At 36.2% G+C, this 72,089-nt stretch overlaps 5 protein-coding genes across 8 annotated transcripts; 4 read left to right on the top strand and 1 right to left on the bottom strand.

The window, feature by feature from the left end:
* Positions 1–7,158: 7,158 nt before the first annotated feature.
* On the top strand, positions 7,159–11,969 carry LOC137726231 (26S proteasome regulatory subunit 6B homolog). The gene is made up of 7 exons (XM_068465124.1): positions 7,159–7,316; positions 7,979–8,516; positions 9,566–9,796; positions 9,996–10,154; positions 10,352–10,504; positions 10,914–10,997; positions 11,555–11,969. Exons 2-7 carry the CDS (start codon positions 8,016–8,018, stop codon positions 11,687–11,689), a joined length of 1,263 nt encoding a protein of 420 aa, XP_068321225.1. The 5' UTR covers positions 7,159–7,316; positions 7,979–8,015; the 3' UTR covers positions 11,690–11,969.
* A 23,765-nt stretch (positions 11,970–35,734) lies between these two features.
* LOC137725251 (histone-lysine N-methyltransferase ASHH1-like) lies at positions 35,735–47,858 on the top strand. The gene is made up of 9 exons (XM_068463878.1): positions 35,735–36,071; positions 36,543–36,699; positions 38,115–38,201; positions 38,531–38,615; positions 38,692–38,785; positions 38,904–39,102; positions 45,018–45,052; positions 46,529–47,000; positions 47,210–47,858. The coding sequence occupies exons 1-9, from the start codon at positions 35,926–35,928 to the stop codon at positions 47,477–47,479; spliced, it is 1,545 nt and encodes a 514-aa protein (XP_068319979.1). The 5' UTR covers positions 35,735–35,925; the 3' UTR covers positions 47,480–47,858.
* LOC137725252 (protein FAR1-RELATED SEQUENCE 11-like) lies at positions 39,113–43,750 on the top strand. Of its 2 annotated transcripts, none has more exons than XM_068463880.1 (4): positions 39,113–40,902; positions 41,055–41,132; positions 41,225–42,403; positions 42,507–43,750. In XM_068463880.1, the coding sequence occupies exons 3-4, from the start codon at positions 41,481–41,483 to the stop codon at positions 42,805–42,807; spliced, it is 1,224 nt and encodes a 407-aa protein (XP_068319981.1). In that variant the 5' UTR covers positions 39,113–40,902; positions 41,055–41,132; positions 41,225–41,480; the 3' UTR covers positions 42,808–43,750. The 2 variants fall into 2 exon arrangements, with proteins under 2 accessions (XP_068319981.1, XP_068319980.1); XM_068463879.1 differs by having other exon boundaries at positions 39,113–40,910.
* An 831-nt stretch (positions 47,859–48,689) lies between the features above and the next one.
* On the top strand, positions 48,690–50,097 carry LOC137726643 (leucine-rich repeat receptor protein kinase EMS1-like). The gene has a single exon (XM_068465582.1). It carries the CDS (start codon positions 48,796–48,798, stop codon positions 49,909–49,911), a length of 1,116 nt encoding a protein of 371 aa, XP_068321683.1. The 5' UTR covers positions 48,690–48,795; the 3' UTR covers positions 49,912–50,097.
* Positions 50,098–61,808: 11,711 nt separating this feature from the next.
* On the bottom strand, positions 61,809–66,429 carry LOC137726142 (cysteine-rich receptor-like protein kinase 44). 3 transcript variants are annotated; one of them, XM_068465017.1, is made up of 7 exons: positions 65,798–66,429; positions 65,390–65,542; positions 65,162–65,286; positions 64,634–64,844; positions 64,276–64,516; positions 62,361–62,508; positions 61,809–62,224 (listed from the first exon to the last, which is right to left on the bottom strand). In XM_068465017.1, exons 1-7 carry the CDS (start codon positions 66,297–66,299, stop codon positions 61,919–61,921), a joined length of 1,686 nt encoding a protein of 561 aa, XP_068321118.1. In that variant the 5' UTR covers positions 66,300–66,429; the 3' UTR covers positions 61,809–61,918. The 3 variants fall into 3 exon arrangements, 2 of the variants coding, with proteins under 2 accessions (XP_068321118.1, XP_068321119.1); XR_011067599.1 differs by having other exon boundaries at positions 62,084–62,224; positions 62,361–62,491; XM_068465018.1 differs by lacking the exon at positions 62,361–62,508.
* Between the last annotated feature and the right edge of the window lie 5,660 nt (positions 66,430–72,089).

Genomic DNA, 72,089 nt, shown 5'->3' with positions numbered 1-72,089 from the left:
CATTATTTGATATATTACATTGGGCTGCTTTTGGATTTTTTTTGGTTGAGGGGCAATTTTGTTGTAATATTTTTGTCGAATGGCGTGACTCCAAATTTTTGTCAGCATGCGTGAGCCTCCAAATTCCTATTATATAGATAGATAAGTAAAACATTAAATAAGTAAAGGTAAACAAAATAATAAATTAAGAAAGTTCTATATTTATTGAAATATGTCTCAAATCTCAGCAAGGACCTGGGGGGTGTGGTCCTCCCCCAATCATTGACCATGGGGCACTTGGTGCTGTGATGGCACCCATGTTGTGAGTCAACAAGATGTTGACTTTATGCTCGCTTGTCGATGACTATGGTAATCAACCCGGATTTGAGACTGTGATACTTGGATAATCAAGTTGCTCACCAACCCTTTACAGATCCCCCATACTTTGCTTTTCAGCCAGGTGGGAAGTTCCTCGTCTCCCACCTACTACACAACTGCATAATCGGCCTCTACGCTAGCAAGAGGGTGGGCTAGAGCTGTCACAGGTTCTTAGCAGCTACGGCTATGAGGCCACTTAGCAGATTGGGCCACTTGCCCCCGATGACGCATAACTATTGGTGCTGGCTGCCGACTCAGTTATGGTCGCTGAGGTGGCGCTAAGGGCCGAATGCTCATCCTGATTAAAAGCAGAGGCAGGGCGACAACCATTGGTGATCAAGCGCAATGACATCTGTAAAAAAAAAACAAAATTATAATTTCATAAATTTCCTACAATTTAACATATTTCTATAATTTTACCAAATTTTCATATTTTTTTCCACAAATTTTCACATATTTCTAAAATTTTACCAAACTTAATCATATTTCCTACATTTTCCACATATTTCTACAATTTTACCAAATTTAAACATATTCTCTTCAATTAACATATTTCTACAATTTCACAAATTTCAAACTTCCACAATTTTACCAAATTTTCACATATTCAACTTTCTCAATTGTATGACATAAATCATAAATACCAATTTAACAATTTAACAATGTCATAATTTCATGATTTAATAATTTCACAATTTCACAGTTTTACCACATAAAACTACCTAAAACTTCTACAATTTTACAACCTAAAATAACTACCTTGAAACACCCACTATCCCCACAACTCGTCCCCCCACCCTCCTTACACCCAACCACCACGGTCCCCACACTCAACCACCACCTTACCCACATCCTAATAACAGTTCTAATAACAAAGGGAGTATTTTTGCTCACCACCATTTAGTGTGGTGTATGTTCATCATCCTATTTATCACTGTTAGATGAGTTTGAATTTCGAGATTCGTATGGTAGATAGGCACAAATCTCAAAATTCAAACTCATCTAATGGTGATAAATAAAGTGGTGAGCATACACCACACTAAATGGTGGTGAGCAAAAATGCACACAATCCTAACAACAATCATAAATATCACACAAATCACACATCACACAATCCTAATAACAAATCACACAATCCTAAATTCAAAAATAAAATTAAAATAGAGAGAGAGAGAGAGAGAGCATGAAGTGGTGGTGGTGGCGGCTCATGGGTGAGAGAGATCGAGTTGAGAAAGAGATTTGAGAGAGAAAAAGAGAATAGAGATCAAGAGGGATGTGTTAGAGAGATAGAGAGCAAAGGTTTGTGAGTTTGCTTTGCGAAGAGGAAGAAAGAAGAAGGCTCTGCAGTTATGACATTTCAGGAATTTGTCCAACATAAGGTTCATTGGGCAAAGGTTTTTAAAATTTTGACAGGTGCTAAAAAACCCCAAAATTTCATTGGGCAAACCCTAAGGGTTTGTCCGGCAAAGGTTGCCTAAAATATTTTATTTTGACAAAAAAATGATGGGAGATAAATCATCAAAATCGGAGTTAAAATGACATGAACTTTCGTTTCTAACATTCGAAGGATTTCGCTCCCTTATCTAATCTTAGAACACTTGTTTTTGGTGACTTTTGACGTATCAGATCTCAAAGTATATACAAACAAGTTTGATCGTTGAATCGTAGAAACAAGTTTAATAGTTAGCAAGTGAATAATTGCCCTCTACATTTAAAGAGTCATTATCCCTTTTGATATTATAGAAAATCTTTTACATCATCTCTTGGAGATGCAGTTTTTAAGCTTGGTTCTTTACTATGTAATTTTGGTTGCTTTATAGAGATTGGAGATGCTCTACCTCCATATGCATTCCCTTTATCCACTGTAAAGTAGTTTTTTCAATTGGCTAGTAATAGGGTAAGGATGTTAATGTTGAAGTTATTGAGCTTTGAGTCATAACTGTATGAGTTACCAAACTTTAAGTTTATTATCATGTTGGATCTGAAGATGATACGATGTTAAAATAAAAAAATTAAGCAAATTACGGATTAGTTGTCATCGTAATTAGGTCCAACAAAAAAATTTAGGGAATTTTAACGAAAAGTTCCTAGTACTGTTCACTTTAACGAAAAACCACATTTTTACACTAAAAAATCAATCATGGTACTATTCACCTTACCATTTATTTTGTCCTTATCGTTAAAACTCAAAGTTTTCAAACATTTTTTTATTAGTTTTTCTAAAAATTTATTGTAATTGGGCTAAAAAGTTGAAAAAATGGACAAGAAAAATAGACAGTGCGCACAGTAAAAATAAACTGTGTGTACAGTAGGTCTAAACTACTAGAATCAAAGTGTTCATCGTTGGTTTGGTTTGGTTCAAGTTCCATAAGTTGTAAAATCGAACCAAACCATTACATTGTGATTGGTTTGGAATGTTTTGCTGAAGTAATCCATTCTAAACGTGCCCACACTTTATGATAGACTAGCCTTCATGCACGCGCATAATGCACACGCTCACGCATGTGCATAAGATAAATAAATAATATTAGATCATGCTAAAATAAACCTCTCATAAACCAATCAAAGCAGTTAAATCCATATAATAAAATTGGTCTTTCAATTTCCATCAACATTCTATTAAATTTACAAAATAGAGAAAAATAATATTTAATAAACAACTGATTGAAGTACATTCTTGCTAACCCATTGTGAGGCTAAGCCCACTTCCTCTTAGTGTATATAACATCGTTTCTTCAAAAAAAAAAAAAGATCAATTGACAACTAATTGAATCACATTATTATGCGTGTGCGAAATACCTTTTTTATAATTGGCACTATGTGCCTCTTAAGTGTTTAAAAATAGAGAAAATAATACAACTTATTGAATCATATTATTGTGCGCGTGTGAAAGATTTTTTTTATCACCGACGGTACGTGTCTCTTAAGATGTTTTCAACATGTTTAAAAATAGAGAAAATAATATTTAATAAATAATTGATTGAATCACATTATTTCTAACCCATTGTGAGGTTAAGCCCATCCCCTCCCCTCAGTGTAGATAATATCGTTTGTTCAAAAAAAAAAAAAACAATCATTTGACAACTAATTGAATCATATTATTATGCGCGTTCGAAATACCTTTTTTATAACTGACACTATGCGCATCTTAAGATGTTTTAAACATGTTTGAAAATAGAGAAAATAATATTTAATAAACAACTAATTGAATCACATTATTGCTAAGGCCGTTTCTGAGATTTCAGGGCCCCTGTGCGAAATTTATAAAAGGGCCCATTTTTAAGATAGTTTAAAAAAAAAAAATTTAAAGTAGGACAATATTGGTACTAGAAAATAATAACTTAAATCAAAACAACATTTAGGACTCACTCATTGTAAGTTTACAAATGTCATTAAATAAGTAAAAAGAATTACAAACATAACCTTCACTAAATAATAAAAAACTATTCAATCTTAAGCAACCAAATAAAGAAAAAAATAGCTTCAAAGACTTTAACTTTAAAGTTTCACTTGAATATATAGCATTATTATATAATAAAATTGAAAAGAAAATCCCTTTTTAAGGTGTTATTATTGGCACTCCTATTATCTCATTGTGCACTTCAAATTTTTACATTTAGAAAGAAAAAAATTTACTTATAAAAAGTACACTATAAGATTTTAAAGCACTAATAAAAGTATATTTTTAATATATAACAATATTACATATAAATATAAGATACCAAAAGTTTTTGGGGGCCCTGTGTGACTGTACCTTTTACTCCCCTCAACGCCGCCTTTGATTCTCGCTAGTTCATAGTAAGAGTAAGCCCAACCCCTCCCTCTTAGTGTAGATAATATCGTTTGTTCAAAAACGATAAAAAACAATCATTTGACAACAAATTGAATTACATTATTACTAGCCTATTGTGAGGTACTAATTATAAAAATTAAAAAAAAAGACTATTCAAAAGAATTAATTATTAAAAAAAACATTGTTTATATGACAAAAATACCTCTGCATTATTTAGTGCATTATTTTGGGATGCTTTTGAACTTTTTTGTTTGGGGGGTATTTTTATTCAAATTTTTTTGGTGAAGCAGTGACCCCAAAAGGGACCTGCTGGCTTTATATATACAGATATGTAGATATGGGTGGGTTAATCACCAATTCACCTTAATTAACACTTTATACATATTTAAGCCCATATTCAACTTATGCACATCCGAACTCATGTTGAGTCAATTATGTCCTTCAAACGAGTGAGATGTGATTCAGTTCTCATCGGATGATTGGTTTGAAGTTATTATGAAGACATACATATACGTACGCTGTATCGATCATTGTTTCTTCCTCTTTCATATTTGATACAAGGGAGGTCAATGCTCTTATCAGTCATTATTGTTACAACACTTCATGCATGCACGTACATCTTTTTCATTTATTTCAGTACCTTCTAAGATCCTTGTAGTAGTTAAATTAGTAATCAGTTATAGACATAAATGGTTTGCTGTATCAATTATTATTTCGTCCTCTTTCATTTTTGTTACAGGGGAGTTCAATGCTCTCAGTCATTATTGTTACAGCGCTCCATGCACGTACATTTTTTTATTTAGTTCAGTACCCACTAAGATCCTTGTAGTTATGTATAATTAATTAAGAGTCTAGTGATGGAGCCAGATACCTAGTAACTGAATAGTGATGGTGTATCCAATGTTGTTATACAACTTGACCAACTGGAGTCTGGTGGATATTGTAGTAGGAAGCTTCACCCCATCAGAACTCAATGCTTTCTCACAAACACCGATGTCGTCGGAGACCCTTGCGACGGTATAGTTGGCCATGGTGTCCTCTTCCTTTACCTCATCTTGTGTGCCTCGGAAACACGAAGCAACTGATCCGTACGATTGCGCACACTGTTGAATTGCTTTGGTTTCTTTGCTGCTCTTGATCATGGGTTGATAACTGTTAAGCAACCCTTGGGCATCCTGTGCAGTTTCTCCTGCTACCTCAAGAATATTTATAGCAAGTTCTTTGAGATCATTGGATGCTGCTGACGATCGAATTCGAGCATCTGACCAGAGAGTTTTTACGCATAGAGTGTAGTTTTGACTGAAAGAGTCTCGGGTTGCCTTGCAAACACTCCGAACTAATGGAGACGCTCTTGCATCTGCCGGTGTAGGAGAAGAAGAGAGAAATAATATGAGGAAGCAAGCGAGGAGCAATAAATGATGAGAAAGTGGGGACTCCATTTGCCAAGACCAGCTAAATAAATTTGTAATTAAATATTTACTTGGGTGAAGCAATGGATGAAAGGAGTAGTACATATATAAGAACCCTAGTCGGGTATATGTGACTAAAAATAGGAGGTTACGTAGAAGATGGGGAACCATCTCTTTGTTATTCTTCTAAAGTTGTTGATCGGTTTTTGTTTTCCTTTCATGTTTTTGTTCTGAAACCTCAATTTACTGTTCCTGAACTTCAATTACATATTGACCACACAGAAAAAGAGAGAGAAGCCAACGTAGCCAAATCTCGACCTGTTTCAGTTTCATATTGTTTGTTGTGTGTGTATATTTTACGGTGTAAAGTTGTAATTTCTACATGTTCATAACTGAATACCATGAGTAGTTATATGTTAATCGTTACATGCCCAATTGGTTATTTTTATTTTTATTTTATTTATTATTTATTTTTTTATTTCTTTATTTCTTTTCACAATATACCTATACTTCTAAAAAAATATAAAATCTACGTACCTTTTGATGCAATCCATACTACAGAACTGATTCGAAGACCAATTATATTCAATCTGCACTTTATAACAGTTTGATATATTTGGTAAAACAAAACCAAAATCGAATTCTTTTCACTCATGCCGCAGCACGAGCATAGTAAATAGAATACAAGTGTAAACCTAAGAATTGGAAAGCTGGCATCCACCAGTTTAATTCTTGAATGTTTATTAGGCAAAAGGCTTAATCTGACTTAAACTCACTTCTGCAAAGCTCAGAGGTCTTATTGGAATTGAATGACATAAAGCAGATGAAATTTGGAAAAATTCGATTTTTATTACAAACCTTAAAATTTGGTTTTGAAAGTCTAAACTAACGACATCGGATGGCTAAAATCCATCATACTTCACAGCAAAGTGATGTGTTTGAACCGAGACATCTTTTCGGAAAAGTATTATGCGCTCGAAAAAGAGTTCGACTCCAAATCTGTAATATCTCCCCACATCCTTGTGCCTTTCTTCGGTCATTTCGTCCTCAATCCACTCGGCTATCTATTCTACATCAACTCATCTGTGCCAAACTTAAGATAATCCTGCATTATTTTGTGTTTTAATTTTGATACATGACATAATGTGATTAACCTGAAATACTACTACATCTCCATGCTGAATTATGAGGGAAATTATTTTCCTAAACTAAAAGCTAGGTTGTTTAAACCTTTCCATCTTTATATTCCAATCCTGCTTGTAGTTACAATTGTAAGAAACACTTTCTTTTACAAGCACAAATGTGTTTTTTTTTTTTTTTTTAAATAGATCCAACGTGTTTTTATGCAAAATTCATCACAATTTTTTATTAAAAATTTAAATGCATTTGTGACCGAAAAATATTTTAAATTTTTGAACCAAACGTAGTCAGAAACATTTTGATTATAAAAAAAATTTGTCCCCAAAAGAGGTTGAAATTTTTGGACAAATTTTTTTAAATGATGGGCCTAGTGTAATACCAATTAAAAAATGTTTTGGGCTGGTTTATGAGCCTAGCGGTGGCGAAACACAGGAAAACGTCGTCGTCTTTCCAACTGGCAGTTAAATCGGAGTCGGAAGTTTACTTTCGTGAGGCTCACTCCTTCTCTCTCTTCTGTCTCTCCTCGATCTCCTCCGCGCTCTCAATCTTGGCTCTCCTCCCCCACCATCTTCACCGTCTCTCTCAGACTCACTCAGACAAAGAAAGCTGCCAGAAAGGTATGATGTTAATTTTGGGGTAAAATTTAAATTAGGGTTTATTCAATTAGATTTGGGTTGATTTTCTTATTTGTGCCCTTTTGAAATTAGGTAGCGCTTTGCTGCATAAAAATTGAAGGGACATTGCAAAATTCATCAATTAGAACTTTTGATTTGAACACTTTTTTATGTTTGTCTTCACCTGGGAACTGGAACCCTAATTGTCAATGATCATTTCAATTTCTAATGTAGTGTATTATATTTGGCTTTCAAATCCAATTTATTAATTATTTATGTCCAAATCAGTAGCCAATATGCCCTGTAACATTGTTTGATGAACTAAAAATTGGTTAATGATAAACGTAGTCCTGTTAATAATCCCAGTTGGTCTGCAATCCTCGGTGTGTTGGGGATTACTCGTCAACTTCAAGACCTGCTAACCATGCCAGTTCGTATCAGTCGCTTATTAGAGTGTATAGGGTGTACTCTATTTGTATAAGTATAAAATGGTGATTTTTTTTGTTTAATGTTCTTTTTAAATCTGTAAATTGTATTTCATTGCTGTCATTGAATTTTACCCGATGAATGGTGTATATTTGCTGATGTAAGCTATCCTGTAAATAGATCGGAGTCGAAATTTTTAATTAACCTCCCTTTCTCTCTCTCTCTTCGCTTCTCCCCAGAGCGAACCAGAAGAATCGAAACTCCGAGAGTGCAACAATGTCAGGATCAGCCATGGTGTTGGATCTGAAACCTTTGCCTGAGCCACCAGCTTCAATCCCCTCCATAAGATTGGACCTTCAGGGCTACACCGACCAAAACCAGGCCTCCGATGAGGATGATCTCTACAGCCGCCTCAAGTCCTATCAGCGACAGCTCGAGTTCATCGACATCCAGGAGGAGTATGTCAAGGACGAGCAGAAGAATCTGAAGCGTGAGCTCCTCCGCGCCCAGGAAGAAGTCAAGAGGATCCAATCGGTGCCGCTTGTCATCGGGCAATTCATGGAGATGGTCGACCAGAACAACGGGATTGTGGGCTCCACCACTGGCTCCAATTACTATGTTAGGATTCTCAGCACCATTAATCGGGAGCTCCTCAAGCCTTCTGCTTCCGTTGCCTTGCACCGCCACTCCAATGCCCTCGTGGACGTTTTGCCTCCGGAGGCCGACTCAAGTATTTCCCTCCTCAGCCAGTCTGAGAAGCCCGATGTCACCTACTCTGTAAGTTATGCCCAATTGAGTGATTAGGGTTACGACTGAATTAGGGTTTTTTTTTCATGTGTTTGACACCTACTATCAATTGTTGCAACAAATGCTTAATTGGAATCAATAGATTACTATTAGGGTTTTGGATTTATGGAATTTAACAATATTCTGGCGCCACTTCTTGAGGATAAAGTTAGCTATTCTGAAAAACTCACTCTATCGGTGCCATTTGAGTGTGTGGATAACTGATTCTCTTTACTCAATGGTCTTTATGTTAGGAGAAGTAGAGTGGAGACCAAAATTTTACCCGTTACTCAAGTTCTATGAGGATTGAAATTAACTATTGTGTATGCTTATTTTTATGCTCAATTTGACATGCTTAGCGCTGAAATTCTGAAGCTTTAGGCTTTATAAAGTCTTTTCAAGCAGGAGATGAACAGCCTATTATATAATTGATCCTATTTGACGGTTTGTTGTCTAAACTAGGAAACTCATTAATCTTTTCTAATTTATACCTTATTGGAAAGAACTGGTTCTATTGTTGTCTAAACTACTTGGTTCTGAGAATTAACCAATTAGGTTTAGTTGGCTTTTATTGGTTGGTAGTCAATTTCAACACAACAAGAATGCTATGGTGTGTAATATGCTTTAATTTTCTTATTAAGTGTCATGGGGACACGTAACATTTCAAGTGTTGGCTCACCACCCCAACCCTGATTTTATAATGTCTAATTCTTGAATACATTGCCTGTTATTATTTCTTATAGGAATTGGCTCGTCAAAGTTAGTGTCCTATTTTGTTGACGATTGTATTAGGAAAGAAGTAAGTTTCCTTATACAATTAGCTATGTAATAGAAGCAATTCGCTATGTGTTTTGCTCTGTCAAATGCAATCAAGCCGGTTATTCAGTGAAGCTTTTTGTGCATGTGATTAATCTGTTTGCCTCTGCCTCTGAGCTAAATACCCATAGGCACATTGACTTAATTATAATCTATATGTTATTCCCTTAACTTTTTTTTTATTTTTTTTATTTTTTATTTTTTTATTGGTTGTGGTGCATCAGGATATTGGAGGATGTGACATTCAGAAGCAAGAAATCCGTGAAGCAGTAGAACTGCCACTTACCCATCACGAGTTGTACAAACAGATTGGAATAGATCCCCCACGTGGTGTATTGCTTTATGGTCCACCTGGAACTGGTAAAACCATGTTAGCAAAGGCCGTGGCTAATCATACAACTGCTGCCTTCATCAGAGTTGTTGGTTCAGAATTTGTTCAGAAGTATTTGGGAGAGGTATATAACATAGTCCTATTTTTTGTGTGTTTATCTTTTTCTTACATTCAACAGATCCTTATTGTTTTTTGGAATAACAAATATTGTAGGCAAGTGTTACAAGGGCACTGTGATATTTTCTTGTTGCCTCACGCTCTGTTTTATTGACTAAGTTAGAAACAGTGTGAGTTCTTAATTCTTTTTGTTTTCTTTGTCAAAGGGTCCACGAATGGTTCGTGATGTTTTCCGTCTTGCCAAGGAGAATGCACCTGCCATCATCTTTATTGATGAGGTGGATGCTATTGCTACTGCAAGGTTTGATGCTCAAACTGGAGCTGACAGAGAAGTTCAGAGAATCCTTATGGAGCTCCTTAATCAGGTAGGACTGGAAGTTTTGACTTGAAAGAATTTGTAATCTGAATGAACTAAAACTGTAAATAAACCGGAACTTGGATGTTCAATGCATCGCTGTGGGGGTGGAGAAAATATTTCAACAGACGTCGGAAAGTTTAACCCTGAAACGTTCCTTTTCTGCTTTCTGTTCTCAATGTTGTTTTTTGCTTAATATCTTTTCAGATGGATGGGTTTGACCAGACAGTGAATGTTAAGGTTATTATGGCTACTAACCGAGCAGACACCTTGGATCCTGCACTTGTGCGTCCTGGAAGGCTTGATCGGAAGATTGAGTTTCCTTTGCCTGATAGGAGGCAGAAAAGACTTGTTTTTCAGGTAAATAACATGATTAAAGTATCTTTCAATGAAAGAATTGTTATTGGTGAAATGTTGTTTGTAAGCTGTGAGGTATTCATTTTTCTCATAATCACAAGTTTTGTAGTTTGTGCTATGTCCATTCAGTGCCATCCATATTAGTGGACCTGTTACTTACCCCCTATGTCTGAGATTCGGACTGCACAGAAGTCGGACACCTCAAAACACATCTGCACCCAATTTCTACATGAGATTATCCCATTCAGCCCTCTGTTATCCTTATGTCTTGTGATATTTATCAAACTTGGCACCAGTTTATTATATACCCTTTCTTCTATATTTTCTTTTGCAATCATGATTTCTTACTCTTGTGGACTTTTGACAAGCTAATGCAATTACTATAATGTCAATGGACCTGCCTGTTCTGCAGGTTTGCACCGCTAAAATGAACTTGAGTGATGAGGTAGACTTGGAAGATTATGTCTCTCGGCCAGACAAAATCAGTGCTGCTGAGGTGAGACACTAATTTCTTTTGGGAGAGAATATGCTTATCGTTCTCATTCTTCTACCAATGTTAAATCCTGTTAGTATTATGTTGTGTTTTTTAATTCTCTATTTTAATTTAATTCGGGGTTTTGGTTGGGGCGCTGTTGGGCTTGTGCTATGATCTTGAAATACTAAGAAATATTTGCTTAAAGCTCTTGGTTAGAACAACAGTCACGATGTTAGACATGTACATGTATGTTTGTTTAGAAGAATTATGGCTTTAAGAATATACATGTCTTATATGGGACGGATCTGTAAATAATGCCAGCATTGGGGGCAGTAACATCGTCAAATGGGGTTGAATTTAGCCTTTTAATGATCGATAACAAAGACCTTCTCATAGTGAATCTCCATAAAATTTGTTCTGACGAATGTGAGTTCTCGTATTTGACGTCAGCTGTAGTATTCTGTGTCTGATTGTTAAGATATCATCGGGGCTCTGCTGATGGTCTCAGATCTTTTATCGTTTTATATAAAAAAAATTGATTGTGTAGTAACTGTCGTAAATGGTTTGGGTTTGTACAGATTTCAGCTATATGTCAAGAAGCAGGAATGCATGCAGTTCGGAAGAACCGATATGTCATACTCCCAAAGGACTTTGAGAAGGGTTACCAAACCAACGTGAAGAAGCCCGACACTGACTTTGAATTCTACAAATGATGGGTGCTGGAAGCTCGTATACTACAGATGGTCTTTTATGTTTAATTTGGTCTTATCGCGCAAGCTCGCATCCGAAGGTATGGTATCTTTGAACAATTTTAATAGGTCAATCGAGGGATGTTATTGTGGTGATGACGTATGATGTGAAACCGTATGGCCTCAACTCGAAAATGTTTATTTCTTTATAACACATGAACTATGTCAACTGGGGCATGGGTTCATAGGGATGTTCCATCGAGGGCTAAAGGTCTTTATCAAGAATCACACACATGTATCTATCTGTTGTCTGTAAGACTGACCACAAGGTGTTTGTCCTTTTGGGGTTCATGGATCATTCAATACAATCAAACATGATTCAACTGCCTCTTTTAATAGACATATTTCAAAATTTAAACTCACGTAATTATAGGATGGTAATTTGTTGTAAGGATAACCTATAAATGATATTTGCAATAAATAGACAAACTCAAAACCACTAAGACATTCATTTGAAGTGAAGAAAGATGAACGAATACGATTCTACAAGTAAACTCAAAATCCTTAATCCCATGGTTATATGGTTCTAGTTTTTGGGGTGTTTTTGTTGATATAACTTTGAAGAAAGATCCAAAAGATAGATGTTTCGGATCGTTGAAATACGTTACAGAATGAACTCACAAAATCATCTGCGTAAAAAAGTGGTGTTACTGATTTGTCACCTTTAAGCATACATAAAAAGATTGTACCTCTGCTAATTAGTTACTATTAGGACCATATTTTGTCAGGAACATATAACAAAAACCTTATATATCTGTTGACCCAACAAAACTACCAAACCCATGTAACGTGCGGTTGAATAGCTAATGAGTTAACTATATCCTTCGGTTGAATGCGGGGCATGCCAACTTGGCAATTGAGCTTAGTCGGTGAGTAGATGAAGGTGGCATTGGTGTCAAACGTGCTGTTGACTTTTTATCCGAGTGATTGGAGTTGAGGAAGGAACTCGTTTGGAGCCGAGAAAGGAACTCATCTCGGCCTTTGGGTTCTACAGCCTAAAGGTAAGATTGCTAGTTTCTGCGAAGTTCACAAATGTTCAACTTTTAAAGTGTCGAACGACGTAACCTGATAACACCTCACTTCGTCGAAAAAGCTGATGAGATGACCTCTTTCAACAAATCCTCAAAAAACCCTCATTGATAGAGACTTATATAGGTAGTCAACTGAACTTGGAGTAGAGATGTTTAACACAAACTAAGAGATGTTCCTCGATCGCCTGGCTCTATGGCTCCAGAGTTGCTTAACACAAATTGAGAGATGTCGCTGGTTGTCAATTACAGAGCTGTTTAACACAAGCTGAGAGGTATGCTTGATGAAGTTAGGGAGGTCAGTTGGATTTCATGTAGAGCGAGAAATTGTGCAGGGCAGATTTGTGTATTTCCTCAGCATATCTTGATCCAATAACAAATCATCCTATCATCTGGGTTGGGCTCGGTCACTCCCACCAGACTTGGGATTCTAAACCTAATCATTCCTTTGTATTTAATTCATTCCTTGTGCTGATCAAATTCACACTTCAATCTTTGGAATATTACGAATCTTATTATGCAGTCCTGATCTTTGAAGACTTCTAATTAAATCAGGACTTAGCCGAATCTAATCTCAATCCTTATGGAATCCAGCATTTATTCAAATGCGGCTATTCCACCTTGGGTTGGCCTTCTATCTAAATAGACAGGGAATTAGGATTGTCTAACTCTGGGCCCAGCCCATAACAATACTCAGCCCAAATCGATTATTTTGGGTACAAACAATATCTAAGCACAAAATATTTATATCGTTGACAAGTCTATCATTTGCTGTTTCTTTCGTATATTTTTACATCCATCGTGTTGAAAGTGTGTAAAGCTGCACCACTTTGTGTTATACTTGTGAATGGAAATGGAAGTTTACGTCTTTCTCACCCGCCCGCCCCCCCCCCCCCCCCCCCCCCCCCCCCCCCGCCCCCCCCCCCCCAAAACAACCACACCCACCCCCCACCAAAAAAAAAAAAAAAAACACTACCCACCCCCCGCGGGCGGGAACATGTATTCGAAGGCTTTGTTGATCTCCGAGAAAGTAGCTCGATCAATGAGTTATAAACTTTCCTACTACCGACTTTTGTATGAAAGATGATCAAAATTACAATCTACAATCTCGAAGATTCAAACACCCGAAAAAGTATTCAAAACTTTCGAAGAAAATCAGGTTAGATACTTTGTTCATCTCGTTCGTGTACAAAGCAATTGTATGAGTGATTATAAGAACAAGGAAGTAAAGGGTTCAACCCAACGATCTTTCCCCAAAAGCAATTGCCTTACCATGTAGCTGGCCTTGGTTAGCACACCTTCTAACTTTTCCTCTTAATAAAACAAGCAATTGAAACCGTCTCCAAAATGCAATGTAGAAGATGAAACACCCATTCAATTTTGACGTGTTATAACGCTATCTACAACTTCAAGACACAACCTTTAAATCTCACATAGTATCTGATTTAAAAGCACGATTAGACTATTTGTCCGGCAGTCAATGATTTGGTTTTTTCACTTGGAGTTATTGATATACGAGATTACCAAAAGGAAAAGGTTAGACTTCATTTTTTTTTCTTCAAAAAGAACTTATTCATGTTAGACTATGTGTGAATGACAATGAGATAAAAACTAGATTTCTTGAATTACACGTAAACTCATTATGCGAGTTGTGTGGTTGAAGGAATCTGAGATCCTTGATATAATAGGAATTGTGGAGTTTAATTATTGTGCAGCCAATCTAACAGGAGTACTTATCAAGTATTTACTGAGAGATAAGAATCACAATGGAACTTGAACTTGTTATGAGGATAGAGTTTATCACTACTACTGATAATAGGCCGGTATTAGTGGATCTCTAAGAGGATATTTTGGTATATATATACATATTGAAGAAGTCCCTATTTCCACACAATAAGACTCTCAAGAACTAAACCCTATTTGTTGGATTTATTCCGATGTAAATCACCCTTAAATGGTCTACAACATATAATAGGAATGTAATACTGGAGATTAATGTAGATATTGTGATTTGATTTCCTAAAGATATCAATCTTATATTAGATGTCTTGTAATACAAGTAAGATTGATGGAGTCCTTGATTTTATGTGATTATGATAACTAACTGATAGGCTAAAAAAGTGGGATTTGGGATTCCTTTATGGATGGAACCTTAATGCCTTAGCCAATATAAATACTAAGGTCCCTGCAAACCCTAGATACACAACAAACGCTTCCCATAAAGTAGTTGTATCCGGCTAGGTGCTTTGTAGAAGACTTTGGTGTTCCCGCATCCCTCATCTTCTCCGTTTGATCTCTAATGGCTATCCTTTCATGATCAGGTCAGCTAACTCCTTTGTTTGTGTTTTAATTATATAACCACATAAAGTTTACATGTGGTATGAGAGCCATTGGTTATATGATTAAAACCTATTAAGAAAAGTTGATTTTAGAGACTAAAAGCAAACAGCTTAATCAGTAATTGATATTTGGATAAACATTGAAAGTCTACTAATCACACGTGCCGCTGATGTTGTTCTTAAATTTTTGTGAGCATGTTATATTTGTTCTGACCTTACATTGGAAAACTGAAGAAGGTCCCCTCCACTTAGCGAGCAAAACAGAGTCATCTACCAAAGCAAAACGGTTTGTCTCATTGAATTCGATATTCTTCGTGATGGCCTATGATATTGTACTTTGGTTGGTGTATATATTTAATTGGATCCTTGAAAGCTTAAATTGGTTATAAGATTAAGACATATTTGCATAAGTGATGTGCTGATTATTGTCGAGCATGTAGGTACATTAAATATCATGTTTTAGTTAAGCATGTCACGAATATGGATCCAATTCTTTATAAATTTTGGCAGCATGTATATCCGAATGGGCAATTGGTGTATTTGAATAAGAACTAATTTTATCAATTTTATGACATATATGTTTGATCAGGTCATATTAGAACTAATTCGGTCAACACTAAATATAATGAGCAATTATAAATTTAGGGTATTGCGATTTCTCTGAATTGTTGGCTACAACGAAGGTATCATGTTTGGCATGAATTATATTCTATATGAATTATACTCTACAATCGCCATGCTAATATGACATGAAACAATTGCATAAATGGCAGCAATTGTTGGATCAAGCAAGTACATGTAAGTTTAAAAATCAATTGATTAGTCAAATTTTATTGCCACTAACAGTTCTGATAAAGGACGATAAAGAAAATTTGATTACTCAGTTCATTAAATTTAACTAAGACTGAAGACCATGGCATATTTAAAATTTTCTAAACATATTATTGTCATGCTAATATTTTGGCTGGAATGTTTTACCATGTACTGTCGATGTATTCTCAAGTTGTGTAAGAATATGTACATATTTACATTTATTCTAACCTTGCACTGGAGAAATTTTTGAGATCCTTGTACATCAGCAAGTTCGATGGGGAGGTTCATATATACCGGCATATGAAGGAATTGATGTGTGGAATGAAAACATACAGTGAAAAAGACATGAAGGCATTAACATATGGAAGGTTCATTTACACACACACACACACACACATACACAGAGACATTGGCATATGAAGTCCTGGTCCGGTCGCAGTTTCCAGGGTGAACAGATGCAAGGGGGACACTAAGCACCCCCCAGATGCCTCACGGACAGGTTTTGGAAAACACCCCAAGTTCTTATTGCCTTTGATTTCCATGGGTAAAATAAATTCGGGCAAATCAATTTTTTTTAATCAGTTGTCTTATATGATAATGTGTGGGACATATATATAGACTGAATTGGATTGCCATGTCATTGGTTGCTGTGGGAAGTAATCAATATGGATTAAATTTTAAATTTGCAAACATGTAACAAAATGGAGATATGACGTTTTTTTATACATGGATCGGGTGGTCATATGTTGCTTTAAGCTTGAGATGATCCCATACAAAACACAAATATATGTATAATCTGGTAGATAAGCAATAGTTATGCAGTACATTTGTTGCGTATGGTCAGTGATATTAACACGTAAGGAATATGCATGACTAATCAAATTGGTTTGTCTACAATTTTGCTTTCATATATAAGTATAGTCAATTGTATATGACTAGTTAATTATGAAATTGATGCATAACTTATGAATTGACTAAGAATGGCAGAAAGCATCCGGTGGCAAGAACAAGAACAATATACAAATAAAATGAGGTTGTAGTAATTATGTGACAATTCTCATTTGTATTTTATCTATTTATATGAGAATTGTGGTTGGTCACGTGATTATACATATGTTTATAAAGAAGTGGTGAACATATGAAGGCATGAGGTATGTATTTCATTCTAAGTATGTGACTTAGTTGATAAGCATAAGTTTTCAAACTTGTATATAGTTTGTTAGTTTTTCCTATGCCTAAAGAATTTAAGCAATGCTTTGATCAGTCAATTTTTATGTGCCATAAGGGGAGAAGAAAATAAATTATTCAAGGCTAATGTATGGCATGTATTAGAGATTTTTCTTTTGGAAGAAAAGAATTTTGGTTGTTCCTTTACTTAATTTGGTATTTACAAGGCTAATGCATGATTTTGATGTTAATGTTTTAGGAGTCTTGTACTACGGAAAGAAAGGTACAAAAGAAGGAATCCGTTTTACTTAAGAGAGTATTTAGGTGATATCACAATTTGGCTTTTGAATTAAAGCGACTATATTGTTTAAAGTGTTTCTATTTTGAATCTATTAGCTCCATCATGTTTTCTCATATGTGTTGATATCCTTGTGGTGGAAGATTGATATTACAGTTCTTATACAACTTGATCTATATGTGAATAATCTCTTTTCAAGTACGTTGTCAGGTTTTTTGAGATTAATTATTGGATATCGAAGGGAGTCATGAAGGAGATTATTAAATTAAGGCCATTTGTTGTCAAAGAATTGAAGCTTGAATCAGGTTATCATAATTTTGCCACTTACAGCTAATTAATCCATGTGACGTTTGTATTGTTTCAAGATGGAGATGATCAATGTCTTGTCAACTAAGCAAGCCGTAGCGGCTTAGTTGATGCTGGGACTGTGGTTTTAAGTTACTTCGATCAACATTGCATTTTAATTAGAATAAAAGGGATAATCCTCTTGCCCGTAGGTGTGGATCATTTCTTTTGTTTTAATTAAGATGGCATAGTATGGGTTTTATTTCATAGGAGTTTGTGAAAGCTTCATCTTGCCCGTAGGTGTTGAAGTTTTTTATGAAGGTAACTCTTGTGACATATAATCCAGTACTAGAAACTAATTAATTTGCTTGCCCGTAGGTGTAAATTAATCTAGTTTCATGAAGTTTATTGAGGATAAAATTCCATGCCATCAGTTACAAAATCCCACTATGAGCCCCATAATAGGTTGTGGTTTTAAGGATGGAAATCGGTTGCATCATGACGTATATTGTGTCTCTTCATGAGACTTATTGATGCAAAGTATTGGACCCATGAAGGTTAATCAAGGATTGCTAAGGTACGCATTGTTTAAGTCTTATGCTTGTAAATCTTTTCAATTTGAACTATGATGTCGGTTTAGAGGATGAAATTTGACTACTAGAGTTTCCTTTGGACATCGAAATTGAAATGATATGAAATTGAATTTGTTATGGATGTATAAATTCATGATAGATGCACATAATTGTTTCTGGCAGATTGCGTGTCTTGATTTAAATCGGGTGAATGACACGTCTAATGGTCGCCAAATGAACTGAATTTTTGATATGTTCAACATATATATGTCTACTATGTGTCTGCAAATTTTCGTAAATTTTTGCCATGTAGTGTAATTATGGTGAATTTACTAGTAACCCATGCTCGTACAGACAGTTTTGCTGGCAGATTGTTTTTGTTTTTTGAGATGTCACTTTAGACAATTATTGTGACTTAAAATGGCTCTATATTTTTATTTTATGAAATTAGTATGTCTATTTTGATCTGTAAAATTTTGGTAGCAATTAAGCTTCTAAATTAATTATGATAAATTCTAAAGTAAGTGTAACTCATTGCTGAAATTCTGTTTGATAACTTTATGTTGGTTGTGATGTCTATTTAATTATGTCTAAAATATGAAGCAAATTTGCTTAGGTACATCCTTGAAAGAATATATGAATGAGTGTTTGCCCAAGTGGGAGAATTAGTGAAAGAAAATTGGGCTTCACACTCATTAACTTAATTGCAGTAAATGTATAAACTCTAAAAGTTTAGTGGGAGTTGTTCTAAAGTTTTGAGCATTAAGTGAACTTGCAAAAAGTGTTATTCTATCTTCCATGAATATGTGTTTTGGTTGATGAAATTAGAATTATGCCATGACTCGAATGACAATAATATGTTTAAGTTGCAGAATGAGTAATTGGTGTATGTGTATATTTTTACTTGCAATCATTTGGATGCCTTGATTGATTATTTATTAATCTTTATAAAGAATTTTTCGTTTCATGGGACTTAGCACAAATATGGAATTATTAATGCAAATAAGATGGTTGTGGGATGCATGGTTTTGTATAAACAGCGGTGAATGTCTTAGTGTTACCTTTCATTGAGATTATGCTATTTAAGGTGTTAAGGAAGGGTTAAAGAAAGACAATTTTGTAGTGATATGCATTCATTGACTAAGTAAGGGTGTCCCCACAAGCATATCTCAAAAGTATGATTTAAGTTGTGATTTGCAAATTAAGTGACGATGCTGCAAATCAGTGAGAGCTTGAGTTTCATGTAATTAATGCCTTACATTTGCAGATGACCTATAAGGCATGTATGGTTGATTGAATCCATTTATTCAGTTTAATCTCCGGTTGGATTCATGTAGTCACATGTTTATGTGTTGGTCAATTATCAGATAACGATATATCTGATATCCAATAAAGCAAATTGCATTTTAAGTCATAAAGGAATGATTAATTCTTTTGGTTCGACTTAAAATGGCATGACATGATTTATATGTTGTATTAGTTGTGAGGGTTTTTTCATCTTGCTCATAAGTGTTGAAAATATTCTCACGAAAGTAATTGATATGGTATACGAACCAGTGTCAAAAACATATTAATTCATCTTGCTCGTAGGTGTTGAATTAATTATGTTTTATGAAGTCTTGTTTGCAACTGCAATATAAGTTTGCATTAAAGAGGACCTGAGATGATAAAAGTTGAGACACATTCAAGTAATTAAAGTTCATTTCTGCAATCATAATTTGACAGTGTTTCATGTGTATGAGGATTTTAGCATGCGTGATTATGAAGGTTTTGGGTTGTGTCAACCTTACAACCTTGTTAGTTCCATGTTGAAAGACTTATTTGACAGAAACTTGTATCAAGTATAGGATGTTATCACAACTACATGGCCATTAAAGTTACATTAATCTCCAATTTCAAGTATAAACATAAATATTATGTGTGTAGACCAGTGGGAGAATGTTGGATTTATTCCGATGTAAATCACCCTTAAATGGTCTACAACATATAATAGGAATGTAATATTGGAGATTAATGTAGATATTGTGATTTGATTTCCTAAAGATATCAATCTTATATTAGGTGTCTTGTAATACAAGTAAGATTGATGGAGTTCTTTATTTTATGTGATTATGATAACTAACTGATAGGCTAAAAAAGTGAGATTTGGGATTCCTTTATAGATGGAACCTTAATGCCTTAGCCAATATAAATACTAAGGTCCCTGCAAACCCTAGATACACAACAAACGCTTCCCATAAAGTAGTTGCATCCGGCTAGGTGCTTTGTAGAAGACTTTGGTGTTGCCACATCCCTCGTCTTCTCCATTTGATCTCCAATGGCTATCCTTTCATGATCAGGTCAGCTAACTCCTTCATTTGTGTTTTAATTATATAACCACATAAAGTTTACACTATTTACTAGTAGAGGTCATCGCTGTGTGCTAGAAGTAGAAGACTGATTCACTTGTTCATTCAATAGCAGCAACATCAGGTAAGTCATCCTTGCGACTAATGTGATGCTATGATTTGGTTGGTACTGGTCTGTTTGTTCATGTTGATAATCCTAACACCGCGTTGGTAATATTGTTAGCTTAATTCTTATGTAATTCTTACAATTCAAACTTTTTTTAAGGAAATATGACAGAACTTTCATTGACCAAACTCAAATACACCACAAGTCTTGAAGAAGAACGTCTTGAATGATATCACGAGTGCAGTCGAACCAAACTACGGAGAACTTTAGAAACGTTTAGTACTCTAATAAGAGGCTAAAAAGGCTACCACATGATATACGTGATTTTGACATAATGTTTAAATTGTAGGGGTGCGTAGCCTGTGTCATAAAAAATAGCCTGTCACATGCATGGAAGCACTTGCAAAGAGGCTATTAATATCCACTTAGTACTACGGTCTAGTGATATTCCTCTTCATTTGTAAGTGAGAGGTCTTAGGTTCGATTCTCGTTATAGGCGAATTTGAACCATACTATTGCTAACTCATTATGAGGCTAAGCACACCCCTCCTTTTAGTGTATATAATATCGTTTGTTCAAAAAAAAAAAGAGGCTAGTAATAAAATAATATTAAATGTTGACAATAAGTCAAAGGAATGAGGATCCTTAAATCATATATGTTCACATTGTGCGACCAGTTTTCATCAGGTACTATTCATGTTTAATTTTAAATAAAAGTATTTAAAATGATTTTTGTCGAATCAAATTTCAGCCGTCTTTAGTCTTGACGAAAATGCACCTGCTAAACAATCAACGCATTTGATCAAAGACCTAAGCCTCATGCACCCACGAGGTGGGGGGACGGGGGTTAGGTCAACGGATCTCCGATGCCTAAGTTAGTTTATCTGAGAGAGTAGTGTTTAGGGCTTTTTTAGGATTGCAAAAGCTCTGAAAATTTGATAGAATATGAGGTATTTATAGGCATAGGGTCGGCCATAGTGTTTAAGGGAAAAATATTCTCTAAATATTCCCAAGATATTAAATAGAAAATAATATCTTGAGATAATGATGTGATAATCCTTAATTTATTTAAATTAGAATTACTTACTTGATTGGAGTCAATCTTCAATTGGGAATGTATTAAAAATAGGATTTGGGTAATTAATCTTTATCTTTAATTCCTTGCCAAGGGCAAGTGAGCTGTGGCAGTCTTATTTAGCTGCTGAGATTTCCAGGGATGTGAGCTGTGCATGGGAGCATCTGAGAAGTCTGCTCATTTATTGAGGGCAATCTTGCCATTCTTGAATAAAAGTCCACGTGTTGCCTTTAGAATTTTTGGAATTAATTTAGGCTCCACAATTTTTAACCGTACGATGTACGATGAACGGACACAGTTTGAGAATCTCTAGAATCCACACAAAGAGGATCAGGAAAATATCCTCATTAAAGTCAAACGAGATAAATCATTGTCAAAAAAAAAAAAAAGACATAAATTAGAAGTTTAAAACACTGCAATCAAGAAAATGTCATCATGGGCGATTGAAACCTAATTTTTTCTTTTGAAAATTAAATTAATGTTTTCGTTTCCTTCCAATGACTCCTTTGATGGTAGTATTGAAAGCAGGTACCCCTCAAAAGAAATTGATAAAGATTTAAAACAGTACCCCATCCGTTTGCAATGTTTACTCACACTCTTTAACAATTATTATGTAGTAAATTAGTAATCATATATAGATACATTTATTATGTAATTTATTGGGAATCTTAAGCCAAATACTTAGTAATTGAATAGTGGCGGTGCATCCAAGGTTGTAATACAACTTGACCAATTGAAGTCTGGTGGATATTGAATTAGGAAGTTTCACCCCATCAGAACTCAGTGATTTCTCGCAAGCACCGATGTCGTCGGAGATCCTTACGACGGTATAGTTGGCCATGGTCTCCTCTTCGTTTACCTCATCTTGCGTGCCTTGGAAACACGAAGCAATTGATCCGTACGATTGTGCACACTGTTGAATTGCTTTGGTTTCCTTGCTGCTCTTGATCACGGGCTGATAACTGTTAAGCAACTCTTGGGCGTCCTTCGCAGTTTCTGCTGCTACCTTAAGAATATTTATATCAAGTTCTTTGAGATCATTGGATGCTGCAGAAAGTTTTTATGCATTGACTGTAGTTTTGACCGAAAAAGTCTCGTGTCCCCATGCAAACAATTCGAACCAATGGAGACGCTCTTGCTTCTGCTCGTGTAGGAGAGGAGGAAGCAAGCGAACTACAGTACATGATGAGAAAGCTCCATTAATTTTCCAAGACTAGTTGATTATTAATTAAAGAGCTAATTAAACTTGTCACTAATTTTTTTTTTGGGTGAAGCAATGAATGGAGCTCAGCTATTTACCAAATCTTGAGTCACGCCAATAAGATAAGCCATGTTCATATGCTCAATATTATCCTCGTCTTGTGCTTTATGAAAGTAGACAATAAATCAATCGTTCATTTAGTCGCACTTCGAGTTTTTCGAAGAGAAAAAATTGCCACTGTGAAGCCAAGCTAATACTGTCATTTATAAACAAATGGTAAAAGAAACCAAACTAATACTGTCATTTTGTGGTTTCAAGATGATTTTGCGACTCACACACAAGGTTCTAAAAAACGCTAGGCCCTAGTCGGACTGTCGGCTGGAGCTTAATGCCCAGACGGCTAGATGGAGCCTAGGCGGATTTAAGCATGTGTGTAAAATTTTGGAACGTTTTATATTGATTTTGTAACATTTAGTCAGTCCATTTGTTTTAATCATTATTGGGCCTTGTTTTTCACTAAAAGAAGAATTGGGCTTGTTTTCTTATTAAAGAAAAAATAGTCCCCAAATTATAAATAACTGCCACCTAAGTTCCTAACTAAAAAAACCCTAACTCATTAGTTACCCAACCTCTGACCTACCGTCTACCCATTTGTTCTCTGCAATGGTAATTACCCCCCCCCCTCCTCTCTCTCTCTCTCCCCCCACAGCCAAGCCGTCCCTCTTCTGCAACTCTGCAAATGCAGATCCACTCCTCATTAGCACTTCTTTTACTCTGCAATTGCAGATAGAGGTTATTTCTCTCATCCCACCAAATCGCCCCATTTTTTTTACACTGCAATTGCAGATCGAAATTGTCGAGACCGTCGACGAGCCGTCCAAATCGCAGTGGAAGAAAGACGCTGCAATCGACTTCTTATCAAAGCGTGACCATCTAGGCGGTCCCCGAGGCCTCCTAGCCCACCCAGTGCCCGTCTAGGCGCCGTCTAATACCCTTGCCGATTTCTTCAATGATTTTGGTTTAATCGTGGCAGCGAACCACTGCTCCACTGCCTAGGGCCTAAACCGATTTTTAGAATACTGCTCACACGTAAAGGTGGGGCTTGCCCTATCTATTATATTGAGAGTTTAGATCGTCTTTAATTTACCCTCAACAAGGGGTGAGAAGGCTGATGAATGTAGTAACCTTTAACACCTCACTTTGCCGAGAAGGTTGATGAGATGACCTCTACCAACAAGGCTGTTTATCCAAACTAAAGGTGCTCCTTGATTGGCTGATTCTACGGCTCCAGTGCTGTTTATCCAAACTGAAGATGTCGTCGGTTGCCTTCACAGTGTTGTTTATCCAAACTAAAGATGTGTTGGCAGAAAAAGAAAATAAAAATTTCACGGTTGTTGAGAGGTTTCGCGTAGAGCAAGAATTTGCGTAGGGTAGTTTGTGTGTTGAATTGGAGAAAGCTTCTTCCGTTGCCACTGCCTCTGTATTTATAGGGACGTATTTAGCTCAGCACGGCCTGATAATTTTATAGAGTTCATCTGCAACTCAAACCAGCGAAGTTGATCCGTGCCATAGGCCAAGGCCTATCCCCCTATCCAAAACTTATCACGTCACCATAAATAAACAAGTTAATCTCCCTAAAATCACTTCACCAATTGAATCCATCATGCATATTTCCCTTGACGAAGACCATGTACATGCATGATGATTCCTTCATCAAATTAAACTCTGCAAAGTAATTCCAATTGATGAAATATAATCACCATGTCTCAAGATAAAGCCACGTGCTACAACCCCATTCACTCCAACATGACCATGAATTCCAAGCCAATTTGAATTGTACCACCCACTTCCATACCAGAGATAGGACTTAGGTTTCGATAATAATTAGCCACGTAGGAGATTGCATGCACCTAGGGCTTGATATGATAAGCTATTCGAACGTCTTTGTACAATCCTTTGACGACAGATCAGATCATCTCTTTTCAAAACAACTAGCTGGATATACCTAATATTAGGTTTAGATATCCTAATATACATTAAGAGATACTATCATGATTAAAATCAATATATTATTTCTTAATAATTGTTGAAAATCATCTCAACCACTTTGTCATCCAATGGTATAAAACTCTAGTCATCCAACAACCTTGATTGCTCGGGGCGATAATGTAAAATCGGGTTCAAACACAAGAATACAAGCAAGTCAATGACATCAACTATATATTTACCAAATCTTGAGTCACGCCAATAAGATCAACCATATGTTCATATGCTCAATATTGTCCTCGTCTTGTGCTTTATGAAAGTTGACAATAAATCAATCGTTCATTTAGTCACACTTCGAGTTTCTCGAAGAGAACAAATTGTCGCTGTGAAGCCAACCTAATACTGTCATTTAAAACAAATGGTAAAAGAGACCGACCTAATATTGTCATTTTGTGGTTCCAAGATGATATTGCTACTCACGTAGGGGTGGGGCTTGCCCTAGCTACTACCCTGAGAGTTTAGATCATCTTTAATTTGCCCTCAACAAGGGGTGAAGATGAACATCTCTCCCCCTTGGTTTCTCTTTTATAAAACCAGTCACTCTAATGTTGTGATTAATTATAAGCTCATTTGCAATTCATCTTCTACTCTCTAGTTGGTCATACTATTTCCATTTCTCCTCCCAACTGCCTTTGAGATTTGGGAGTTATACATTTATTCGTACAAAACGAGCCATGGATGTGAACGGATCGTTAGTTATACTTGACACCTACACAGTTATATTACTGTCTTCTATACCTATCTTATTTGGTATAGCAGGTAACACGCATGATCGAGACTTTAAGTTCTTGAATTCACATGTTATAAAATTCTTAATTTTATATAAAGACCCGCAACACCCATATTCATGTACTTTAATCCCTCACGATAGTCGGAACATGTACAAAACAATTCTAATAAAAGACTCCACACCTGTTGCCATTTACTTTATGAAAGTTGACAATTTGCTAGTTTGTAGTTCCATCTTCCGGATCTAGTTGTCATAGAAACTAAGTAAATTAATTATTAGGGAATTGGGCTTACTAGCCATTTTACAAATGCACCAACAAAAATTAGTCTCTCCCTCAAAATTAAAGACTGATGGGGTTTCATCTGCTGCGAAAGCATGCATTTGTTTGTATATGACCCCAAACAGAGGACGATATTATGCTCACGGGTTAAGTTTTTATTTTTTGTTATAACATGAGCATTCGTCTTCGCACGTAACACTTCAAAAGCCTTTTCACCAGTTTCACAATTAAAATGGTCCATATGTTTTAATTATTGGGTCAATGTAGTCATTGTGTTTTCAATTTGGCCTATTTGATCCTTGTGTTTATATTCATTAGCTAATTGAGGACGTTTCCATCTAATTTCTGTAAAAAAAAATTATAAATTATTGTAAACTTATTTACAAATTGTTTATTTGATTTAAAATATTTTAAAAATGACATAAAATTAAAAATTAAATGAAAAATCATTCTCCTCCCAACTCCCCGACCTCCTCCTTAACATTACCCCTCTCTTTTCTATGTCACAACCATAATCATTTTTCAGATTGGAAGTTTTATCTATTATATGTGTCATTTCTTATTGATTTGCATTTTTCTATAAAGAGAGGGTAATTATATCTCATATAATTTTTCATATGAATTTTTTAAAAGAGATTGAATAAAATGTCCTTAATTGACTAACAAAGACAAACACGAGGACTTAAATTAGCCAAATCGATAACACGGGAACAAAATTGGCCATATGACTATAACACAGAGACCATTTTGACATTTAATTTATATGAGTTTTGGCATTGTTTTTCTTCAATGAGCATTATATTCACGAGTGGCAGAATAGGCATAGTGGTTTGACAAGGATAAAAACAAATCAACCAGATCAGCTATATATTTACCAAATCTTGAGTCACGCCAATAAAATCAGCCATGTTCATATGCTCAATATTATCCTTGTCTTGTGCTTTATGAAAGTTGACAATAGATCAATCGTTCATTTAGTCGCATTTCGAGTTTCTCAAAGAGAATAAATTACCGCTGTGAAACCAATCTATTACTGCCATTTATAAACAAAAGGTAAAAGAAACAAACCTAATACTGTCAGTTTGTGGTTTCAAGATGATTTTGCAACTCACACGTTAGGGTTGGGGCTTGCCTAGCTACTAACCTAAGAGTTTAGATCGCCTTTAATTTGTCCTCAACAAGGGGTGAAAGTCAATCTCTCTCCCACTTGGTTAATTTTTTATATAACCAGTCACTTCAATGTCGTGTTTTGTTATAAACTCATTTGCAATTCATCTTCTACTCTCTAGTTGGTCATATTATTTCCATTTCTCCTCTCAACTGACATTTAGATTAGGGAGTTATCCATTCCTTTGTACAAAACGAGCTATGGATGCGAACGGATCGTTAGTTATACTTGACACCTGCACAGTTATATTATTGTCTTTTATACCTATTTTATTTGGAACGGTAGGTAACACGCATGATTGAGATTTTAAGTTCTTGAATTCACATGTTATGAAAGTCATTTTTTTATATAAAGACCCACAACACCCATAGTCATGTATTTTAATCCGTCACCATACTCAGAACATGTACAAAACAATTCTAATAAAAGACTCCACACCTGTAGCCATTTACTTTATGAAAGTTGACAATTTGCTAGTTTGTAGTTCCATCTTCCGGATCTAGTTGTCTTAGAAACTAAGTCAATTAATCATTAGGAAATTGGGCTCACTAGCCATTTTACAAATGCACCAGCAAAAATTAGTCTCTCCCTCAAAATTAAAGACTGATATAGTTTCATCTGCGTAGAAAGCATGTATTTGTTTGTATATGACCCCAAACAGAAGGGAAAAAAAATATTATGCTCACGGGTTAAGTTCTTATTTTTTGTTATAATATAAGCACTCGTCTTCGCACCTAACACTTCAAAAGCACATTCACCAGTTTCACGACTGGAAAGTATTAGTTTGAAAATGATACAAATAAATGGATGAGATCAGCTATTTTACCAAATCTTGCGTCACTTGAATGAGATCAGCCATGTTCATATAAATGAAAGAGATGAGAAACTGACAGATGAAGTTAACTAATATTAATTCAAAAAGACTAAGAAAATGTCAGAACAAGAGCTAGCTAGTGATTAAATTCTTATAAATAGGAAAGCAGGTTTTGAGCTAGGGATCACACTCACAGCAAGCAAATTCAATCATCAAGAGAGAAGACAGAAGAGAGATCTTCCCAATCCCAGTTATACCATACAACATGGCTCCACCTGTATTACCAAGCCCCTTTCTGCTGAAAGCAGAGACCAACAACAAATACTTGCGCTATCAACTTGATGCAGAAAGCGACATTAATGAGATTGTCCAGTTCTCTGAAGACAATCCTGACAGCCGGTTCGTAAAGTTCACCACCGAAACACCAAACAATGAGGACTACGCTGATAAGCATTATGTGCATATCAAATGCTCCTACAATGGCAACTACTTGAGAAGGGTGGACCAAAACAGGCTACTGGTCCTGGCCGCAGCTACCGATCGAAATGAAACCAAAGACAATTGGGCTTGCACATTGTTCAAGGTGGAGCCTGTCGGACCACCCGATAACAACAACCAAATCACACGCTGCCGATTACGCCACTTGCAAAGCGACCTTTTAACAAGGCCGTTCATTGAAAATAGATTCGAATTACGCCTCCATCAAAAAACCCCGGACTCCCAAGGGGTGGATATGTACTCAGTCTCTGGTGGTACATGTAAATGTTAATGACCATTATGCATGATGTTTGTGGGTAGCGTCTCTGGAAACCCTCACGAGACTTCACTCGTCCCATTTGGGTCACCTATGGGTTTAAAAGGCTTGTTGCATGTGCAAATGCAATCGTGTTCCCTGCGAAAGTGGCATTAGCTTTCATCACTACATTTTTCTTTGTTTTTTTTGTTGTTTTAATTTCACTGTAATCCGTGTGTTTATATCAATAATAATAAACTCGTATCAGATATGTGTGTGCGGATGGCCCTGGCCATTTGCATGTGTATTAGTGGCTTTAATTCCATGGGTCACTACTTCTCGTAGAGACCAAGTCAAATAATTAATGGTTGAATAATTGTATACAAATAGTTTTTGCAAGCATGTGGTACGCAATTTGATTGTTGAAATTCATTGTGAATTGGGCCCCATAATTAGACCTTATATTTTACGAACAGGGGGATCTCTTTAGGTAAGAGATCTCTATATAAATATAATAACAAAATTGCTGTTAACTGTCGACGTTTAAGCACGAAGTCCCTTTTGTAAATTGGTTCAATTAACTCAGCTGTTAGGGCAAAGAATTGAAGCGGTTTGCTCTTTTATGATGCATGGTAGATATATAAAAGAACTTGGGATAAGAGTCATCGTACCAGAACCAGTTGATTCTGGATCTTCGTTCTAGTATTTCTTAGTAGTTCATGTATTTTAATACATTAGTACGAAAAATGTAATAGACGGTGAAAAATTGTAGTCTCTAGGGGAAAAATTGTCATTTGAGTGTCGTGTTTTGCCGAAAATCAAAAGACAGCAAGTAACCTTTGTCGTATAATCACTCCTTCCTACGTTACTTCTCAAGGAAAATTGGCAAACATCTTCCCCAAGTCTTTTGGAAGAGGTAACTTTAAATTCTCTCAAAAGTAAGTTCGGACTTCTTAATATTCACTCTCCATATGGCTATAACACATAGACCATTTTGACATTTAATTTACATGAGTTTTGGCTTTATTTTTCTTCAATGAGCATTGTGTTCACGAGTAGCAGAATTGGCAAAATGGTTTAACAAGGTGTTGACCCTAAAAACTACCAAGGCTACGTAGTGCGCAGGCCGAGTAATTAATAAGCTAACTACGTCCTTTGGTTGTGTGCGTGGCATGCCAACTCGTCGGCCGAGCTCGGCCGGGGAGTAAAATGTGTTGATGTTGTGTTGGGCGCACTGTTGACTTCTTGATATTGCGACGGCGGCCAAGGAAGGAACGCGTCTCGGCTTTTGGGTTCTAGAGCCTGAAGACAAGGCTACTTGTTTTGCGAAGTTCAAATATCGAATTTGTCTTTCAATGTGCTAAATGTAGTAACCTGGAACACCTCACTTCGCCGAGAAGGCTAATGAGATGACCTCTACTCAAAAATCCTTGTCGATCAAGACTTGGACAAATAACCAGTCAGTCTCAAAGCAGTGTTGTTTATCCAAACTGAAGGTGCTCCTTGATCGGCTGATTCTACGGCTCTAGTGCTGTTTATCCAAATTGAAGATGTCGCTGGTTGCCTTTACAGTGCTGTTTATCCAAACTGAAGATGTGTTGGCAGAAAAAGAAAATAAAAATCTTAAGGTTGTTGAGAGGTTTCGCGTAGAGCGAGAATTTGGCCGCCACTCCAATGCCGTCGTCGACGTTTTGCCTCCGGAGGCCGACTCAAGTATTTCCCTCCTCAGCTAGTCTGAGAAGCCCGATGTCACCTGCTCTGTAAGTTATGCCCAATTGAGTGATTAGGGTTATGACTGAATTAGGGTTTTTTTTTTTTCCTGTGTTTGCACCTACTATCAATTTTTCCAACAAATGCTTAATTGGAATCAATGGATTACTATTAGTGTTTTGGATTTGTGGAATTTAACGATATTCTGGCACCACTTCTTGAGGATAAAGTTAGTTATTCTGAAAAATTAACCCTATCGGTGCCATTTGACTGTGTGGATAACCGATTCTCTTTACTCAATGGTCTTTATGTTAGAAGTACAGTGGAGACCAAAATTTTACCCGTTTCTCAAGTTCTTTGAGTCTAAGATTGAAATTAAATGTTGTGTATGCTTATATTTATGCCCAATTTGACATGCTCAGCGACGAAATTCTGAAGCTTTAGTCTTTATAAAGTCTTTTCAAGCAAGAGATGAACAGCTTATTATGTAATTGATCCTATTTGACGGTATTGTTGTCTAAACTAGGAAACTCATTAATCTTTTCTAATTTATACCTTATTGGAAAGAACTGGTTGCTATTGTTGTCTAAACTACTTGGTTCTGAGAATTAATCAATTAGGTTTAGTTGGCTTTTATTGGTTGGTAGCCAATTTCAACACAACAAGAATGCTATGGTGTGTAATATGCTTTAATTTTCTTAGTAAGTGTCATGGGGAGACATAACATTTCAAGTATTGGCTCACCACCCCCACCCTGATTTTATAATGTCTAATTGTTGAATACATTGCCTGTTATTGTTTCTTAAATTTGATAGGAATTGAATAGATGATGCAGGTGAGAAGAAAGAAAAAGAGGCTTTGGATGACTCTATGACTCAACTACAACTTGAGAATGCCCCGCCTACTTTAAAGAAGAAGCAGAAACGTCGCCGTACTTCCAAGTGTTCAGTTTGCCTTCGGAAGGGTTGTGACCAAAGTATGTGCCCCTATTGGTCCAGGATCCCGCCTGGCGTGACTCTGGTTGGTGAGGGCTATGAACTAGCTTGTAGGCGCTGTATTCGCCAGGATAATATGTGTGGGTACAATATGTCATATGCTCTGCCATTTGCTGTGTTAATTGTAATGACTATGGCCACCGTGTTCTTGACTGCCCGATGCCAAATATGATAACACTGATTCCAGGCTAGACGTAGACGAAGTGACTTACCACCTGCCCGTATCGCACAAGTCATACGACTCATCCATTGTTTAGCAATGACTGCATATGAGCCTGCTGAAGCTGAGGATTTCCTGGAGTCTTGCTTAATTTTCTCTTTATTATTTTAGTTGTATGTTGTGAATGCTTCAGTAGTTACATATAATGCATACATGGTATAAGGATTGTGATTGAGTTGATTGATCCTTGTGTTCTTGGCTAGTGTATTAATCTTTAAGTCTATGTTTTCTCTTACATAATAAAGAGGAAAAGGTATGCAGATGTTAGGGGCAGAGCGTCTGTTAGGTGCCGGGTGCAGATGTTTGAGCAATAGAGACCTTAACTTATTGAGTATATACATTTTCTTCGCCCTTGTTGAATAAATGGTTAACTCTTACAATCTGCAGAAGGGGTGTGGATTTCATTTCCCTTCCTCATCTTTTAGAATCAACACTGTATATATAGATGCTATACAATCCTATTACCAGATAGTAAGCGGATTACTGCTCATCCCAATCCCAATCCCAATCCCATACTCTAATCAAAGGCTGAAGTGAATCCTTGGGAGATATCAACCAACCCAAACGCCATTGACTCGTCAAAGAGGCTCAAATATTAATAGCAGATGGCAATTACAACATATTTTTCAATCAAGTTAAAAGTGTTACCAAGGATTCTAAGATTGTGTGACATACAAATTTGGTATAAGCGGAGTTGTGTTTTTCACTTTTGGTTCCACCACTTCCCCAATGGCCCAAATTCCACCACCTTTCACGTTATCCAAGCAGTGCACGAATTCATTTTTCACCTTTCCGGAAGAAGATAACTTCGAGATCACTAATTCCACTATACCTCCAGGAAGAACAACATACACGGTAGGGCTGACGATGAAGAAGATGCAATGGGCTATTTGGGTCGTTTAGATGAGGCAGCTAAAAATTGTGAAGACTTTCTGCCACAAGTGAATATGCAGCCAATGGATATTGCGAGGAAGGTTTTCAAAATACATTTGCAGTCTTGAATCTGACACAAGTAAATTGTATTATTTTCAAATTTTAGAATATGGCACATTAATTTTTTTTAAGAGAATGACTCATGATTTTCTTTAATGATATATGTTTAACAGACACTCAAAGTATATCGTGTCTACGTACAAATACAACATAACCCCGAATGTAAATTACTTAGTCGGCATAATTGTCCCTGTTGTTCAACCCGTTTACATGGATTTACAAAACTAAAGCCGGGAATATGTGTGTGTGTGTGTGTGTGTGTATCTATATATGTGTGTGCGCGCGTGCGCGCTCTAGGTAGCGGATTGAAACAAGCAATTGAGTTTTTTTGTTAGATCGTAAGAGGATTAGCTCAGACAAAATCATTGGTTATAAAATTGAGGATTTGAAGTTAACGACTAGTGTGGATGAGGTAAAAATGCGAATTTGGTTGGCTTTGAAGGCCTCTGCTTTATCCGATAAGTTTACTGGAATTTCATTCAGAGGTCAGTCTAGTTATTTTGTATTTTATTTTTGGGGTTTTTGAACATTAGTCCCTTACAAAAGATTAAAATTTTTTTTAAAAAAAACTTGGTGTTAGATTACATATTCAATGTAATCCCTTGAAGTGTACTTTTATCAAAATTTATATTCAATTTTTGTTATTTAATGTGTATTTTTATTTAATCTCTCCACATTAAATTTTAATTTCATTAATGTGCACATATTTAGTTCTTTAATTATAAATGAACATAAATGAGAAAATATTAAAAGAAATTTGTGAAACAAAAATATATAAATACATAAGTGTACAGAAATGACTGTGTCGAAATATATAAAATTGACTTTTTTGTACCAAAATATTTGTACTTACATGATTGTACCGAAATATATTATAATGAACCTAAATGTATATACCAAAATGTATTATATTGAATTAATGTACCTAAATGTCAATACCGAAATGTATGTACCAAAATGTACGTACCGAAATGTATGTATTGAAATATAGTATATTGAATTAATGTACCTAAAAGTCAATACTCAAATGAGAGGTATTAGATTCAAATCTCGTGGATAATGAATTCGATACCAAATTAAGTTGTCCATTATGTGGCTTAGCCGAACACCCCTTGCCTTAATATAAAATATAACGTTGTACTAAAAAAAAACCTCAAATGTGTGTACCAAAATGTACGTACCGAAATGCATGTATATGTTTGTATTGATGAATTAATGTACCTATATGTTTGTATCGATGTATATACCGAAATATTCAAATGTATTAATGTACCTAAATGAAGAACATACAAAATTGTTATTGGACTATATATTATAAAAAAATTAGTTGCCTAAATGTAGACATTAAAATATATTATGATAAATGAAATGAAAATTAAATTTAAATATAATTAATACATTAAAATAGGAATAAAAAGATAAATAAAGCATCAAAATATAACTAATAAATGAGATGTTTAAATGTACTAGGGACTAAAATTGGATTTTAATCTTACACAATGTTATAGTCTAAAACTCATCTTTTTCAAGGATTAAAATGAAGTTTTGTATTTGACTTAACTTTGAATTGATTGAGACATAATTTCTGAGAATATTTGGAATTTTTCTTGTATCACTTTGCACTATTAAAACAGATTGAAATCATTCAATTAAAGGGTGTCGTTTTCTTAGACTCCACTTTTAGTTTTGCCCCAACAAAGATGACAACCAATCAATTTATCTAGTATATCGGAATATCCTCGTGCAGTACGTGTTCAGCTTGCCTTCGCAAGGGCTGTAACGAAATTATGTGCCCCTATTGGGATAGGATCCCGCCTGGCCTGACTATTGTTGGTGAGGGTTTGACAAAATCTCCAACTTCTAGTCTCTTTTTTTCTTTTTCTTTTTTCTTTTTTTTCTTTTTTTCCTTTTTATCATTATTTAAGCTTGGAGGTGAGGGAAGCGAACTTGGGTGAGGACCGTGAGGTGGGAGTTTCTTTGGCTCTAGTGCCACTGCACTAGGCCCCCATCCTCTTAGGTTTCTAGTCTTTTGAGTATGACAAAAATTGTTGTTTTTCCTTTTTGAATATGGGAGAATAACCCTTTAATTAGTTTCATATCCCTAATTTTGTTTGTGTACTTTCCTATAAAGATACGTTATGCCATTCGTTTTAATTAGTTGCATATGGGTGTGGGTTAAGGTGGTAGTGCGGATCTTGTTATGGACATGTGTAACAAACTTTACAAGTAATTCTTTTCCTCATTACTTTACATTCATTTGTTTTTGCATGTTTGTGAAGCAGTCGTATATATTGGTGCCGTTTGGAGTTTTTGGTTGTTCAGTTCAAGTTTACATCATGTGATCATGCAGTCGTGTATATATAGTTAGTTAGTTACTAAATCCTATTGTTGAATTTCCTTATTGTGTACTTTCCTACAAAGATACGTCAGTCCAGTCGAAACCCCTCAACGGACGAGGTCACCTTGTAAGGGCAAAACGGGATACTCAACAACTTGTCATACAAGCTAAGAAAAATTAGAATGATGCAGTAGTTGGTGGACGGGGGGAAGTTAGTGAAGTGATGCACAATGTTGAATCTTTTAATTACGGGATAAAGAGATTGCAAAATGTGGTGTTTTGTGAAATGACTATTTACAATTAAGCTTGAGAAGAGAAGATATTTTTTAATTTACTCAAAACACGTGTCATTATACAAATTATGATATACTTGCTTAAAAAAAATATCAACTTAATAAAATAAAATTTCACATCACTTAAGTTGGATGCACTTAAATTTGTAAATTATATTATATGCTATTGACAGCATATATGGTTCGGACGGGTTCTTTATTTAAATTTGGACAAATTGCCTTAATGTTGTACTAGCAGATGCTGTTGCATCTGGGCTCGCGCGCCTGCATTTCTGGGCTTTGGATCATGCTCCTGGACCAGCACGGGCTGGATTGGGCTCCTGGATGGGCCTGCTCGCCTGGGTGTTTTACTAGTAGAGATGTGCGGTGGTGGGGGCAGGATGGTCAAGTCACATAAAAAGTTCTCATAAAGAAACAGAAGAGAAGACCCAGGAAGAAACAGAACGGAGGGTTTTGGTTGAGGGAGACAGACGGAGAGGAAGAGGAAGAGGAAGAGGAATTTCAGTAAGAGGGAGGGAGAGAGAGAGAGAGAGAGAGAGAGAGACGAGAGAGAGAGAGAGAGAGAGAGAGAGGAAGAAGGAGGGTACCAAACACAGTGTCTCGACCAGAAACCAAGCGACCGAAAAGAATCGCAGCTTTCAGAAAGCTATGGAGTCAGAGGCAGATCACGCACACACCGAAATTGACCAGATTGAAGAACACTGTGCGCGCCAGCTGCTCTGCTTGACGGAACAGTGTACCGGACAAGGGCCGCGGTACACCCACATTGAGCAAAACGAGTTCTTGCATAGAAGGTAAGTTACAATCACTGTCTCTCTGTTAGTTTTTAGCTTTAGCTTCGGCATGAGTTTTGTGCAATTGCGTTTGTGGAAATAGAACTGCATTGGTTGATGACTTGCCAATTTGTCTTCTGGGTTTCTCAATTTGTTGTCTTTGCCTGTAATTTGGGCTCTGTTAAGTGTTTTAATTGCCGGATGCAGTTGGGAGGATTGATGGACTGTTTCATTTTGTTTTGAATCTACAATGCGAGGTTTAGGGTCTAGGGTTTCAGATAGATGGTATACAATTATTTGCTCACTTGAAAGTAATATCAGCCTGAGAGGACCAATGAGACAGAACACTGTTTAGTTACAAGTTTTACCTGCTAATCGGTTCAAGGAAAGGTTTTTGTAGTTGGTTATCGTTGGTTGGTTATTTGCATTAGCAGTTGACAATTTGAAATTATATAACAAGGTTTCTTTCTCCCTCTCTTTGTTTATTTGCAGACACAAGATACAGACGGAGGAAGATGTTGCCATATGTGAATGCAAGTATGATGAAAATGATCCTGAAAGTGCATGTGGAGAGAGGTGCTTGAATGTACTAACCAACACGGAATGCACTCCTGCGCATTGCCCTTGCGGTGTCTATTGCAAGAATCAGGTAAATATTTTTTTTTCCTCTGGTGTTGTGTGTGTGTAGGACCGAGCGCAATGGCGTTCTAGGATTCATATAGCCGACCCCACTTAGTGGGAAAAGGCTTTGTTGTTGTTGTTGGTGTTGGTGTTGTGTGTGTGTGTGTGTGTGTCTTCTCTCCCACCTCCTGCTCGTGGGTTTGTGAATATGGATCTGTTTGCTTGCATATTATTTCTTCGTATTTGTCTTTTTCTGTTTATATGTAAGCCTTCATGGCGTCGCCACATATAGTTCAGGACTTTGTACATTGTGATTGTAGAAGATTATAATACTTAACCAATTTATGTTTTATTTATTTTATTTCCAATTGTCTTTTGTATTATCCTCTCATAATGTTTATCAGCATATTGGTTTAGTATTGATCTTAACCGATTTTTCATCTATCAAAAGTTTCAATTCTTCACAGAAGGAATAAGATGTTATGCACACACCCCAACGCATGCACACTCCACCTGCCTCTTACTAATGATTATATGCTTACGGACATAAGCGTGTACATGAAAGTTGTGCATGGCATGAAAATTGTGACGTAACTGTTTTTGCATGGCAATGAGGGTTTGTAATTGTTTATGGTTCAGAACGGTATAGTTTGGCAGGTAGATGGAAATTCTGAACAATAGATATATTTATGGGTTCTGCAGTTCAGAATTTATGGATGTGCTTTTAGATTTTGTTTTTGGTCAATAATGAGATTTACAACTTAGGTTTGTCCAAGCGCAATCCAAGTTATAGAAGGTATACCTTCATCCTATTATTGGGAAACCACTCTGTTGACCTAGCATATTTGGGATATTTGTTAAAGTTGACAAACCATTTTAGGGGCATTCCTTTAAGTTTAGTTTTTCTTGGTTGGGGACCGGGGGAGTATGAAATTATGATTAGTTTGCTTGTGCAGTTATTTTGGTTAATCTCCTTTGTTAGATGGACAAGTTTTCATTATTTGTTACCTTTGTTTCATAAAATTTTTATTATTTAAAATAGAGTAAATATGGTGGTGAGACCACAGTTACCAATGGAGTTGAGAATTTGTTACCAAATACAAGGAAAGTTTATATTTGATAGCGACATCATCCTATTTGTAACCACAAAATTTAGTTAAAGGTGGGCGGGGAGAAATAGATGGGGTTGGGAATGGCACCACTATTCAATCTTTGTATTTCATAGTTGCATCTGTAACTCTCTATTTTTTTGTAACATTCTTTATGCTGTTTTTTTAATTTTCTAATAAATTATCTAGAACACCTTTTCCTTTTTCGTGAAAATATCGGGATAATGATGTACTTAGCGTGAGTTTAAGATAATTTGAATATTCAATTCCCTGTTCAAATACTATGAAATTTCTATTATTCATTTCTGATACCTTGTTTGTTTACTGTCAACAGAGATTTCAGAAATGTGAATATGCCAAGACAAAGTTGTTTAAAACAGAAGGTCGTGGTTGGGGTCTTTTAGCTAATGAGAATATAAAGGTAATAGCCTATTAGTTTTATCTTTATTTTTTACAAATGTAAAGTGACTTCTCTTTACCTGGGTTCTTTGCTATTCATTTGTTTTAGTTGAGTCAATTAATACATATTACTGGGTTTTAGGCAAGTTTATGGTTGCTTTATTTATTTATTTTTTGAAACGTTTGAACTGTATAGTGCATCTTGGTATGTTATTTATCTTTGGAACTTTTGTTTTGACTCAACTGAGAACCTTGAAGCTTTATAAGTCTGTGAGCTATTTATAGTTTCTTTATGTTTTGAGTGAATCTGTAATTTATTGTAAGCTATTTGATTTGCTTTGCACAATGCAGGCAGGACAATTTATTATTGAGTACTGTGGGGAAGTGATATCATGGAAAGAAGCAAAGACAAGATCTCACGCTTATGAAATTCAAGGTGATTTAATAGGCTTACCAAATATATGTTTGTATTACTTTATTTGAGGCTGAATTTAATTTCTGCATTGGTGTAGGTCTCCGAGATGCATTCATTATTTCTCTCAATGCCTCTGAATCCATTGATGCAACTGAAAAGGGAAGCGTTGCTCGTTTTATAAATCATTCATGGTGAGCCTTATCAGGCAAATCTTTTTGGGAAAATTTTGTATATCTTTAGAACAACTAGCTGTTATTTTATTTACTTGCCCCAAGTTGAGATTGAGTTATTATACTTCAATGTTTTCAGCCAACCAAATTGTGAGACAAGAAAGTGGAACGTGTTGGGGGAAATTAGGGTTGGAATATTTGCAAAACAAGATATACTGGTAGGAACTGAGTTGGCATATGACTACAATTTTGAATGGTACGGGGGAGCTAAGGTTCGCTGCCTCTGTGGTGCTTCGAGCTGTTCAGGATTTCTTGGGGCCAAGTCTCGTGGTTTTCAGGTAATTTATTGATTGAACATTCTGGACACAAGTCTTCATTTTAGATATTAAAGATGAAAAAGAAGTCATTTCGAGGGTGTGCTATAGCCTATAAGTGTGGCTGTTATCTCCATAGCTGCACATTATCTATTTTCTCATTATAAAATTATCTGGATACTGCCGTTGAACTAGAAAATTAAAATCTTGCCTGTGATGCATAATGCAAGTTCTGCAATCTTTCTGGTTACATTTTTTTTTAATCTTTTCAGTTTCTTTTTCTCTGGGCATGGTCCCATTGTTTGCTTTGAAATTCATTGCCTAACCTCTCTAATGCTATCAACTTTCCTGGATTATAATTACATATTTTATGCTTATAAAATGGTTTTAGGGGTTTGCAGTTTCTATTGGTTTGCAATTGTCTCCAACAAACTTTTATGGGGGTATATGTCTGACGCTTAGTTTAGAGGCATTGTTTCAATTAGCGTAAAGAAAGAAAAGCTTAAGCATTCCTCACAGAGGCAACCTGAAAATGTCTTTAGGCATGCAAGTGTTCTGCGAAATTTCAAAAAAGTGTGGTGTAAGCCTTTTCTTTGAGTTGGTATGCTTTAGCAAACTCACGCTTACAATATTTAAGAAAAGGGAATTCTTTTGGTATGGGTTTTATGTTTTTTTATTTTTTATTTTTTTTAGCACGCTAGTAAATAGAACCCCAGGTCTCTATCATTCAAACCTGCACAGCATTGCACAACCAATAGACTCCTTCAGAAGCATGCAACGAAAAACTTGAATCGTTACTATATGGCAGCATCTCCATCATCAGTTGGAAGTTGAACAGTTGGTAATTTCCAATTTTTGTTCTTTTAATGGTTTTTATTCTTGCAAAGAGGGTTTTGTAGAGTTCACAATATTTCAATTAGGCTCTTAGTTGAGAAAATTAGTAAACATTGAGGTGTTTGGCAGAGAGAAATCTCTGGTTTTATCTCCTTTTCTCCCTCAGAAAGACTACTAACGACCTGAAAAATAAATATTTACGGTGTCTCATGGACCAGTTTATTGGGTTTCTTTAATGATTCTAGCTTTGCCAAATTTGGGACCAAATTGGGTTGTTTTTAACATGTTGAAATATAGGGAAATTTTGTGGTTATAATGTTTTAGGCTTGACCAGCGCACTCTAAGCTTTAATAACTCTTCTTAATGACCATTATAACCTTTGAAAAATGACTTAAAACAACTTAATTCACATCTAAAATGTTTTCCAATTACTCCACCATAGCTCACTCAGGCTTATACCCACCCTACCATCCAATACTAACCATAACCCCATCACAATCTTCAAAATCAGCCCTTCATCACTCCATAAACCCCAATCACATAATAACACCCATATTGAGTTTTCTTGGTCAATGGAGCATCAAATCATCATGTATGACAAGTCAGTGAGAATGGAAAGGTATGTTATTTGCCAAATTAGTTGAGCTTGTTTTGTTCTTTTGGTTACTAAAACTGGGCTCACGTTTTGTTTGGTTATTCAGAGCTGAGCACCAAATGTACTGTGCAGTTATATGTGGCCAAACAACCATTCATTAAGTGTAGCCAGATATTGCTGCAGAGGACATTTGGTGTGTGACCAGAAATGGCTGCACACCAACAAGAAAGTGGAGCCAGTTAGCCACACAATTCTCTCTATGTGCTGTATTCTCTAACAGAACACTCACCTAATTCTACATCTAAACTCGTTTTCTCTAATGCTGGGCGAAACTTCTTCTCAAGGTAGTGGGGTTGGCTCAGAATGTGCAACAGACTACACAAGTGAATTTACGAGTAATGAGGTTACCAACTTTATCTTTAAATTGATAATGGAATTTATTATGAGATAGCTTCATTAGCTTTGGGTTTGGTGGAAGTGTTTCCAATAGTGACTATGGCTTCCTCTTGTAACATATTCTTTGTTCAAACTTGTTTTGAGAATGCAGGACGACAATTCTGCTCAAGATAGTAGGGTTCGCTCATACCGTGTAATGAATTTCACAAGTGAATTTACTACTTATGTGGTAACCGACTTTGTCTTTAAAATGCTTTTGTCCCAATAAGAGCCATGTGCATATTTTGGGTACTTGCATGCTAGTTTTCCTTTGTTTTGTAGATATTCAAGACTAGAGCGTCCTTGATGCAGTGGGCTTGTCAGATGGGGAAGCGAAATGGGTTTGTTATTGTGACATTACAATCTGATATGGGTTGTAAGAGTACGAAACCAAGAGTTACATTAGGTTGCGAGAGGGGTGGAAGATTTAAGGAGAAGAAAACTAGGGCTGCAAAAAAAATGACATGGGACAGGTACAAAGAAGTGTGGGTGTCCTTTCACATTGAAAGGTGAGAAGTCAGCGAACGGGGACGGATGGATGCTAAAGGTTGTACGTGGAGTGCATAACCATGCATCCACTGAGTATCCTGATGGGCGTTCATATGCAGGGAGCTTATCGGAGCAGGAGACTTCACTCTTGATAGACTTGTCAAAGAATTTAGTACGACCCAAAGAAATCCTGAGCACATTGAAGCAAAGGGATGAACTCAATGCTGCTGCCATAAGGACGATCTATAATGCACGCCAAAGGCAAAGAGTTAAAGAGAAGGCAGAGAGGTCTCAAATGCAACAACTGTTACGTAAGTTGAATGAGCATGACTATGTCGAGTTGCATAGGAGGTGCCCTATGTCAGATAGTGTGCAGGACTTGTTTTGGGCGCATCCTGTGAGTTTGGAGTTGTTACGTGCATTTCCAACCATTTTGATGATAGATTACACGTACAAGATCAATAGGTATTATTATCCCCTACTAGAGGTTGTAGGCGTCACATCCACTGATATTACATTCTCAATTGCATTTGTCTTTTTGAATTCTGAAAAAGAAGACAACTATATATGGGCATTAAGTAAATTGCGTGGTGTCATGGTGGAGTGTCCCATGCCAAATGTAATTGTCACAGACATGGATTTGCAATTGATGAGAGCCATTGAGGTAGTATTCCCTACTGCTAAAAATCTTAAATGTAAATGGCATATTAATAAGCATGTGTTGGCCAAATGCAAAAACTTGTTTGAGTCCAAGGAAAGGTGTGATAGATTTATTATGAAGTGGAATGTACTGGTGACCTCTCCTACAGAAAATGATTACATACGGGAGCTGGCAGTGTTACAGAGAGAATTTAGTATGTACACTGAGGTCATGGAATATGTTACAAACACATGGTTGAATCCTTTCAAGGACAGATTTGTGTCAGCTTGGACGGACATGATCATGCATTTTGGTAATGTAACATCAAACAGGTAATTTCATGAGTTATATTACTCATTCAATGTTACATCATTGGTTTACTATAAAGTTTGTAACTTTGTGTTAACATGTTTGCAATTTTTTATGTTTTAATAGGGCCAAGGGTGCACATACCAAGCTTAAGAGGGAACTTGGTATGAGCCAGGGGAATTTTGAGGGTTCTTTTGAGAGTATACACTCTCTTATTGAGTTACAGCACACTGACATAAAGATATCTTTTGACAAGTGTTTGATGGTCACACAACAAAGCTTCAAGTCTTCAGAATTCAAATATCTGAGAGGAGTTGTATCTATGTTTGCATTGGAGAAGGTGTCATCTCAGTCCAAACTAGCCACCTCAATTGGTGTTGTGTTATACCCCGAACCCATGGTCTACCTTGTGCCCACGAGATTGTGAAATACAAGGGGGAGTGTTAGCCAATTCCTCTTGAGTCTCTTGACCCCCATTGGACAAAACTTGATATACTACCTCCTAGTTCTGCTCAGGATTCTATGGATGTGAATGAGTTTCCTGAGTTGGAGTTGCTTCAACAATACTTTCTGGAGGCAAATGCAGAAAATAGGTTGATGCTCAGGAAAAGAGTGAGAGAACTTGTAGCACCGTATACAACTAATCTTGTTGAACCAGGAGTCAAGTCCAGATTACGAGGTCAACTGAGGGGGAAAATTGATATGTCCACTCAACAGGATCCATATGCATTTGATTTGAGATCTGCATCTGTGGATGGTCACTCACCTAGCCCAATGGATGGTCAGCAAAATTTTACATACAAGCAAACAGAGCGAACCAAGAAGAAGATAATAAAGATACCAATTACTAAATCGAATATCATATAGTTACCCATTTATACACAAGGTTTCATATTCATGCAGGTGTACCGGACGCTGTCAATGAAAGGTATTTCGTATATTGATGTGTTCCCAATTGGATTGAGGTCCTTCATTCAGCAAGTCAAGGATGTATGTCATGATGGTCACTGCGGGTTTAGGGCAGTTGCTGATTTAGTAGGATTGGGTGAGAATGGATACTTGCAAGTGCGTAATGACTTGCTTACTGAGTTGTCTTCATTTTCTGCACATTATGGCGAGTTGTATGGCAGCACAGACAGGGTTCGTGAGTTAGCACAGAGACTATCATTCTTTGATGAAGGTAGAGCACCATTTGATAGATGGATGATGATGCCTGACATGGGTCATCTTATAGCGTCATGCTATAAGGTCGTGCTTTTCCACTTATCATCTACTCAGTGCCTTACCTTCCTACCACTTCGGTCGGCACCAGTTCCTTTGCCAAGGCGTCGACAGATTGCTATTGGTTTTATGAATGATTGTCACTGCGTGGAGGTATGATACCCATAATAATGGACTGTTCTATATCATTTGTAGAAAGACAATTTGGATTAATGTTACATATGTTTCTTGTAGGTCTTCATAAGGCCAGGGCATCCTGTGCCTCCCATTACGTCTGATTGGAGCAGATATCATACACCAGCTGCACAAGGATGGGACACTGTATACTAGTTGTATTTTACGCTTCAAATCTCTTGTCAGCTCTGATCAAATCTGACTCGGTCAGGTGCAAGTCACAAGTCCAAACTGTCTCAAAAATATGCTTAGAATGGTCAGGTTCGATCACTTATATGCACAAATGTGCTCTGAAAGGAGATATCGTCTATATGCACAAATGTGCCCAGAAGGAGAGGCCATGAAGTGGATGTTGCTAGCAAAGCTGCAAATCCCACCAGAAGGATCCAAACCCTACACAAATAATGGAAACAGATATTTCCAGTGATATAGACTTGGTGGTTAAGTGTTAAACCTTATAGTATGGACAGGGCATCCTATACGTCGCCTGTTACGAAAGCTACCAGCTTCTCTTGTATCCTACAAATCATTCATAGTGGCAGCATTTGACTATTGTGGTGTCCAATGATAAACAAACGGTTGGCCTGAGATATACCATGTATCCCTCCATTGCTCTAATACCATAGATTGTTAGGTGCCCCAAATGTAATGTATCCCCCCATACATACCATCTCATGTTACCAAAATACCTTAAGTATACGAGAGTAGATTGTACACACTAGTGCACCACTCTTATCAGTTAACTGTACATGTCAACATACAAACAATACACTTTGTATCTTGATCGTGCACATATCAACGAAATTGGGAAGAACTGAGAATCCTTTAAAACCCCCACATTAATGTATCGGTCTTCCATCAGTAGTGCTTTCAATCATAAAATCAGCATACGAGAAACTAGTTTCTCTATACTGTATGTTTTTTTAATGTTCCATGTAATTTTTGTTTAATCCTAATTGTATTAGCATACTTATCTTGTAGGTCATGTTTTGTTTTATTTATGCATTTCATTTCTTTTTAGCATTTAGCATTGGGTGTTCATAGGATTTCTGGTGTTCATTTGCTGTTATTTTGCTTTTGTCCGAGTATTGATTTGCTTCTATTTATTATTAGCAGTTAGCGTTGTGTATTTGTAGAAAGTTCTGGTGTGTGTTTTACTGTTTTTTTTCTTTCCTTTTGTTCAGTAAATTGTTCTTCTTACTAAATATTTTAACCTGTGTTGTGCAACTGTTTTACAAACAGGAGGATACTTACCTATGGGAAGACGATGATGACAGGTAATGTACCATACATTGGGATGCATTTCTCCTCAAAGTTTCTTTTTGCAGAATGGATTGCTGCATGAATTTCTTACTTTAACATGTCTTTAGCCTGTGTTTTGGTCGGCCTTCATGCACTTGCTTCTTTTAGATTCATACTTAGTTATTGTAGTTCTAAATTTTGTTCCCTTTGATTAGTTCCCCATGTTTGCGTTATAGGCATGAATAAATGGTAATCTAGCAATGACACTTCTTCAAAGTTGTTTTTTGTCGGACAACGACACAGTGCTTTTCTACGTGGTCTGTGTGCATTTTTTACCACCCAACACCCTGTCGACATTTTCCCAACACTTCGATGACATAGTTGAGGTGAAAATATAGGTTGAGGTGAAAATATAGTTTTTTTCTCAAGAAACTGTTAAAACTTTAGGTGGATGTTATACGATAGGAAAGGGTTACATATGAATACTTATTCTTTCTTATATTTTTTGTATTTCTATATTGTTATTTTTACATTTTTTATGACACTTACAGAGCTAAACTGTAGTAGTTTATATGGAGTTAGGACTTTGGTTTTACATTCCTTCAATGAACCTTTTGACTATCAACTTTAGATGAATTAATTACAAGCTAAGTATGCATAAAGATGAAACTAAACCGTAAACCAATAAATATAGTATACACTTCCTGCATCCATGGTGTGTGGTATTTTAATTTGTTAAAACTTGCCTTGTCATTATTGATGTGCCAGTGTCGTGTCCGTTCCTCTTCATATTTTATAATTTTTTTTCTTTTCCTGTAATTACATTGTTTGTAATTCTGTATACTTTTGATAGATGGACACATTTTTCGTCTCTTTATATACCTTTTTTTTTTCCCTTAATATGTATATTTTGTGCTTCCTATAAAAAAAATAATTCTTGTTTGACCTGAACTCTTGAGCCGTTTCAGACCTTGACTGGACTGATAGGGTAAAAGAGGAAACTCTTCAAGAATTATGAGTTTTGTGGAAGCCTGAGTTTTGAGGATATCCCCATGGAAGGTCCTAATAATCAACTCCAAAATCAGTTGTTTGAATCAATAGGTCTTCAAATCGTTCATTTGGAAAAGTAGAAGCCCTTTTATTGGATGATCATGATATTTTCCAAAAATCTAAATTCTTGATCAACGGGGTAACAATATCACTTTTTTTGTTCAATAAGAAACATGAATCAAATGAGTGGATCAGTGCAAGTAGTTTCCACCTTCTCTGGTGGGACTGGTTATCTTGCTAAATTTCAGAACTATTCTAACACTTTTGGCCTATGTAGTTGAAAGGTATAGGTTTTAGACACAGTTTTATCTTGACTTTGTCTTTGTATCAAAGTAAAATCTTTTCGAAACATGCCACTCACTCGCGCACGCACATACATATATATAGAGATTTTTTGAAGACGTGCATTCTAGTTACGTCTTTCTTTTCATATTCAAATATAACTTGCCTCTTTGTGACAGATATTCCGTTGAGAAAATTCCACTGTACGATTCTGCAGAGGATGAGCCTTCGTCTAGACTTTTCAGGGCTGTGAACTCCTCAAGTTCTGAGTTTGATGTTGATGGGATGACGGAGAATGTCAATGTGGATTCTGAACATCAGTTGATGTCTACTGCTCTTGTTGTGCAATCACTTGATTCTGTTCCAATGGAGGGTGTAGTTATGGAGGTAAAAACAGAAGTGAACATGGAGAGGAAACTTTATTCAGAAGACAATCAACTGGCTATTTCAAAAAAGAATGCGATGATATCTCGTATCCGCAGTAATACTGCAGGTCGGAATTATCACATTGGATCAGGGTCCATGTCAAACAAAAGATCAAAACAATATAATGGAAAGTTGAAACATGGTGCACAAAAGCAAGTCGACGCCAAATCTGTTGCTGCGTTTTTAGCGTCAAAGGAAGCACAAGAGGAAATTTTAAACTATGAGGTACTTATTTTTCAGTTTTTTATTGATCTTGTCGGTGGACCAAAATATCGTCATTAACTTTGCCCTTACATGTAAATCTATGCTTCATGGAGTTATGTTATTTACATTTTGTTGTAGTATGGTTTTAATATTTGAACTTAAATGGTTTTGTCACACTCTCAGCAGTGGTCTATTATCGAAACTGCTCATGTTAAAACTTTTGTTCGCAGCGGATGAAAAATGATGCTGCCACTCATCTTGAATCTCTATACAATGAGATACGACCTGCCATTGAAGAACATGAAAGGGACAGCCAAGACAGTGTAGCTACAAGTGTAGCTGAGAAGTGGATAGAAGCTTGCTGCTTGAAACTGAAGGCGGAATTCGACCTATATTCTTCCATTGTTAAAGGCATTGCCTGCACTCCTCGAAGGCCATCTACCGAAGCTGAACCATCTGACGGCAACACCGAGAATGAGATTAAGTACTTGCAGGATTGATCTTTCTTCCAAACATGTTCATTGGTTTGAAACCGAAAAGCCAATGAAACGTTACTCGTGTTTGACCACCATGAGATTTTCGACTATGATTCTGGGACTATTTTTACATAGTCGGCGTTGTGAGCTACCATTCTACGTATTATGAAGCTTCATTTTCTTCTGGAAATAATCGACTTGCGGTTGTTATTACCTGTATATTTGGTGATCCACATTTGATATCGTTTGGGGTTTTGATTACTTGGCTGGAACGTTGTTTCCATTTCCACATCATTTCCGTAGACACAGGACTATGTGATGTGAGTAAAGTCAAAACTAAACATAGTTTCATTGGAGGAGAGAAATTAGGTATTGAATATTGCAACGTGAATTAAATCTATTATTTTTATTTTATTTTATTTTTTCACATATCGTGCAGTATCATGGCTTGAGAAGAAGAGACGAAAGATAGGACGAGAGTATCCACTTGAGAATGTTGGTAGCATCCTCTAATATATTTAGAGTACATTTTTGCTCATTACCACCGACTATGGTGAATGTTCACCATACATTTCATCTTTTGACACGTGTTTTTTTTTTTTTAACTTAAATCATAGTTAATTTTTTTTTTTTTCAAAATTAGAAAACGAACATTTAATATTAAAGTTAACCATAATTAGTTGAAAGAATATGTGTTAGATGATGTGTGTAGTAAGTATACACCATAGTTATGGTGATGAGCAAAAATACTCCTATATATTTACGGGTGAGAAATTAGGTATTGAAAAATAAAGTAAAAGAAGATGTACATGTGAATATTGCAACGTCAGTTTAAACGTTTATTTTTATTTTATTTTTTTGCATAATTGATTTTTAGTATGTAAATTAAAAAATAGCCGATTTTGATTATCGTGCAATATTAAAGAACGAGAAGCGTAGGCCGAAAACTAAATTCAGAACATGAGAATGTCAGTAGCATCCTCCAATGTATTTAGGTATGATTTTATTTTTTCAGAAACATATTCAATAACTTTGGGTTTGGGAAGCGTAATTTTGCCAAGACTTACGGTCCTTGTAATACGTTCACCATAGACAATAATTTGATGTTCAAAGTAAACGAATTAGGCGTTGACTCGTCGTCCTTGACTAGCCTGCTGATCATTTCATTACAACCTCCCCCATCCATTTCTCAGTCAAAAACCCACCTTCCACGAACCCCCTTTTGCTTTCTTTGCCGCCTCCTCCCTCCCTCCCTCCCCTTCTCCTCCACCACATCCACATCGATCGTATATCTCTCTCACTAAACCCACTCCCTCTCTCTCCCCCCGATCAACTTCACTATGCCCGTGGACAATTCTCTCCAAGCCGTAATCGCAGCTGCCGCCAGCTTCTTCTTCGTAACCGTCATCTTCACCGCCGTCTACCTCCTCTTCAAGGGCTCCAAGAACAAATCCACCCGCTCCCGCCAAGCCCGTCCCCTCCGCAACCCGGCCGCCCTCTCCGCCATCAGCGTCGACGAGACCACCTCCTTCGATCCGTCCCTCAAGTTCTCCATGGAAGAAGTCGTCAAGGCCACCAAGAACTTCTCCGCTGATCTCGTTGTCGGTGACGGCGGCTTCGGCCTTGTCTACAAGGCCCAACTCTCCGACGGCCTCACCGTCGCGATCAAGAAGCTCGATCCCGACGCGTTCCAAGGGTTTCGGGAATTTCAGGCCGAGATGGAAACCCTAGGTAAGCTTCGCCACCCGAACATCGTCAAAATGTTGGGATACTGCGTCTCCGGCGCCGATAGGATATTAATTTATGAGTTTATTTCCAAGGGAAATCTCGACCTTTGGCTTAATGACTCGTCGTCAACGGACGGTGACGGTTATGATGACGCGCCGGGGTTACGATTACCGTTATCTTGGAAAACGAGGATTAAGATCGTTAGTGGGGTGGCGAATGGGTTGGCATATTTGCATGGGCTGGAAAAGCCCATTATTCATAGGGACATCAAGGCCAGCAATGTGTTGTTGGACAAGGATTTTGAGGCCCATATTGCTGATTTTGGGCTGGCCAGGAGGATGGATGCCTCCCAGTCCCACGTGTCGACGCAATTTGCCGGCACGATGGGGTACATGCCCCCGGAATACAAGGAAGGGTTCACGGGGGCAACCGTGAGGGCGGACGTGTTTAGCTTTGGGATCTTAATGTTGGAGGTTGCGACCGGGAGGCGGCCGAATTTGCCGACCATGCACGACGGGAAGGAAATGGGCTTGGTGGAATGGGCTAGGAAAATGAGGGAACAAAATCGGCACATGGAAATGGTGGATTCAGGCATTTCGATGGAGGATTTGGATGAAGGGGAAGTTAAGGAGTATTTTAGCATTGCCATTTTATGTGCTTGTGAGATTTCAAAACAAAGGCCGGCCATGAAAGAAGTCATTGAAATGTTGAATCAAATTTCGACATGATATTGTTAGTGCATTTTTTGTTGTTGTTGGTGTGAGTAGTGTTTGTTTATTATATGGAATGTTAAATAATGTTGCTTGGAGTGCTTATGAAAGGGGATGTAAATATTGATGTTGAGCCAATTAAACAATGAAATGACACGAGTAGGAGAATTAGTATTTAAATTATTGTGTTTTTTTTCTTCTGTCTCATTAATTCTATTTGGACACACAAAATTGACATGATTATTTTCTAATACAGATGAGTTTCACATATAATGTTAAGGCTCACTCTATGAAAGAGTAATAGTTTTGTGTGTCCAAATAGAATTGTTGTGGTTCTGCTTTGTGGATTTTACTTTTGCAAATTTATAAACTTATTGTCGCTTAGTATTACGGTCTAGTAGTATTCCTCTTCATTTATAAGTGAGAGGTCTTAGGTTCGATTCTTGTCAAAGGCGAATTTGAATCATGTTCTTGCTAGCCCATTGTGAGGACTAGCCCATTGTGAAGTTTAGCCCACTCCTCATGCTTTTAGGTAAATAATATCGTTTGTTAAAAAAAAAAATATTATATATATATAACAGGACTACTTGAGGTACTTAGTAGAACAAGATCCCATTTATTATATATATATATATATATATATATAATAACAGGACTACTTGAGGTACTTAGTAGAACAAGATCCCATTTATTATATATATATATATAATAACAGTACTACTTGAGGTACTTGAGGTACTTAGTCTTCATTATTTACTCCCATTTATTTCAGTAGGTGCCAGTCCTCTTCAAGTTGTGCCAGAATGGTATTTCCTGCCGATCCATGTCATGATGAGTTGGTTATTAGTTCATGATGAGTTGGTTATTAGTTTTATAGCTATCAGTATGTACTATAGGCTGGTCCATTTTTTTTAATCCCAAAAAACATCTTATACAACCACAAAACGAATGTTTTTAGGAATTGGTTGGTCACTTAATAACACGTAATAATAGTAGATGTTATTCGATGTAAGAAAGAGGAACAATGAAAAAAAATAAAAAACAATAAATATTCGTGATGCACGTATTATTGTATTAGCCCCTCACGGGTTTTGCGTGACTTTTTCTTTTCAATCGCGAGATTATGTGAATGAACTTCTGCTGAGTTCATTTAAAGTAAAAATAAAGTGCTTGTCGTATGGTATGGAACTTCTTTCAAAGATTGTTTTCATGGAACATGATTGTTGTGCTGCAAGTGGTGAATTGCTCTAGTGGTTAAAATTTCTTTCACTGTCTTTTGGTTCTCTTCCTTCCCCTCCCTTTAGTGTTAGATTAGTGTAAGATATCATTTATATTAAAAAAACATGATTGTCGTGCTTTTTGTTGAATTAATCAACTAGTGAAGATTCCTTTTTGGATGAGAATTAACACCACATATTATGAAAGGTATGAGTTGGGGCGGCACATTATCTTTATATATAAAGTCAGGGGTCCAATGAACAGTAGTTTTTTTGTCTCACAAACCACCAAAAAATAATTGGACAAAAATGCCCCTCAAACAGAAAACTTCAAAAGCAATCCAAAATAATGCATTAAATGTGGCAAATGTATTTTGGTGATTTTAATAGTGTTTCTTAATAATTAATTTTTTTTGTAAAGTTTTTTTTTTTTTTTTTTTTTTAATAATTAGTACCTCACAATAGGCTAGTAATAATATGATTCAATCAGTTGTTCATTAAATATTATTTTCTCTATTTATAAACACGTTCAAAACATCTTAAGAGGCGTGTAATGCTGGTTATAAAAAATGTATTTCACACGCGGATAATAATGTGATTAAATTAGTTGTCAAATAAATTTTTTTTTAAACAAACAATATTATCTACACTAAGGGGATGGGTGGGCTTAGTCTCACAATGAGCTAGCTGTGATTCAATCAGTTGTTTATTAAATATTGTTTTCTTTATTCTTAATGTAAATTCAATAGAGACCGATTTTATTATGTAGATTCAACTGCTTTAATTGGTTTATGAGGGTTTTTTCTAGCATGATCTAAGATTATTCATTTACTTCAAATATTTGACTTTTCTTTGGTCAATTTACACACATAACTACATTTAAAACGTGTAAGTCGTGCATAGCACGTCGTGATTCAAAAAATATTTTCTACATGTGTGTGAGCCCATGCAAGAAGGCTAATAATTTATAAATGGTCAGCGATAGCATGCTTCGAATTCTTTTTTTATTGCTGCACAAGGAAGGGAAATATAATACTTGGCACAATTTTCAGGCATCAATTGAAAACTTAAAAGAAACATTTTTTAATTGAATGAATTTGATATAACAACGTTGTGATATTTACCAACTAGGTGTTGCAAAAAGAAAACAAACTCTAGCCCATTAGAAAGAAGAAAACATAGCAGTGTTTTCCACTTTATCCTGCCCTTAAGCATGACTAGCAAGAAGTTAAACTAACTTACCTCCAAGAAGTTGAGGGAAGACGGCGAGCTATAGACTACCAGGCAAAGTATTGGCTTCATCTATTTATTTTTTTCCTCAAGCATAAAAATTTATGGATACGCTACTACTTAATTTGATGAAAATCATTACTTTAGTCAAAAGAAAGGTTTGAAATTGGAACTGTAGAAATGAACAGTGTTTCAATCTGAATTTCAGATTAATTACAACCACGCCATTGGTCTTTCTGTTGTTTTTCCGTGGGAGGGTATGGGTTTTCAGTTTTTCCCTCTGATTCAAAAGGTTATGCACTGTTTGAAAATTATTGTTTATTGTTTTGTTGGTTCTGTCTAATTTTTGGATGTGGGATAATGCTTGCAGGTGAATTATATGCACGGTTTTTTCGTCCACTACATCTACCAGCCATAAACCACAAATCCAGTTCTACTCAACACACACAAGCACGCACACACACACCCAGACACCTCCACAACTGACCACCCCTAATGCAGAACGACAAAGAGATAGAGGAGATGTCAAAAGACACACGAGGCTTGACAGAAAAAATGATAGAAGAGCAATGCTCAATTCTTCATTACCATAAAATTATAATTCCAATTGTCTTCCTTTAACATATCAAACTCCCTCCCTAATATACTAGTGTACCAAAACATCTTCATCAATGCAAATACAACTCCCTAAGCCACCAAAGCATATTAAATGACAATTGTTCGACCTAGCAACTTAATTTAAAACACAACTTACAATGCATCAAAATTACTACAAATATTAAATCACAGCCTAAGATACATGAATCTCAAATTAATAATTAATGGAATGACCAAACACCAAAATACCAAAAGCCCTGTTGAATAAAGTCCTTATGCTCTGCATCAACCCCACCTCCATTTCAGCTCAGCTCAGATTCTGGCCGTCCAAATCAACCAGTTTTCCGACCCTTGAATGTCTTCAGGTACTTTTTGTGTTTCTTTTGGTTCCTTCTTTTGTTGCTTAAATTCATGTGATTAAAGTCTGGAACAATACAGTGAAAAAGATGCAACTTTTTTGTGCTAAATGTGCTTAAAGATTGGACATGTTATTGAATATTAGCCATGTAGTTTGAATTGAATATGTGATTGAATTTTAAAGATTGCAGCTTTGTGCATTTTTCTCCTTGATTTTTACTGTTTGATTCTTGGGTGTGTTTATTTTTGTTGCTCAACAGTTTTTCTAATGCCATCAGCTGTGATGGTTAATATTCTGAATTTGTCCACTTTGATATGATTAGACAATTGCAATTAAGCATTGTGATTAGATTTCAGCAAACAACATAAGATTAGCGTGCCAGAATTCAATAAGATAGAAGCTAATAAAACACTTTGATATGCATGAAAAGCTCTGTTTGAATTGATAATTTGACACAAAATGGCCATAAAGGCAGTTGGTCTTATTAAAGGTTGTCTTCCAGAGGAATTAAAGAAGGTACTTTTATATGCAGCTTCTGAATGGGGGCATTCAATGTCTTATATTGTCAAATATAATGTTATTGTGTATGTATTTACTTTGCATAAACTTGGTCTCACTTTTGATTGAATTGTTGCAGTTCTTGGTATAAGGAGTTATAGCTCCATTGAAGAAGTGAGAGGTGTACGACAATATTTCTTCAGTCTAGTATGTCATTTTAACGATTGGAATTCCACAATTTGATTAGTTTTGATAATTTCCGGAAGAAGAAGAAGGCCCTGTGTCCAAGTTTTAAAAAGCACACTTTGTAATGCTTCAAAATTTTATGCTTTTTTCAGGAATTCAGACAGGCAGGATGTGGATACTTCTGACTTTATCAAGGTTAGTGAATTATGTGGTTTCTCCACGAGGTGCAGTTTTATTGTTAATCTTTGTAAAGCTTCAAAATTTCATGCTTTTTTCAGGAATTCAGACAGGCAGGATGTGGATACTTCTGACTTTATCAAGGTTAGTGAATTATGTGGTTTCTCCACGAGGTGCAGTTTTATTGTTAATCTTTGTAAAGCTTCAAAATTTCATGCTTTTTTCAGGAATTCAGTAGTCCCCATCATCATCAGTTTGTCTGCTATTGCTGTTAGAGAAGCATTCCACAGGAGAAGGTGGGGTTACACCTTCAGTTTATTCGCGCGAAGAACCAGTATGTCCAAAAATATATGTTACTCGATTCTTAAAAACTGTATAGCATGGCAAAATAAATTTACAAATTGCTAATTTTTCTGTTTTGTATAAAATCTTTGTTCACTCTACCTGAGCAGGTACACATGTTAAGTTTTCTTTCATCATATCTTTGGCACAGAAAGCACCATCAAAATTTAAACTTTTTTTTTATTTTTTTCATTCGGCTGTTGAGGAAGGGATTGTTGTTGGTGGATGAACCCTTTAGGTAATTATCTGTTGCTTATTGAACTCCCCCAATCACGAGTTTTGACTCAGAAGAAGATTTTGATGATAACAGATACTAAATTGAATTTTGGCTCAAATTGTATTGAAAATTTCAATTCGGAGCAATTTTTATGACGAAGAAGGATGAATCCTAAACATATATATGAATTTAGTCAATTTCCACATGCTCCATTCAATAGATGAATTGTAAACATATGAATTTCAAGCACCTGAATTGAATAGATGCTTTTAATTTTTCTGCAATTTTATTTCTATGTTGCTTATATCATTGTTGTTTGAATATATGGTTAAACTTATTTCATTAATCAGAAAATATATTACCGATAGTTTGATTGGTTAAAGCTAAGATGTTTTTCATAGTATCGCATGAAGCTCGATAGGAAAGTAGTTCCATTATATGTATGCCTTGCAACTCCTTTTGTCTTTTCTATTGTCTGGTTGCTGCTGTTTTCTCATTGTGCAGGAAGCTTTATGGCGTTCAAAGTGCCAAATCATTATGCTGGCACTATTATGTTTTAGTATTTGTTGGATTCGAATGTACTCATTGTTTTAAGTGAGTATTAATTTTGACTCCTGATAAATATTTTGAATGATAAATCAAAGGGCAGGGAGCGAGAGTCGGAGAAGCTCTTGGTTTGGGTGTTTTAACATGTTGATGTTGTGTGTTTTACTGTTTATTTAGATATGTGCTTCATATGCAGATAATATATTTCTGATTTGAAATTTTCATCATTATTCCATTGATTTAGTAATTAAATTTATGCCTTGATTTAGCTTTTTTATCATGATGAGTATTAGGAACAGAGTAGGAGAGGTTGGTGATTTTATAGAGCACAATCATTAGGCTGCTTCGGTGCTCTGTGTTTATTGATTTAGGTATACGTTATATGGATTTGATGTGATTCTGATTCTGGAATTGGGTGTTGACTACTGAATTGGTGCTTGATATATTCGTGCTAGATTGTTCTCCAGCAGTGGAATCTGAGGAAGATTTCAAAAACTGGGAAATTATTTTGTTCTCCACTTGGTAATTGGTGGAGATGTCAAGTTATGTGGGTGTTCACATTACGGATCAATCGCTTCAAAGCCAGTTCACGCAGGTTTAGTTGTGCAGTCTAGAAAATAAGGTATGTATAATTTGTTCCCTAGCTTATCTGAATTTTGATATGGTGTGGTATTTGTGGATCTTATGTGATAGTTTTTCTTTGAATTCAGTGAAGACTCAGAATGGTAAAGTTATGGCTGGAGATTTGCCACCTTTAAGGTGAACTTAAAGGCATTTAGAGAAACGTATTCTGAGGACATCAGAGGTGTCTTAAGTGGGTTGGATTCTGACTTCAGGGATGAGATTCATCCTTCCTTAAGGTGATTCATATTGTTTGTCTGTTTTATTTTCCTTCTCTCTCTCTCTCTCTCTCTCTCTCTCTCTCTCTCTCTCTCTCTCTCTCTCTCTCTCTCTAGCACACTCACACCCCTATGCATGTTACTGAGTTAATCATAGTGCTGACCAAAGTAGGTATAAGCATAACGATTGGAGGTCGTTGGTGTAAAACTTCAAATTGCAAAAACAAAAGAAAATTGTAAGGGTAATGGATTAAGTATGTGATTTGTCCAATGTAGATGTGTTTGATGCAGCACTGCAAACAAAGTAGTGTCATTATTGAGACCATGTAAACTTGAGTATAAATGGGATCCAACTGCAAGAGAAATGTTGTGGTGTGCCAGGAGTACATTAAGTGTCATAATACATTTGTTAAAATAATTTTTTTTTTCAAGTTTCCAACCAATTGTATCATGACACTTAATATATCAAACTGTGTTCCTAATATACTAAAAAATCTCTCCAACTGCAAGGGCTACATTACCGGTTGGGTATTGTTGAATATTTTAACAATATATATATATATATATATATATATATGATTTGGTGCTGCATTGTGCAGCGTGTGTGTATGATAAAGGGTGCTGCAGTGCGCAGCAAATGTAATTAGTTGAATGGTTACAACTTTTAGTTAAAAGACATGATGCTTACTCAAATTGTATGAGTAAAATTAAAAAATATAAATAATCAAAATTTATTTTCTGAAAATATTAAATAGAAGACATGTCTTTTGGGTAAACACTATTAAGAAGGGTTGTGCATCTTCAACTAAAATGAAGGGGCTTGATGAACGGGTACTTTGATGTCTATAAATACATATTGTGGCATAATGTTTCATATACAATTTCAGAAATTAATTTCTACATTGCTTACTCTCTTCTCTCTCCATCACATTTATACAATTTCTTTTTAGTTATTTCTAAGGGAATATAATTCGGTTTTGCTAATCGAATATTCCATACTTTGTTGTATACTGGAAGTGATTTGCCAAGAACCCTTTAGCAAACTTCATTCGAGTGGGGGCAAATAACACTTTAAGGAAACGATTCAAGTTGTACCTCAAAGTCAATCTTTGGATTATTCTCCATAATTCTACATTTTTTAACAATCTTAAAGTGTTATTTTCGTCACGGAGAACAAGTCCGATAACATGGCTTTGAAGATTATCAATCAAGATGTCTACAAGCTAGACAAATTTGATGGATCAAACTTCACCTGATGGAAGGACAAAATGCGTTTCATGCTTATTGTTCTAAATGTCATTTATGTGTTGGACTCGAAATTGGAGCCTATTGGTGAACCAAGTGACAAAGATACGGACAAAATAGTTGCCGATAGAAAGAAACGTGAAGAAGATGAATTGGTATGTAGAGGACACATTTTGGGCACATTATCTGATCGCTCATATGACCTGTACGCACACATTCAATCTCCGAAGGAAATTTGGGAAGCACTTGAACACAAGTACACAACAGAGAAAAGAGGTACCGATAAAATTTTTAATGTTCAAATATTATGAGTTCACTATGTTTGATAACAAACCCATCCTAGACCAAGTTCATGAATTATTGGTCTTGGTCTCAAAGCTTCGTGAACTTAAAATAGTTATTCTGGATCCTATGATAGTTGGGGCTATTATGACAAAATTACCCCAAACATGGAATAATTATAGAAAGAAACTTCTACACATGGTGAAAGATATTAGTTTGGAAGATTTGCAAAACAGTATTCAAATTGAAGAAGAAACTCGAAATCGTAATAAGAATTTTGCAAATCAAGATTTGTCCAAAGTTCACATTGTCGAATGAAACAAATACAAAAAGAACTTCAAAGTCAAAGTTGATAAAGGGAAGTTTAAGAAGACCAATTCCAACAACAATCAAAAGAATGCAAATGGTGTCTGCTACCATTGTGGAAAGAAATGCCATTACATTCGTGATTGTAGATACATAAAAGCAAGTGAGGAATATGCTGATAAGACCAATAATGCAAATATGGTGGAAAACTCTGGAATTGATAACATTGTTGCAATGGTATTAATGATGCATATTGGCATGGTTACCGAACTAAATATGGCAGCAGCAATAAAATCCTCTTATTGGTGGCTCGACTCGGGAGCTACTATACATGTGTGCAATGACAAGGCACCATTCATGACATATGAAGCATTAATGAACAATCAAGAGGTTTTAATGGGGAATTATAATTCCGCCAAAGTTATAGGAAAATGAACCATTGAACTTCAATTTACTTCTGGGAAGAAATTGATGTTGCTTAATGTACTGCATGTTCCAGAAATTAGAAAAAATCTTGTGTCTACAAATTTATTATGTAAGAATGGTATAAAGACTGTTCTAGAGTCCGACAAGTTAATAATGTCGAAAAATGGAATGTTTGTTGGGAAGGGGTATTTGTGATGGGATGTTCAAACTAAGTATTAATAATAAAGTGAATTCTTCTGCTTATATTGTTGAATCTTCCTCTCATTTATGACATTTACGTTTAACATATAAATTTTAGATCTTTAAAATACATGCGCACACTTGGTTTAATTTCTTGCAATGATGATTATAATGATAAATGTGAAACATGTATTCAAGCGAAAATGACTAAGAAACCTTTTCTAACTGCTGAAAGAAATACATATTTATTAGATTTAATACATTTTGACATATGTGAATTTAATGGTGTTTTAACAATAGGAGGAAAAATATATTTTATCAGATGATTGTTCTAAGTTCACTTATGTTTATTTATTGTCTAATAAAGATGAAGCCTTTGAGTGTTTTAAGCGCTATAAAGCTGAAGTTGAAAACCAAAAAGGAAGGAAAATTAAATGTCTTCGTAGTGATAGAGGTAAAGAATATTTTTCACATGAATTTGATATTTTTTGTGAAGAGCATGGTGTTATACATCAAAGAACTGCACCTTATACACCACAACAAAATGGTTTGGCAGAAAGAAAAAATAGAACACTCACTGAAATGATTAATTCTATGATGATTAATTCTAATACTCCAAAATATTTATGGGGTGAAGCATTGTTTATTGCATGCCATATACACAATAGAATTACATCTATGAACACACATGTGTCACCATATGAAATTTGGAAAGGAAGAAAACCAAATTTGCCATATTTGAGAGTATGGGGTTGTGTAGCTTTTTACAAGGCACTGGATCCTAAGAGATCCAAGTTGGGTCCAAGAGGAATTAAAAGCATATTTGTAGGATATGCAGAAAATTCAAAAGCATATAGGTTGCTTAATTTAGACTCAAATACAATAGTTGAGTCTAGAGATGTCGAATTTATAGAAAATAAATTCTATAATGACTAATCAATGTCTGGAAAAGAGAATGATCAAACATTTTTCTCTAATCCGGCTAGTAGTCATTCCCAAGGTGAGAAAAGAAAATAGTCTGAAATTGTTAATGAACTAAGGAAAAGCCAAAGAGTAAGAAAAGAAAAGACTCTAGGCTCTGATTTTATTTCATCTCAATCTATTGTATTTTTAGTTGAAGGAAATAGAACAAAGGTTCTTAAAAAAAATACCCATATTGTTGAATGTTGAGGATGATCCTAAAAGTCTAAGCGAAGCAATGACTTCAAGAGATGCAGCTTTATGGAAAGAGGCTATAGATGATGAATTTGAATCATTGATATCTAATCAGACATGGGTTTTAGTAGACTTGCCTCAAGGATCAAAAGCAATAGGATGTAAGTGGGTATTTAGAAGAAAATACAATACAGACGGGTCTATTCAGACATTTAAAGCCAGGCTGGTTTCCAAAGGTTTTAAGCAGAAAAAGGGAATAGACTATTTTGATACGTATGCACCAGTAGCTAGGCTCACATCAATTAGAATATTGTTTGCATTGGCATCTTTATATAATTTGCATGTGCATCAAATCGATGTGAAAACGGCTTTTTTAAATGATGATTTAGATGAAGAAGTCTATATGGAACAACTAGAAGGGTTTGTTCTCCCTAGGAATGAAAAGAAAGTTTGTAAATTAGTAAAGTCATTATATGGATTGAAGCAAGCACCAAAACAATGGCATGAAAAGTTTGATTTTGTCATTTTATCATATGGATTTAGACATAACAATGTTGATAAATGCATATACTCTAAATTCACAAATAATTATGGTGTTGTTATATGTTTATATGTCGATGACTTGCTAATTTTTTGTACAAACATGAAAGGTGTATCTGAAACTAAAGAGTATCTAAATTCAAAATTTAAGATGAAGGACTTGAATGAAGTAGATACTATCTTGGGAATTAAAGTAAAGAAACATAATAAAGGTTACGCTTTGTGTCAGTCACATTATATAGAAAAATTGCTTCTTAAGTTTAAGCATCTACAAATAAAAGAAGCAAATACCCCTTATGACCCTAGTGAAACTTTGCTTAATAATTCTGGTAGATCCGTTGCACAGCTTGAGTATGCTAGTGTAATCAGAAGTTTAATGTATGTCATGCATTGTACCAGGCCAGATATCACATTTGCAGTAAGCAAACTTTCTAGATACACTAGTCATCCAAGTACTGCTCATTGGAAAGTAATAAATAGAATTTTTGGTTATCTTAAAAGAACTATAAACCTGAGTTTAACTTACTACGAGTTTCCAGCAGTACTTGAAGGATATTCAGATGCAAGTTGGATAACAAGTGCTAACGATAATAAGTCTACATCAGGGTGAATTTTTACAATTGTCGGAGGAGCAATATCTTGGGCTTCGAAGAAGCAAACATGTATAGCACATTCAACTATGGAATCTGAATTTATAGCATTAGCAGTAGTAGGTAAAGAAGCGGAATGGATTAGAAATTTGTTATTGGAAATAGAGTTGTGGCCACAACCAATTCCATCCATTTCTTTATACTGTGATAGTGAGGCTACTTTGTCTAGAGCATACAATAAGCTATACAATGGAAAGTCTAGACATATTAGCTTGAGACATGAATATGTCAAGCAATTAATAACTGATGGAGTTATTAATATTGTTTATGTTAAATCAAGTAATAACTTGACGGATCCGTTAACGAAAGCACTTTCAAGAGCTTTGGTAGTTAGTACATCTAGTGGAATGGGGCTAAAACCCTTTATAGAAAATTAGCCACCTATAATGGTAACCCGACTTTCTCTAGAACATCACTAGTTTAAAAGTTTAATGGGTAATAACATGTTATTGATAAGTGGTTGTGAAAGCACTGAAAATTAATATATAGCTTAGAGTTGGGTTTTCTCTTGTAAATATTTATGAAACCAGGATGAAGTACAGGGCCATAATAGTGCTTAACTAGTTCAGAAATTTCTTTTAAGGAAATAAGACATAATCATGTGTGTAGTGATTCCGGTTTTAACATAAGAATAGGTGGTTTAAACTTAGGTCACCATTGCATTCGTTATAACTTTGAATTACTTATACTAATTAAAGGTTTAATTCGAAAGACATCTTTATTGTATGCATGATTATATCGGTATGCTTGTGATTAATTTAAAAGAGAGAAGTATTGTAATACCATTTATTATATATTCTCAAAATAGGGAAGGATTGTTGAATATTTCTAAAGCTTATGAGTTGTTCGTTATCAAGGTCTTCTCCTTCTTCGGTTCTTCCACTACTCACGTATACATCGAACAACTTTGACAATGTCACTTCGTAATTCATTCTCAGTCTCACAAAAAATGTCACTTGAACGAGAAGTATATATATAGGGGTTGAATGCGAGACATAGGCTGTATATACAAGCATATAATTTATAATTTATCCCTAACGGGGAAGATCATCAGAAATTGTTAAACCATTGATGGTGCAACTCTTAGCAGCTAGTTGATCCTGCATATCTGCAGATCTTCCTGTAAAAAATGCCGGTCGCTCAGGTTTGGGAAGACTAATAGTTTCAGTTTTCAACATTAAAACAACTGATGACATGGTCGGCCTACTGTTTGCATCCTCTTGAACACACAATAGTCCAATGTGGATGTATCTCAAAACTTGATCTGGCCTGCATGAATCTTTCGACAGTATTGGATCTATCAAATCCAACCCTTTTCCTTCATTCCATGATTGCCAAGCCTGTAAAACAATAATTTTTAAGGATGTAATTATAAAATGGTATACTACTCTAATCTTTGATAGCTTAGCCATATAATAATTTGGGAATAATGATGTATATATAAATAATTCTTATACCAAGTTATTAAATGCTTACGTGTGCTAGAAGTGTAGGAAAACGGCAGTTAAAGCCTAAAAAGTTCTTTCTCCCCGTGGTGATCTCAAGCAGGAGTATACCAAAGCTAAAGACGTCTGATTTTACTGAATATATTCCTTCTATTGCATACTCTGGAGCCATATAACCACTTGCATGTACAAAATTAATGCGTTGAGACTTTGTAGTTAGAAAAAACAAATATATTTTAGGGTTAGTCTATGGTACTTTATTAAAACAATAAGATACAAGTACTCTTTAATTTTAATGTTAATATTGTAATTCAATAACGTTCAACACAATTGTAATAGGGATGTGATATCTACACACAATATTTTACTTCTCACATACCTTTTTAATTTTCGGCCGTCGGATCGGATGAATTGAAAAATATCAACGGACATAAATTATCAAGAGATGTGTGAGAAGTAAAATGAGGTGTGTGGATAGCACACCCCTTGTAATATACTACCTTGACAGTGTAATCTAATTTCCACACAGTAACTGACAACCTTGGTAATCTAACCGTTGGTAATTTACGCATTTGTACAAAAATAAAATTAAGCAATGGTATAAGGTAATTCATTAAACTTAAATCTATGGTCTAAGATAATTCTTAACGTTTATGATTAAGAAATTTTTTTGAACTTAATCAATAGTCTAAGATAATCCTTAAATTTTTATTCAAAACTGTATCTAACACTAAGATCATTTGTTGAACTTAATCAATGGTCTAAAATAATTTTAAAATATGATTATATTAAAGGGTACTGGTACCTTTATTTTTTAATAGGGTAAATCGCCAAAATGGTCCTTGAGATTTGCATAACTCATCACTTTGCTCTCTAAGATTCCAAATCGATAAAGTGGTCCTTGAGATTGTCCACCATCCATCATTTTAGTCATTCCGTTAAAAACTCCGTTAAGTGTCCCGGAGCTCTTGGCCGGAAGTTTGGGCAATTTTCAAAGCTTCGTAACTCAATCGTTTCTTAACCAAATTTGACTCATAATATATCAAAATGAAGATAGGAAAGTTTAGAATAAAATTATACCTATTTCGAAACCCAATGGTTGCCAAAGATGGCTGGAAAATAGCCTCAAAGTTGACTGGTCTGAGTGAAAACTTGAAAACTCATCGGAAACTAGGTGAACTTTAAACATTCATAACTTCTTCAATACACAACGAAATCAAGTGATTTAAAAACGAAAATCATATTCCTCGACTCGACAAAAAGAATGGTACCTTTTTTTACGGCTAAGTCGCTGTGGTTTGGCTGGAAAACAGCTCGAAAATGGCTAACTCGAGACCAAGACAGACACTTTCGAGCCGTTTTCTGGCCAAACCACCGTGAGTTAGCAGTAAAAAAAGGTACCATTCTTTTCATCTCGTCAAGAAGTATGAATTTCATTTTTGATTCACTTGATTTTGTTGAGTATTGCAGAAGTTATGAACGTTTAAAGTTTACCCAGTTTCTGACAAGTTTTCAAGTTTTCAATCGAACCAGTCAACTTTGAGGCTATTTTCTGGAAATCTCTGGCAACCATTGGGCTTTGAAATAGGTATAATCTTATTCTAAACTTTCCTATCTTCATTTTGATATATTATGGGTCAATTTGGTTAATAAACGAATGAGTTACGAAGCTTTGAAAATTGCCCAAACTTCCAGCCAAGAGCTCCAGGACACTTAACGGAGTTTTTAACGAAACGACCAAAATGATGGATGGTGGACAATCTCAGGGACCACTTTTATCGATTTAGAATCTCAGGGACCAAGGCGATGAGTTATGCAAATCTCAGGGACCATTTTGGCGATTTACCCTTTTTTAATGAGGTACCGTAAGATCCTCCTATTTTATATGTGAAGATATATAAGTTGAAACTTAAATAGGATCAAAGGTTATATAAATTGAAACTTACAGAGTTCCGACGACTCTTTCGGTATTTCCTTGAGTTTGACCATCAACTCCAAACATTTTAGCCATCCCAAAATCTGATATTTTTGGATTCATTTCACCATCTAACAAGATGTTGCTGGCTTTTAAATCACGATGTATAACTCTAAGCCTAGAATCTTCATGAAGATACAAAATTCCTCGAGCGATTCCTCCTATTATCATGCAACGTCTCGACCAATCCAACTGTTCTCGTTGCTTGGGTTCTGCATGGGTAACATTTATCAAGGACATGATAAAATTTACAGCCAATTACACACACACACGCACATATATATTGTAATTAACAAGGGAAAATATTTGGTCAAATGATATTCACTAACCAAATAGAAATTTGTCAAGACTTTTGTTGGGTACATATTCATAGACAAGTAAGGTTTCTTCTCCTTCCAAGCAAAATCCCAGAAGCCTCACAAGGTTTCTGTGTTGAAGTTTGGCTACCAATACCACCTCATTCTGAAATTCTTGTACACCTTGTGTGGAGCTTTTCGATAGCCGTTTTACTGCTATTTCATGTCCATTACCAAGTGTGCCCTACAATATGTAATGTGAACTAAGCAGTAAGCGTTGTAAATACTATTAATTATGTAGTATAATATGTAATCAAAACTAATTAAGGTCATTTAGTCAATCAATTATAGTAAATAGATAGATAGTTCATAATATATATATTTTTACCTATTTTGACCATTTAGTTTTATACAGTTCGATGCGTAAAAGTTCACATGTTTTTTTGTTGATTTTTGCATGAATATTTTTTCACATAGCGATGATCAGGAACTATTTTCGCGTAGGAATGCCTCCATAATTTTGTGGAGCGAAGGATCTCATGCAAATAAACATTTTCATACCTTGAAAACGGCACCAAATCCTCCTTCACCTAATTTGTTATCATCTGAAAACTTGTTCGTGGCAGTTTCAATAGTTCCCAATCTAAATTGCAATGACTCGACAGTTTTCTTCATATCATTACCAACTACAAACATTGACTCAAAAGATTAGATGTCTTAAATAAAAAATTTATTAAGAAATTGAAGTAATATATAAATACTTTTCAAATCTTTTTATTAAGTAATTACCTTTTTTCTTTTGTCGTTTGGAGTGGTATCTCTCTTTGACTGTTCGAAGTCTCTTGCGAAAGAAGCATCCGGCCACAACCACAACTAACGAACAGAAAGCAACTGAACCAAGAGTACCAACGATGATTATCATCGATGAGGGTTTGCTGCTTCCTGTATGAATACAAAATTATAATAAATATATCTCTGGGCCTACCTAACAATAATCAAAGAGCTAATCGATTTTTATTTTGATTATTTGCTATAAGAATCATCTTTAAAGGAGAATATAAAAATGAACGATTCATATTATTACGTCGTGAGATGAAACTCAACACGGTGATTTGTGGCATATGAAATTATATACGAGGGTACCAATTTTTATCAGTCACAAGAATTGTAGAAAGCTTGAAGGATATCATCATTTACCAGATCTGTTTGTCAGCAAGCTTGGCAGCGAAGGAGGCGGCGAAGGTGACAGCGGGGGCGAAGGCTTAGGCGGCAAAGATAACGGTGGCGGTGGTGACTGAGGCATAGGCGTCAAAGATAACGGTGGAGGTGACTGCGACTGCAGAGGAGGCGGCGACTGCGATTGCTGAGGGGGCGGAGACAGCGATTCCGCCGACTGCGAATGCAGAGGAGGCGGCGGTGCAGGTGACTGCGACTGCAGAGGAGGCGGCGACTGCGATTGCTGAGGGGGCGGAGACAGCGATTCCGGCGACTGCGAATGCGGAGGAGGCGGCGACAGCGATTCCGACGGAGGCTGATTACCTGACGACGATCTATAGCAGTTGGTGTCCTTTCTTTTGCAGTTGACAATTGAAGAGCCGCCGCGGGTGTTTGTGGGAGCGTTTGCAAAATTCAAGCTAGTACCGGGCAATGCAATAAGAAGTAAGGAGAGAAAGTAGAAAGGGATCATGTCACGTTGCATGGAAAAACCACGGGGTTTTGATAAGAGGATTAATTTGTTCAAGTTTTGCTAAAATATCTAAGTTACAAGTTTATAACAATGTCAGTGCACACGACGCTTGACTGACCTGACTCGTGAGTCAACGTGGAAGCAAATTAGAATCAACGAGTGGATAATACTTGCACAAAATGAGTGGATAATACTTGCATTCCTTGGAATGAGCTCATTATCCTTTACAAATAATATATTTTGATTGTACAAATTTTATAATCGACATGCATGCATATATGCATGGCATGCTCGAGATTCTATTCTTTTTTCAAACAAGTGAGAAAATTTTACATGGAACGAGCTATCATCAGCATTACAATCTAATAATATTTTTTTTTTATTTTTTGGAAAACCTCGACAGTACAAGTGAAATTTATTGATAGGAAAAAAAAAAAAATTACACCTAGTCAGGAGGACATAAATCTTACCCCCTTATAGAGCAAAAAAAAAAAAAAATACAAGAAAAGAGGGCAGGGGATACACACCTTACCCATTTTGGAAAAGAAAATACAAGAAAAAAAAATGGGGGACATAGACCTTACATCTCTTGAAAAAGAAAATACAAGAAAAAGATTGGGTGGACATAAGCCCAAACCCCTCTATAAACCTAAAAGGTAAGAACCTGCAAGACAAGCTGCAAAACGAAAAGAAAAATTCAAAAAGATTAGGTAAAAAAGAAAATCACAAATCAAGAAGTAGAGACAAATCTGCAGGCTGACATGCCCAAAAAATCTGAGTGCAGAAGAGGAAGAATCCCTACAAGAGGAGCGGCATGCCAAACAAGTGAAAACGAGAGAAGCACTAAATTTGCTAATTTGTTAACAACTGCATTCCGTTCTCAAAATATATGAATATTATGTGAAAATTTATATATATTACTGACCACAACACCTAGTCACCAACATCGATTGAATGAGGATCTTCTCCGTGTGATATAAGTTATCTCCAGACAAGCGGACAAATAATAAATACCTTAACCTTAGGTTATATACTGAAGGGTCCCACACATAACACAAAGCTGTTGTATTGGGTCCACATCCAACCATGTGAATCAAGGATTTGGATCCGATCCGATTCAATTGTGGAGATTCTAGTGATTTTTATAGTTTAACTGTTCATCGTATATTTTGCGGTCAAAAATTATTTTGAATTTTTTATTTAAAATTAAACACAAATAGTACCTAACGAAAACTGATCGCATGATGTACGATGAACGGTTGAGATGTAAGGATTTGTAGAGAATCCTCATCCGTAAACCATGCCATAAAGGTCCACCAAACAGCCCAACCCCATCACACTCCACGGGCCCTCATGATTCCCTTTGCCCCAAAGTGACAAACCGAAAGCAGTGTTCCAACATCACACATGGGCTGCAACTACATTCAACCCATCATACATGCAAACAATGTACCCACTATCCATTTATTCATACTACTCAATCTCCACCGTTGATTTCTTCTCTCCTCGTATAAATACCATGAAGCTTGAGAAAGGGGCTTTCCCTATAGCTAAAAAATTATCTATATACTAAAACCTGGTGGAACGCACAATTTTTTGGCTTCTTCAAGATGATACGTGAATTGGCGATTTTACCCATGCCACATGCATTTTGGGGTTTTTTGCACGTGCTTTCCCTGTGTGCGTCGTTTTTGGTGGGGAAGATGCTCGAAGGCTCTTCCATTTTCTTCCTCTCTGTTTCTGTGCTTTTCTCTTGGTGTTTTATAATTTTTTAGTGATTGCTGTGCCACAAACCATTTGGCCTGATTTAACTCCCATATTTTAAATAATTTGTTTATCCCGCCATTAATTTTTTAATTATTATTTTTTCTCTCTCTGTCCCACAAATGTTGTTGCTTGGCGGAATTGGATCCTCTCCTGAGCTCAGGATGGGGATCCTCATGAGCAGTCTATCTGGGCCATTCAAACTTGATCTAACTGCTATAATTATTATAACTTTTAGAGAAGCCTCCTATTTGGAGCCTTTGGATAAAATTTCAACAATCTGAATGAACTGCTGAGGAGGATCCCATCCTGAGCTCAAGAGAGAGAATCCGGTTCCGTTGCTTGACCTCTGATTGTTTTAATTTTTGGTTATACTCTGCTTTTTGGGTCTCTGTCTTCCACGTGTTGATCATTGTGGGGGGTTCTGTTCAGAGGCTGATTGTTTTATTTTTTGGTTTTGCTTTGATTTTTTAGCCTCTGTCTTCCACGTGTTGATCATCGAGAACTATTCTATTAAGAGGCCTTAATGCTTTATCTTTCGTTTTCATTGCATTCTCTCCTCACTTTTTCCTTTTGTTTTTCCGCTTCTCTCTACCTCTCATATGGGTTGCTCATATAGTGATTTGGTCTTCTGATTCTTTAGTGCAACGGGGCTCTGTACCTTTGCTGATGTTTCTGGCCGGTTGGCTGGGCAGGCTTCCTCTAATGGGGTACGCTTCTGTTATTTTGTTATATGTTCTTTTGCCATTCATTCACTCAAAATTCCAAAAATCGAATACAGTAAAATAGTAGGTCAAATTCATTAATGTTATTGTTGGAAGAATAAGCCGTCCTACAGCCGTCAAGCCGTCCTATAGCCGTTCTACCTTGTCCTACCTACACACTAGCCGTCCTACAGCCGTCAAGCCGTCCTACAGCCGTCCTACCTTGTCCTACCTACACACTAAGACGGCTACCTTGTCCCCTACAGTCGTCCTACCTTGTCCTACCTACACACTAGGACGGCTACCTTGTCCTACCTACACACTTGTATCATGTATATATATCCTTGTAATCTTGTAGAGAAATATAATGAGAAAAAGCATTCTCTTCCATATTTTCCACATGGTATCAGAGCCGGAACCTTAACCGGCCTGACTCCATTGTTGTCCCTTCTCTTCTTCTGCACATTCGTTTCGATAATGGCAGAAGATAATCTTTTTGACTCAGAAGATGAAAGCTTCACAGCTCCTCGCCCTAGTTTTCCAGAAGCTGAAGTCAACCCAAACCAACGTTTGTGTTCTGTGTTGTTAAATGAGTTTAACTATCTTCCATGGTCTAGATCAATATCTCTTGCCCTTGGAGGAAGATCCAAACTTGGATTCGTCAATGGAAGTATTGAAGCACCTGACGTCGCATCGCCGGAGTATGAAGCATGGCTGTGCAAAGACCAGCTGGTCATGTCGTGGCTCCTTAACTCCATGGATCCTAAGCTGTCTGAAATTTTCAGTTTTTCAGAATCCTCTAGTGCTCTTTGGAAGGCAGTCAAGGACATGTATGGAAATCAAAACAATGCTGCTCGAGTGTTCCAGCTTAAGAGGAATCTTGCAAGTCTTCAACAAGGTGATAAATCATTTGTTCATCATCTCGGTTGCATGAAAAACATGTGGAACGAACTAGAAATGTATCGACCACGCACTATCGATGCTGCCGTACTGTTAAAAAGGTCCGAGGAAGACAAAATCTTTCATTTGCTTGCAAGTTTGGGTTCTGAATATGAAGATCTTAGAAGCCATATTCTAATGAATCCCGAACTTCCATCATTTGCAAGTGTTTGCACTACTATCCAGCGAGAAGAAGTACGCAGAAAAGTCATGAATGTTGACGTAAAACCTAGTGTGTCTGAGGCTAGAGCTTTTGTGACAAATCACAAGTCATTTGGAGATAAAGTATACAAGGGAAAAAGGCCAGATCTGAAGTGTCTACATTGTAATAATGTTGGACATCTAATAGATCGATGCTGGATATTGCACCCTGAGTTGAAGCCAAGGTTTGAGAACAAGCCTTTAAGAGATCATAAGGGCTCACACGCCAGACCACATACAAACAAGTACCATGCTGCTGCTGCTACATCCATCGGTGGGTCGATGAACTTTACAGCCAATCCGGCTGACTTGCTGAATGAGTTCTCAACCTACCTTCAAACCAGAAAAGGAAGCACAGGTGAAACGTCGACTGGGGAAAGTCAAACTGCTCTTCTTGGACAGTTTGCAGGGTTCTTAGCTGAATCTGGTCATGTACCTCAAGGAGACATTCCAGGTATCATGTGTGCTCTTTCAACTGCTCTAAATGTTAGTCACTCTCATGATTTTTGGATTATAGACTCAGGTGCCACAGATCACATGACAAATCAATATTCTAAGCTATACGATTTTGAAAGCCACACTAAACCATCACTAGTTTCTGTAGCAAATGGTAGAGGTGTGCCAGTTCTAGGTAGAGGGAAAGTTAAACTGATCTCAGAAACTGTTGAGTCCACAGCGTTATATGTTCCATCTTTTCCTTTTCAATTATTGTCTGTAGGAAGGATTACAAACTCTCTAAACTGTCGTGCAATTTTTCCCCCCCACAATGTTGTTTTTCAGGATCTAGCCACCAAGAAGCTGATTGGTGAAGGTCATTACCTAAATGGGCTGTAGTATTTTTCAGAGGACCTCAATGTTCCAAAGGGGTTCCAAGTCAGCTCAAACCTAGAACATCGGTTGTGGCATCAAAGCCTAGCACATCCCTCAGAATCTGTGTTGTCTACGTTGTTCCCTAGTTTATGCAAATCCTCCGTTGTATGTGAAATTTGTCATTTGTCAAAATCTACTAGACTCCCATTCAATTCTTCCATGTCTAGGACTAGCAAGTTGTTTGAGATGGTGCACTCCGATGTTTGGGGACCTGCACCTCTAGAGTCTTTTGATGGTTATAGGTACTACGTTATCTTTGTTGATGATTTCTCAAGAGCCACTTGGTTGTACCTCCTAAAATTCAAAAGTGAAGTTATGGATGCTTTCAAGGACTTTCATAATCTTGTCATGAACCATTTTTCGTCCCAAATCCACATACTAAGGTCTGATAATGGCACTGAATATACATCCAAAAATATGACTAACTATTTGAGCACCCATGGAATTATACATCAAACAAGTTGTGTAGGTACTCCTCAGCAAAATGGAATTGCCGAAAGGAAGAATCGGGACCTACTTGAAAAAACCAGGGCGCTAATGTTGCAAATGAATGTGCCTAAGAGGTTTTGGTCTCAAGGAGTTCTTGCAGCCACCTATCTTATCAACAGACTGCCTAGTCGTGTTCTGGATACAAAATCACCATCTGAGGTTATGCAAAACAAAAAAGGTAATCTTTCCCATCTGAGAATCTTTGGATGTACCTGTTATGTTCATATTCAATCCCATCACCGAGACAAGCTTGATCCCAAAGCTGTCAAGTGTGTTTTCATGGGATACTCCTCCACCCAAAAAGAGTACAAATGCTACAATCCGTGCTCCAGGAAGATGTTTGTCTCAAGAGATGTATGGTTTGATGAAAACCAACCATATTTCAACAAATCATCAGATCAAAATCGTCAGGGGGAGCATTTCCTAGATCTCTTCCCATTGCCAAATCCAGTCGAACTAAGTGACTGTGTCCATTCACTACCTCACAACCGGGACTCTCATGCAACTCTTAATGACAACCTGCTTATTGGAGACGACACTGAAGCCTCAGAAGCACAAGTAGTTCCCCATGACCATAACACAACATCTATACAAGAGAGTGGAGCTGAACCTATTGTGATCCCAGCTCAACCCCGCAGGAATCCGACTCGAGATCGACATCCACCATCAAGGCTACAAGACTATGAAACTTACCATGCCAGGTACCCTATTCACAAGTTTGTAAATTACTCCAAAGTCTCTCACTCTCATGCAGTCTTCCTCAGTAAACTGTCCTATGAAAGTGAACCAAGGAACTTTCAAGAAGCCAATCGTCAAGTTGTGTGGAGGCTAGCCA

Source organism: Pyrus communis, chromosome 2 (genome assembly GCF_963583255.1).
Source record: "Pyrus communis chromosome 2, drPyrComm1.1, whole genome shotgun sequence".
In the NCBI taxonomy this organism is placed as follows: domain Eukaryota; kingdom Viridiplantae; phylum Streptophyta; class Magnoliopsida; order Rosales; family Rosaceae; genus Pyrus; species Pyrus communis.
This window is presented reverse-complemented; position numbering and strand designations above follow the sequence as displayed.

What these genes read in the sequence shown, in the direction of transcription:
- LOC137725252 (XM_068463880.1), top strand. Translation starts at nt 41,481, where the DNA reads ATGCTAAAGGTTGTACGTGGAGTGCATAACCATGCATCCACTGAGTAT. An exon ending in GGTAATGTAACATCAAACAG is followed by an intron (nt 42,404 to 42,506) that starts GTAATTTCATGA and finishes ATGTTTTAATAG; the next exon opens with GGCCAAGGGTGCACATACCA.
- LOC137726231 (XM_068465124.1), top strand. Translation starts at nt 8,016, where the DNA reads ATGTCAGGATCAGCCATGGTGTTGGATCTGAAACCTTTGCCTGAGCCA. An exon ending in TTCAGAAGTATTTGGGAGAG is followed by an intron (nt 9,797 to 9,995) that starts GTATATAACATA and finishes TCTTTGTCAAAG; the next exon opens with GGTCCACGAATGGTTCGTGA. An exon ending in AGAAAAGACTTGTTTTTCAG is followed by an intron (nt 10,505 to 10,913) that starts GTAAATAACATG and finishes CCTGTTCTGCAG; the next exon opens with GTTTGCACCGCTAAAATGAA.
- LOC137726643 (XM_068465582.1), top strand. Translation starts at nt 48,796, where the DNA reads ATGCCCGTGGACAATTCTCTCCAAGCCGTAATCGCAGCTGCCGCCAGC.
- LOC137726142 (XM_068465017.1), bottom strand. Translation starts at nt 66,299, where the DNA reads ATGCAACGTGACATGATCCCTTTCTACTTTCTCTCCTTACTTCTTATT. An exon ending in GAAAGAGTCGTCGGAACTCT is followed by an intron (nt 62,509 to 64,275) that starts GTAAGTTTCAAT and finishes TGTACATGCAAG; the next exon opens with TGGTTATATGGCTCCAGAGT. An exon ending in TTCCTACACTTCTAGCACAC is followed by an intron (nt 62,225 to 62,360) that starts GTAAGCATTTAA and finishes ATTGTTTTACAG; the next exon opens with GCTTGGCAATCATGGAATGA.
- LOC137725251 (XM_068463878.1), top strand. Translation starts at nt 35,926, where the DNA reads ATGGAGTCAGAGGCAGATCACGCACACACCGAAATTGACCAGATTGAA. An exon ending in CGTTTTATAAATCATTCATG is followed by an intron (nt 38,786 to 38,903) that starts GTGAGCCTTATC and finishes CAATGTTTTCAG; the next exon opens with CCAACCAAATTGTGAGACAA. An exon ending in AGGAAATTTTAAACTATGAG is followed by an intron (nt 47,001 to 47,209) that starts GTACTTATTTTT and finishes TTTTGTTCGCAG; the next exon opens with CGGATGAAAAATGATGCTGC.